The sequence below is a fragment of the Anolis carolinensis genome, chromosome 3 (genome assembly GCF_035594765.1).
Source record: "Anolis carolinensis isolate JA03-04 chromosome 3, rAnoCar3.1.pri, whole genome shotgun sequence".
NCBI classification, from domain to species: Eukaryota; Metazoa; Chordata; class Lepidosauria; order Squamata; family Dactyloidae; genus Anolis; species Anolis carolinensis.
In genome coordinates, this window is record NC_085843.1 from 4479230 (window position 1) to 4551318 (window position 72089).

General features: G+C 41.7%; 1 protein-coding gene across 1 annotated transcript; it reads right to left on the bottom strand.

Annotated features, from left to right (window-relative positions):
• Nucleotides 1-4444: 4444 nt before the first annotated feature.
• LOC134297971 (octapeptide-repeat protein T2-like) lies at nt 4445-54177 on the bottom strand. Its single transcript, XM_062977052.1, has 2 exons — nt 53595-54177; nt 4445-4750 (listed from the first exon to the last, which is right to left on the bottom strand). The coding sequence occupies exons 1-2, from the start codon at nt 54134-54136 to the stop codon at nt 4549-4551; spliced, it is 744 nt and encodes a 247-aa protein (XP_062833122.1). The 5' UTR covers nt 54137-54177; the 3' UTR covers nt 4445-4548.
• Nucleotides 54178-72089: the final 17912 nt, after the last annotated feature.

Here is a 72089-nt window from a genome sequence, read left to right on the forward strand (position 1 = left end):
TTAACAAAATAACATAAATTATGCAAAGTAAACTACTATACAAAATAAATAAAATTAAATAAAAATATAAAACAAATTGAAAGACTTTGCAGGGCTGCCTCTTCCCAATACACTTGCCTTTGCAAAATATAAAATAAAACAAAAATAAATCTAAAAGCTCCCTTGTTCCCAAATGCCTCCCTAAAAGGCCATGGGGGTACATAGAGGGCATCTAGACCATCTTTAGGGCTTTCTTTGGCCGTTTTAGTCCCCGGGGAGACCTTATTTTAAGAACAAGAAGTGACCTAACTTCCTGCTCGCTTCCTTTTGCAAAAAACAGTTTCGCTGGGACTTAAATTAGCCCAAAAACCGCTCCAAAAATGTGGTAAGAACGCCCTCCAAGAGGGCTCCACATTAGTATTACTATTTACTTTCTTTTTATTATTTTAATAGCAGCCTTGAGTCACATCCTGAAAGGGCTATAAATGGACAGGACAACTACAACAACAACCACAGCAAATAATTCCCCTTTTCTAACAATATTAACGTAAATAACAAACTCTAGCAGATATGAATAGCTTACTATATTCCTGAATGGGGATGGGATAGATGGCCTTTGGGGGTCCCTTTATCAGAGACCCATGACTTTCTATATTCCTGAATGGGGATGAGATAGATGACCTCTGGGGACCCCTTCCCTGGAACCAAACTCTTATCAGAAACCCATGGTTTCCTATATTCCTGAATGGGGATGGGATAGATGGCCTTTGGGGGTCCTTTTACTGGAACCAAAACCTCTCAGAGACAAATGGCGTGCTATTTTCCTGAATGGGGGTGGGATAGATGGCCTTTGGGGAAACTTTCCTGGAACCAAACTCTACCAGATACTCATGGCTTACTATATTCCTGAATGGGGATGGAATATATGGCCTTGGGGTTCCCTTTATCAGATACCAATGGCTTACTATATTCCTGAATGGAGATGGGATAGATGGCCTTTGGAGGTCCCTTTACTACAGACCCATAGCTTGCTATATTCCTGAATGAGGACAGGATAGATGGCCTTTGGGGGTCCCCTTTCTGGAACCAAACTTATCAGATATCCATGACATATTATATTCCTGAATGGGGACAGGATAGATGGCCTTTGGGGGTCCCTTTATTAGATACCAATGGCTTACTATATTCCTGAATGGGGATGGGATAGATGGTCTTTGGGGGTCCCTTTCCTGGAACCAAACTCTATCCAATGACCATGGCTTGCTAGATTCCTGAATGAGGATGGGATAGATGGCCTTTGGGGGTCCCTTTTTTAGATACCAATGGCTTGCTATATTCCTGAATGGGGATGGGATAGATGGCCTTTGGAGGGCCTTTTCCTGGAACCAAACTCTATCAGAGATCCACAGCTTGCTATATTCCTGAATGGTGATGGGATAGATGGCCTTTGGGGGTCCCTTTTCTGCATCAAACTCTATCCGATGACCATGGCTTGCTAGATTCCTGAATGAGGATAGGACAGATGGCCTTTGGGTGCCCCTTTCCTGGAACCAAACTCTATCAGATATCCATGGCATATTATATTCCTGGATGGGGACGGGATAGATGGGCTTTGGGGGTCCCTTTATCAGATACCAATTGCTTACTATATTCCTGGATGGGGACGGGATAGATAGCATTTGGAGGTCCCTTTCCTGCAACCAAACTCTATCAGAAACTCATAGCTTGCTATATTCCTGAATGGGGATGGGATAGATGGCCTTTGGGGGTCCCTTTTCTGCATCAAACTCTATCCGATGACCATGGCTTGCTAGATTACTGAATGAGGATAGGACAGATGGCCTTTCGGTGCTCCTTTCCTGGAACCAAACTCTAACAGATATCCATGGCATATTATATTCCTGGATGGGGATGGGATAGATGGCCTTTGGGGGTCCCTTTATTAGATACCAATGGCTTACTATATTCCTGAATGGGGATGGGATAGATGGCCTTAGGAGGTCCCTTTCCTGAATCAAACTCTATACGATGACCATGGCTTGCTAGATTCCTTAATGATAGGATAGATGGCTTTTAGGGGTCCCTTTACTGGAACCAAACTCTATCAGAGATCCATAGCTTACTATACTCCTGAATGGGGATGTGATAGATGGCCTTTGGGGTTCCCTTTATCAGATACTAATGCTTACTATATCCCTGAATGGAGATGGGATAGATGACTTTGGAGGTCCCTTTACTAGAGACCCATAGCTTGCTATATTCCTGAATGAGGATGGGATAGATGGCCTTTGGGGTCCCTTTATCAGAGACCCATGGCTTCCTATATCCCTGAATGGGGATGGGATATATGGCCTTTGGAGGTCCCTTTACTAGAGACCCATAGCTTGCTATATTCCTGAATGGAGATGGGATAGATGGCCTTTGGGGGTCCCTTTACTAGAGACCCATAGCTTGCTATATTCCTGAATGAGGACAGGATAAATGGCCTTTGGGTGCCCCCTTCCTGGAACCAAACTCTATCAGATATCCATGGCATATTATATTCCAGAATGGGGACAGGACAGATGGTCTTTGGGGGTCCCTTTATTAGATACCAATGGCTTACTATATTCCTGGATGGGGACAGGATAGATGTCCTTTGAGGGTCCCTTTACCAGAGACCCAAGACTTGCTATATCCCTGAATGGGGACGGGATAGATGGCCTTTGGGGTCCCTTTATTAGATACCCATGGTTTGCTATATTCCTGAATGGGGATGGGATAGATGGCCTTTGGGGTCCCTTTACTAGAGACCCATGGCTTGCTATATTCCTGAATGGGGATGGGATAGATGGCCTTTGGGGTCCCTTTATTAGATACCCATGGCTTGCTATATTCCTGAATGGGGATGGGATAGATGGCCTTTGGGGTCCCTTTATTAGAGACCCATGGCTTGCTATATTCCTGAATGGGGATGGGATAGATGGCCTTTGGGGTCCCTTTATTAGATACCCATGGCTTGCTATATTCCTGAATGGGGATGGGATAGATGGCCTTTGGGGTCCCTTTATTAGATACCCATGGCTTGCTATATTCCTGAATGGGGATGGGATAGATGGCCTTTGGGGTCCCTTTACTAGAGACCCATGGCTTGCTATATTCCTGAATGGGGATGGGATAGATGGCCTTTGGGGTCCCTTTATTAGATACCCATGATTTGCTATATTCCTGAATGGGGATGGGATAGATGGCCTTTGGGGTCCCTTTATTAGATACCCATGGCTTGCTATATTCCTGAATGGGGATGGGATAGATGGCCTTTGGGGTCCCTTTATTAGATACCCATGGCTTGCTATATTCCTGAATGGGGATGGGATAGATGGCCTTTGGGGTCCCTTTATTAGATACCCATGATTTGCTATATTCCTGAATGGGGATGGGATAGATGGCCTTTGGGGTCCCTTTATTAGAGACCCATGGCTTGCTATATTCCTGAATGGGGATGGGATAGATGGCCTTTGGGGTCCCTTTATTAGATACCCATGGCTTGCTATATTCCTGAATGGGGATGGGATAGATGGCCTTTGGGGTCCCTTTATTAGATACCCATGATTTGCTATATTCCTGAATGGGGATGGGATAGATGGCCTTTGGGGTCCCTTTATTAGAGACCCATGGCTTGCTATATTCCTGAATGGGGATGGGATAGATGGCCTTTGGGGTCCCTTTATTAGATACCCATGGCTTGCTATATTCCTGAATGGGGATGGGATAGATGGCCTTTGGGGTCCCTTTATTAGATACCCATGGCTTGCTATATTCCTGAATGGGGATGGGATAGATGGCCTTTGGGGTCCCTTTATTAGATACCCATGGCTTGCTATATTCCTGAATGGGGATGGGATAGATGGCCTTTGGGGTCCCTTTATTAGAGACCCATGGCTTGCTATATTCCTGAATGGGGATGGGATAGATGGCCTTTGGGGTCCCTTTATTAGAGACCCATGGCTTGCTATATTCCTGAATGGGGATGGGATAGATGGCCTTTGGGGTCCCTTTACTAGAGACCCATGGCTTGCTATATTCCTGAATGGGGATGGGATAGATGGCCTTTGGGGTCCCTTTATCAGAGACCCATGGCTTCCTATATCCCTGAATGGGGATGGGATATATGGCCTTTGGAGGTCCCTTTACTAGAGACCCATAGCTTGCTATATTCCTGAATGAGGACAGGATAAATGGCCTTTGGGTGCCCCCTTCCTGGAACCAAACTCTATCAGATATCCATGGCATATTATATTCCAGAATGGGGACAGGACAGATGGTCTTTGGGGGTCCCTTTATTAGATACCAATGGCTTACTATATTCCTGGATGGGGACAGGATAGATGTCCTTTGAGGGTCCCTTTACCAGAGACCCAAGACTTGCTATATCCCTGAATGGGGACGGGATAGATGGTCTTTGGGGTTCCCCTTTCCTGGAACCAAGCCCTATGAACCCTGAAGACCTGCAATACACTTGTAAGCTTCAGGGATCTTCCTAAATCCTACCCAGCCCACTTCCTGCATTTTTCAAACCCGAAACAGCAATTAAAGGCATTTAAAAATCCCAAAAAATACGGGCAATGCACCAACCTGGCTGTCTTTGGCTGTCTTTTTCCGCAGCTTTTGGACTGGACTCCCAACCTGGACTCCCTGCTCGCCTTTGGCCGAAAACTTCCGCCCTGGCCTTTGGGGGATTTCTGCTTGCAAGGCCTTTCCTTTTGCCGAAAACCGCAGATGAGGAACTGGACTGAAAGCAGAGAGAAGCAAAGGAAGGGTGTTAACAAAGTCACGCTGGCTGCGGAGAAGCAAAATAGACGCTGTGACAAATGGGGAAAGAAGAAGGCCTTTGCCCTCCAAGGAAGGTCTTGGGACAGAGAAGCAATTCCAGAATGATTGACCAAGGCGATGGGAGCCTGGGAGTTGTAGTTTTTCAGGCTCTTCAGCCTCCTCTGCTGAGCAATCCCCAACATAAATTATTATTTTTATTACTTTATTGTATGACACAGCAAACAAGATAGACATGCTGGATTTCGTATCACAAAATCACAAGTCAAACACTTCCCAAGTGTCTAGGACTGTGTGATGTATTTTCGGATGATGCGTGCAGATCCCAGCAGGGTGGCCTTTTGCAGTTGGCAGATCGTGATTTTGTCAATGTCTATTGTTTCCAAATGCCGGCTGAGATCTTTTGGCACGGCACCCAGTGTGCCCATCACCACCGGGACCACCTGCACTGGTTTCTGCCAGAGTCTTTGAAGTTCAGTCTTGAGGTCCTGACAGCGGCTGAGTTTTTCCTGTTGTTTTTCGTCAATGCAACTGTCACCTGGGATGGCGACATCAATGATCCAAACCTTTTTCTTTTCCACAACTGTGATGTCTGGTGTGTTGTGTTCCAGAACTTTGTCAGTCTGGATTCGGAAGTCCCACAGTATCTTTGCGTGCTCATTTTCCAATACTTTTGCAGGTTTGTGATCCCACCAGTTCTTTACTGCTGGGAGGTGGTACTTGAGGCATAAGTTCCAATGAATCATTTGGGCCACAGAGTTGTGCCTCTGTTTGTAGTCTGTCTGTGCGATTTTCTTACAGCAGCTGAGGATATGATCCATGGTTTCGTTGGTTTCCTTGCATAGTCTGCATTTTGGGTCATCAGCTGATTATTATTATTATTATTATTATTATTATTATTATTATTATTATTATTATATTTTACATGTGCATAACATCACAGTATACATGCACATTAGGCCGAAGTGTCTGGGATTCATCTCTGAATATCAGGCTCTTCCAAGGGTCTGGGATAATAGTGGTATTTTTGCAGAGTGTGCGCAGTTCCGAGAAGTGCTGCCTTTCTTTTGCAGCATGTGGATTGATATTCTATCCAAACGAAGGATTTTAAGTGCTTCAAACTATAGGAAATAATCCACTTTAACTGCCATGGTGCAATGCTCTATAACAGGGGTCCCCAAACTAAGGCCCGGGGGCCGGATGCGGCCCTCCAAGGTCATTTACCTGGCCCCCGCCCTCATTTATAATATAATATTTTTATATCAGTTTTAATAATATAATATATTATATATACATATGATAATATTATCGTTATACAATGTAATACTAATAATAATACCATATAATAATATTAATTACATGTTATATATTACATATAATATTACAGTATAGTGGTATAGTTCAATATAGTAATATATAATGCTAATATTGTGCTATGCTAATAATATAATATATTATATGTACATACATCTGCTCTGAGTTCCCTTCGGGGTGAGAAGGGTGGGATATAAATGTAGTAAATAAATGTAGTAAATGAATAAATAAATAATTTTAGACTTAGGCTCGCCCACTTGACTTGAAGGCACACAACAACAACAACAACAACAACAACAACAACAATCCTAATTAACTTGACTATCTCATTGGCCTGATAGGTTTATGTTGGTTAAAATTGTTTTCATTTTAAAATATTTTATTGTTCTTTCATTGTTGTTGTTTTGCACTACAAATAAGACATGTGCAGTGTGCATAGGGATTTGTTCGTATTTCTTTTTCAAATGATAATTTGGCCCTTTAACAGTCTGAAGGATTGTGGACCGGCCCCCTGCTTAAAAAGTTTGAGGACCCCTGCTCTATAACCTTGCGAGTTGCAGTTTCACACGGACTTCATTTTGGTTGTTGTATGTCTTTCGGGCTGTGTGGCCATGTTCCAGAAGGACTTCATTTTTCTCTGCTAACAAACTGCAAAATCCCAGTATGCCATGGCAGTTAAAGTAGTGCCAGGCTGCATCAATTCTGGAAAACCAGCATATCTATCTTGCTTGCTGTGTCATACAACGTCGTTGTGTCAATAATAGTAATTACAGTAGAGTCTCACTTATCCAACATAAACGGGCCGGCAGAACGTTGGATAAGCGAATATGTTGGATAATAAGGAGGGATGAAGGAGAAGTCTATTAAACATCAAATTAGGTTATGATTTTACAAATTAAGCACCAAAACATCATGTTAAACAACAAATTTGACCAAAAAAAGTAGTTCAATATGCAGTAATGCTACTTAGCAGTTACTGTATTTATGAATTTAGCACCAAAATATCACGATGTATTGAAAACATTGACTACAAAAATGCGTTGGATAATCCAGAACGTTGGATAAGCGAGTGTTGGATAAGTGAGACTCTACTGTATAATAATAATATTCCAGACCCTTGGAAGAGCCTGATATTCAGAGACGAATCCCAGACACTTGGACCTAATGTGCATGTATACTGTGATGTTATGTACATGTAAAATATAATAATAATAATAATAATAATAATAATAATAATAATAATAATAATAATAATATATCCCAGGCCCTTGGGAAGAGACTGTTATTCAGAAGCGAACCCCAGACACTTGGACTTCATGTGCTTTGTGGTTATAACAAGTACATATGTTTATTATCCACCTGTCCTTGCTAACCCCTGCCTTGAAGTTTGCAAGAAGGGTTCCCTTCTCTTCTCCCTTCTCATCTACACTGCAGAACGAATGCAGCTTGACACCACTTTTAAGTGCCATGGATCAATGCTATAGAGCCCTGGGAGTTGTAGTTTGGGGAGGCAGAGACGGCTAAACTACAACAAGGATGCCACACTCTATAGAGCAGTGATGGCCAACCTATGACACGCATGTCAGCACTGACACGCCTAGCCATCTTTGCTGACACGCTGCCGCTTGCAGATTGATTGCATGACTATGTCTTTTGTGGCCAAATTTGGTGTGATTTGGTCCAGTGGTTTTGTTGTTTACTCCATGGGAATTATGCACATTACATATATATATATATAATAATATAATAATATAATAATATACTACAATAATAATAGAATGATTATATATATATGTGTGTGTGTGTGTATACACACACACACACACACATATATATAATCATTCTATTATTATTGTAGTATATTATTATATTATTACTATTATATTATTATTATATTATTCATTGCTCATGACTACATTGAAACTAGAATGGAGAGAAATCAGCATGGAAACTGCAAGGGGTACCATAGATTGTTGTACATGGAAATAATGGTAGTAAATAGTTTTTGATTTATTAAATACAGTTATATACAGTAGAGTCTCACTTATCCAATTTAAACGGGCCGGCAGAAGCTTGGATAAGCGAATATCGTGGATAATAAGGAGGGATTAAGGAAAAGCCTATTAAACATCAAATTAGGTTATGATTTTACAAATTAAGCACCAAAGCATCATGTTATACAACAAATTTGACAGAAAAAGTAGTTCAATATGCAGTAATGTTATGTTGTAATTACTGTATTTACGAATTTAGCACCAAAATACCACGATATATTGAAAACATTGACTACAAAAATGGCTTGGATAATCCAGAAGCTTGGATAAGCGAGTGTTGGATAAGTGAGACTCTACTGTATTATGGACCAAATCACACCGAATTTGGCCACAAAAGACATAGTCATCCAATCAATCTGCATGTGACAGCGTGTCAGCAAAATTGGCTAGGCGTGTCAGTGCTGACACGCGTGTCATAGGTTGGCCATCACTGTTCTAGACAGTGCAATGAATGCAGTTTGCCATGGTAGTTAAAGGCGAGGTCAAACTGCATTCATTGCACCGTCTAGATGCACTCTTGGGAACCCGACGCAGGAGCAAATGGGTGGCCCCAAAAGACAAAGGCATCCCAGTCCGGAGTGGGATCGGAAACAGAGGTCCCATTCAGACGCTGTCTGCGCTCGACTATTATCTCTGCAGCCACGGAGGCTGCAAAGCAAACGGGGGCAAACGGGAAACTGGAATTCCCAGCCGGGCCGAACAATGGGGCCTTCTCTGCCCTGCAGAAAACAACCCTGTTTTGGAGGGCAAAGCCTGGCCTTTCCCTCGAGGTCTTCGTTGCAAGAAACTCCAGAAAGTGGACAAGGAGGAGCAAGAAGAGGAGGAGGCTTGGTTCAAAGGCTTGCCTACAACATACATTATTAGTATTATTGCTATTGTTGTCGTCACCATCGTCGTCATCTCTCTCTATATAAACATAATACAACACTATGTAACATACCGGTAGTTTGTTCCTGGTTTGAAAGTATTATTTCCTGTTTAATTGCACAGTCCTTACTTTAAAAGTAGTTGTTCTACTCCAGAAACTTCGTTTTTGTGCCACAAACTATTCTGAATTGGTTGAGTCTCGATGGTGAGATACTGAATGATAGCAAAATGTGCTGCATGATGTCCCTTCCAGTTTAATACACTTTTAATAATAATAAATAATAAATAAAAATTCCATTGTTTTTATGATAGAACCAACTAGGAAATGACATTGAGAACCCAGGAACAAAAATCGTGTAACGTAATCTAAATATCTATGTTTATAGAACTCCGTAGAACCCCAAATGTCTATGTTTTTAGAACCTCATGGACCCCAAATTTCTATGTTTATAGAACTCCGTGGAACCCAAATTTTTACATTTATGGAACTCCATGAACCCCAAATGTCTGTTTATAGAACCCCAGAAACCCCAAATTTCTACATTTATTGAACTTCATGAACCCCAAATTTGTATGTTTATACAACTCCAAGGACCCCAAATTTCTACGTTTATAGAACTCCATGAACCCCAAATTTCTATGTTTATGGAACTCCATGAACCCCAAATTTCTATGTTTATAGAACTCCATGGACCCCAAATTTCTATGTTTATGGAACTCCATGAACCCCAAATGTCTATGTTTATAGAACTCCATGAACCCCTAATTTCTATGTTTATGGAACTCCATGAACCCCAAATTTATATATTTATACAACTCCATGGACCCCAAATTTCTATGTTTATGGAACTCCATGAACCCCAAATGTATAAGTTTATGGAACTTTATGAACCCCAAATTTATAAGTTTATGGAACTTCATGAACCCCAAATTTATATATTTATACAACTCCATGGACCCCAAATTTCTATGTTTATACAACTCAATGAACCCCAAATTTCTATGTTTATGGATCTTCATGAACCCCAAATTTCTATTTTTATGGAACTCCATGAACCCCAACTTTCTATGTTTATGGAACTCCATGAACCACAATTTTCTATGTTTATGGATCTTCATGAACCCCAAATTTCTATGTTTTTAGAACCCCATGAACCACAAATTTCTATGTTTATGGAACTCCATGGACCCCAAATTTCTATGTTTATGGAACTTCACGAACCCCAAATTTCTACGTTTAGGGAACTTCATGAACCCCAAATTTCTACATTTATACAAATCCATGGACCCCAAATTTGTACATCTATGGAACTCCATGGACCCCAAATTTCTATGTTTATGGAACTCCATGAACCCACAAATCTTATTTTATGGAGCTCCATGAACCCCCAAAATGCTACGGTACTCTATGGAGTGCCATTAATTCCCAAAATGCTATTATTATTATTATTATTATTATTATTATTATTATTATTATCATCATCATCATCATCATCATCATCGAGCTCCATGAATTCCAAAATCCTACTTTTATGGAGGCATTTTGCTTGTATTTTGTTGTCCGAAAACACCCCCAGAGCACTGCTCCCCGATCCTGCTTCTCTGGCCATTGCAATCTATATTTGAAAACATGTGAGAAGCAGATTGAGTTGGTAGGAAAAGTTCTGCCCTGCCGCCCATTACTATGACAACACCGAAAACGCTTATATAATCCTCCTCCTCCTCCCACAGCCACCCGAAATGCTCTTAATGAAAGGCAAGCAATGTCTCCTCTTTCTTTGGAGCAAAGCAGGCCTATTGCTCCTACAGCCTCACCATACTACAACTCCCAAGACTCTGTTGCACTCCAGGAGAAAGTCAGTCCAACCTAGAATAATACAATCAATTATATTGATTATTCAAGGTTGGATGAGCATCTATCCGGAGCGCTGGACTAGACTACCTTTGGGAAGCCCTTCCAACTCTAGCGGAATAAACTAGATGGCCATCTGTCGGGAGGGCTTGGATGGTGCCTTCCTGCCTTCCTTCCGGCCTTTAGAAGTCACTTTCAAAATAATTACAATTTAAAATACTTGAATCCTGCCCTATACAATGAAACCTCTGATGACTTAACAGCAAAATGCATTGTAGAACAAATGCACTTGGAACTGCCCTGGCTCAATGCTATGGAGCCCTGGGAGTTGTAGTTTCACAAAGTCCTTTAGCCTTCTCTGTCAAAAAGTGAGGGTGCCTTTCCAAACTAGAAATCCCAGTTCACTACAACATAACTGCGGTGTCAAAACTGCATCAATTCTGCAGTGCAGATGCGCTCTAAATGGTGCCTTGTTCTGTCTTTCTTGTGTTGGGAGATCGTTCACTCCAGCAGAGAAAGTTTAAGAGCCTCTAAAACTACAATTCCTGGTGAAACTACAACTCCCAGGTTTGAGAGCCTGTACAACTATGACTCCCAGGTTTAACAGCCTGTAAAACTACAACTTCCAGATTTGATAGTCTGTAAAACTACAACTTCCAGGTTTAAGAGACTGTAAAACTACAACTTCCAGGTTTACGAGACTGTAAAACTGTAACTCCCAGATTTGAGAGCCTGTAAAACTACAACTCCCAGATTTGAGAGCCTGTAAAACTACAACTCCCAAGTTTAAGAGCCTGTAAAACTGCAACTCTCAGATTTGCTAGTCTGTAAAACTACAACTTCCAGGTTTAAGAGACTGTAAAACTACAACTTCCAGGTTTGAGAGCCTGTAAAACTACAACTCCCAAGTTTAAGAGCCTATAAAACTGCAACTCTCAGATTTGCTAGTCTGTAAAACTACAACTTCCAGGTTTAAGAGACTGTAAAACTACAACTCCCAGATTTAAGAGACCGTAAGAGTACAACTCCCAGGTTTAAGGGCCTGTAAAACTGCAACTCCCAGGTTTGAGAGCCTGTAAAACTACAACTTCCCGGTTTAAGAGACCGTAAGAGTACAACTCCCAGGTTTAAGGGCCTGTAAAACTGCAACTCCCAGGTTTGAGAGCCTGTAAAACTACAACTCCCAGGTTTAAGAGCCTGTAAAACTACGACTCCCAGGTTTAAGAGCCTGTAAAACTACAACTCCCAGGTTTAAGAGACCGTAAAAGTACAACTCCCTGGTTTAAGAGCCTGTAAAACTGCAACTCCCAGATTTGATAACCTGTAAAACTACAACTCCCTGGTTTAAGAGACTGTAAAACTGCAATTCCCAGATTTGAGAGCCTGTAAAACTACAACTTCCAGGTTTAGGAGACCATAAGGGTATAACTCTCAGGTTTAAGAGCCTGTAGAACTATGACTCCCAGGTTTAAGAGAATCTAAAACTACAACCTCCAAGTTTGAGAACCTGTACAACTATGACTCCCAGGTTTAACAGCCTGTAAAACTACAACTACCAGATTTGAGAGCCTGTAAAACTACAACTTCTAGATTTAAGAACCTGTAAAAGTACAACTCCCAGATTTAAGAGCCTGTAAAATGATGACTCCCAGGTTTGAGAGCCTGTAAAACCACAATTCACAGGTTTAAGAGCCTGTAAAACTATGACTCCCAGATTTAACAGCCTGTAAAACTACAACTCCCATGTTTGATAGCCTGTAAAACTACGACTCCTGGGTTTAAGAGCCTGTAAACTACAACTCCCAACGACAACTCAATGTATTTTGCCTTCTCTCTCCCAGACTCTTTTTTGCAGTCCTGGCCTCAGGTTAGTCTTTTCCACCAAATTTTCCAGCTCACAGCCTATATACCAGGGGTCCTCAAACTTTTTAAGCCGAGGGCCAGTCCACAATCCTTCAGACTGTTGAGGGGCCGGATTATCATTTGGAAAAAAAAATACAAATTCCGATGCACATTGCATATGTCTTATTTGTAGTGCAAAAACAACAACAACAACAATGAAAGAACAATACAATATTTAAAAATAAAAACAATTTTAACCAACATACATTTATCAGGATTTCAATGGGAAGTGTGGTCCTGCTTCTGGCCAATGAGATAGTCAAGTTAATTAGGGTTGTTGTTGTTGTTGTTGTTGTTGTTGTTGTTGTTGTTGATGTGTGCCTTCAAGTCATTTCAGACTTTAGGTGAGCCTAAGTCTAAAATGTATTTATTTATTTATTTACTGCATTTATTTACAGTAGAATCTCACTTATCCAACACTTGCTTATCCAACGTTCTGGATTATCCAACGCAATTTTGTAGTCAATGTTTTCAATATATCGTAATATTTTGGTGCTAAATTCGTAAATACAGTAATTACTATGTAGCATTACTGCATACTGAACTACTTTTTCTGTCAAATTTGTTGTATAACATGATGTTTTGGTGCTTAATTTGTAAAATCATAACCTAATTTGGTGTTTTATAGACTTCTTAATCTCTCCTAATTATCCAACATATTCGCTTATCCAACGTTCTGCCGGCCCGTTTATGTTGGATAAGTGAGACTCTACTGTACTACATTTGTATCACACCTTTCTCACCCCAAAGGGGACTCAGAATGGCTTACAAATTATATGTACATACAATATATTATATTACTAGCTGTGCCCGGCCACGCGTTGCTGTGGCGAAGAATAGTGGTATGGGAAATAAAGTATTGAGGAATTGGTGGTAGTTAAGGTAAAGGGTCAAGGTTTTCCTCTGACATTAAGCCCAGTCATGTATGATTCTGGGGGTTGGTGCTCATCTCCATTTCTAAGCCGAAGAGCCATCGTTGTCCGTAGACTCCTCCAAGGTCATGTGGGATGACTGCATGGAGCGGCGTTACCTTCCCACCGGGTTGGGTTGGCAGAAGCTGGGGCTAACAGTGGGGGATCTGTCAGTTCCCCCAATTCAAACCTGCGGCCTTTCGGTCCAGAAGTTCAGCAGCTCAGCGCTTTAACATGCTGTGCCATCAGGGGACATTATTTCCTAAAGGTTGTGAATATGCAATATTTCTGATGGTTTTTTTTTTTTGTTTGTCTGTTGGAGGCAAGTATGAATGCTGCAATTAGGAAAAATGATTAGGATGTAATGGCCTTGCAGATTTAAAGCCTAGCTGTTTCCTCCCGGAGTGATTTGTTTGTTGGGAGGTGTTAGCTGGCCCTGATTGTTTCCTGTCTGGAATTACCTTGTTTTCAGAGTGTTGTTCTTTATTTAGTGTTCTGATTTTAGAGATTGTATTGTTCTGTTTTATTATACCACATTAATTTTTATATATTCTGATTTTAGTGTTTTTGAATACTTGGAGCCAGATTGTATTCATTTTCACGGTTGACCGCAACACAATAATAATAATAATAATAATAATAATAATAATAATAATAATAATAATAATAGTAAGGATAGTAATGATAGTAATAATAATGACTTTGGTAATACATAGTGCTTCACTGCCTTCTCAGCTTCCTTTCTGGAAGAATCCTTTCTTGGGAGGTGTTAGCTGGCCCTGATTGTTTCCTTTGTGGAATTTCCAATTTCCTTGCTTTATTTACTTTCTTTATTTCTTTATTACTGTCCTGGTTTTAGAGATTATATTGTTCTGCATTATTCTATCCTAGAAATTATTTCATATCAAAGTAGAATCTCACTTATCCAACATTCGCTTATACAATGTTCTGGATTATCCAACACAGTCTGCCTTTTCATAATCAATGTTTTTGTAGTCAGTGTTTCAAATTCATTGTGATATTTTACTGGTAAATTTGTAAATACAGTACAGTAGAGTCTCACTTATCCAACATAAGTGGGCTGGAAAAATGTTGGATAACCGAATATGTTGGATAATAAGGAGGCGTTAAGGAAAAGCCTATTAAATATCAAATTAGGTTATGATTTTACAAATGAAACACCAAAACATCATGTTAGACAACAAATTTGGCAGAAAAAGTAGTTCAATACGCAGTAATGCTATGTAGTAATACTGTATTTATGAATTTAGCACCAAAATATCACGATATATTGAAAACATTGACTACAAAAATGCGTTGGATAATCCAGAACGTTGGATAAGCGAGTGTTGGATAAGTGAGACTCTACTGTAATTACTACATAGCATTACTGCGCATGGAACTACTTTTTCTGTCAAATTTGTTGTATAATATGATGTTTTGGTGCTTAATTTGTATAACGATTACCTAATTTGATGTTTAATCAGCTTTTCCTGAATCCCTTCTTATTATCCAATATATTTACTTATCCTGCCGGCCTGTTTACGTTGGATAAGTGAGAGTCTACTGTATATTGATAATCTTAAATTATCTGCTTAGAACTGGATTATATGAGGCCCCTTCTTCACAGCTGTATAAAATGCACACTGAAGTGGATTATATGGCAGTGTGGAGTCAAGATAATCCAGTGCAAAGCAGATAATATAAGATTATAAATGGGTTATATAGCTGTGTTGAAGAGCCTTGAGTCTACACTGCCATATAATCCAGTGCAAATTAGATAATCTGTGGAAGAAGTCTAAGTGAGGCCTACATCCGCCTGTCCCCTAACTGAAACCTGGCTGTCCTTTGGTTGCTAGGCAACCAAGTGGGCAGAGATTAGCCCTCTAAACTGGCAGCAATTGGATAAAAAAAATTATTCCTCTCCCTCTAATTAGGACTTTATTTTTCTTTTCTTTTTGTTGTATCAACCTAGAGGCGTGGATGATGGGTTGTGTTGTCAAATTTCGAGGTTGGGGGGCCTGTAGTTTTGTTGTTTTGTCCACTGCCCTGATGCCATCACTCTTTTATATATATAGACTAGCTGTGCCCGGCCACGCGTTGCTGTGTCTGAGTCTGGTGGTGTTGGTCAGTCTACATTAGGTTGTATTGATGCTGTGACCTCCACCCTTCTTTATACTCACATTAGTAGTAGTATTTGAAGTCTGTTACCTTCTTCAATTTTTGTGTTGATTGATAATTGCTTGAGATCCCTGTTGTCTTTGGTTTGTTGTTAATCGTGATGTCTGATTCTGGTGAGTGCGGTTTACATCTTATTGTGGTACAATAGTCTTTTTTTTTTGTTTTGCCTGTGTAGGTGTTTATTATTGTTGTTGTAGTGGTCATGAAGGTTGGATAAGTTAGATGCTACTGTATTGTTTTTTGGAGGCCCAGTGTAGCACTGACTGGCCTCTCAGCCTCAGTGCCTGGCTGCTTCTTGCCTGTGCCTGTGATGGTGTTGATTCTTATTGTTGTTGTTGTCATTGTTATTATTGTAATTGTTTTTTTGGAGGCCAAGTTTGAATGTAGGGATTGGGGAGGTGGATGAGTTGTGTTGTCAAATTTTGTATTTGTTATAGTCACAATGCGTTGTTGTGAGTTTTGTGGGTCCGGATTGTGGTTTTGTGGTGTGGTTGTGTTGTTACAACTGAGAGGCAAGGCTTTTGTGTTGTGTTGCCAAGTTTTGTATTTCTGGGGTGCTTAGTTGTGTGCCAAGTTTTGTATTTCTGGGGTGTTTAGTTGTGTTGTTATAGTCACGATGCACTGTTGTGAGTTTTGTGGGTACGGATTGTGGTTTTGTGGTGTGGTTGTGTTGTTACAATCGGGAGGGAATGCTTTTGTGTTGTGTTGCCAAGTTTCGTATTTCTGGGGCGTTTAGTTGTGTTGTTATAGTCATGATGTGTTGTTGTGAGTTTTGTGGGTCGAGTGTGGTTTTGTGATGTGGTTGTGTTGTTACAACTGGGATGCAAGGCTTTTGCATTGTTTTGGTAAGTTTTGTATTTCTGGGGAGTTTAGTTGTGTTGTTATAGTCATGATGCGTTGTTGTGAGTTTTGTGGGTCCGGATTGTGGTTTTGTGTTGTGGTTGTGTTCTTACAACTGGGAGGCAAGGCTTTTGCATTGTGTTGTCAAATTTTGTATTTCTGGGGAGTTTAGTTGTGTTGTTATAGTCACGATGCGTTGTTGTGAGTTTTGTGGGACCAGATTGTGGTTTTGTGGTGTAGTTGTGTTGTTACAACCGGGAGAAAAGGCTTTTGTGTTGTGTTGTCAAGTTTTATATTTCTGGGGCGTTTAGTTGTGTGCCAAGTTTCGTATTTCTGGGGCATTTAGTTGTGTTGTTATAGTCACGATGCATTGTTGTGAGTTTTGTGGGTCCGGATTGTGGTTTTGCGGTGTGGTTGTGTTGTTACAACCTGGAGGGAAGGCTTTTGCGTTGTGTTGCCAAGTTTAGTATTTCTGGGGCGTTTAGTTGTGTTGTTATAGTCACGACGCGTTGTTGTGAGTTTTGTGGATCCTGTGTGGTTTTGTGGTGTGGTTGTGTTGTTACAACTGGGAGGCAAGGCTTTTGCATTGTGTTGCCAAGTTTTGTATTTCTGGGGCGTTTAGTTGTGTTGTTATCACATGATGCGTTGTTGTGAGTTTTGTGGGTCTGGATTGTGGTTTAGTGGTGTGGTTGTGTTGTTGTAACCTGGAGGCAAACCTTTTGCATTGTGTTGCCAAATTTCGTATTTCTGGGATGTTTAGTTTTGTTGTTATAGTCTCTGCGCAAACAACTTTATCATTTTATATATATAGATTAGCATAGCACAATATTAGCATTATATATTACTATATTGAACTATACTGTAATATTATTAGTAATATTATATGTAATATAGAATATATAATTAATATTATTATATGGTATTATTATTATTAGTGTTATATTGTATTACATTATAATATTATTATCAATATTATATGTATATACAATATATCATATTATAAAACTGAGGGCGGTGGCCAGGTAAATTAACCCGGAGGGCCGCATCCGGCCCCCGGGCCTTAGTTTGGGGACCCCTGCTATATACTATATTCCCACCATCTTCACCCATCCATGCTTTGAGTCTTGCACTGTTTTGTCATACAAACACACACCAGAACCTAATGGGGGAAAACGTCTCCTTTTTCTCTCTCTCTCAGAAGCTCATGAGATTTGGCCGCTCTCTCTGACGTTTGGCACACAGCCCCGCCGGGAAAATCCCCAGCAGGACGTTTCCACTGGCAGTTTGGCTTTTCTGCTGCTGAAAAATGTCCCTTTGCATGAATAAGGTTGCATTAGAGTTTCCCAACAGGAAATGAGCCAGCAGTGTGATGCAGCAGCAAACGAAGCCAATGCGATTCTAGGTAGCAGCATCAATGAGAGTCTAGTGTCTAGCATCTTCTAGATCAAGTCTCACTCTCTCTCTCTTCTAGATCAGGTCTCACCATGCATCTGAAATGACTCCAAGGCATACAACAACAACAACAACAACAACAACGGCTGGAATAATACTCCTTGGTCCAGTTCTGAGCAAAGCAAATCAAGGATATGGATGATGAGGATGAGGATGATGATGATGATTATTATTATTATTATTATTATTATTATTTTTATACTAGCTGTGCTCAGCCATGCGTTGCTGTGGCAAAGTGGTGGTGGTATTGGTTAAAAATTGTTGTGTAATTTTTATTTGACGTTATTTGTATTTTTAAATTAATTTTATTGTAAGTTATCTTTTTATTTATTATATTTTATTATTTTATTGTATAATTTTTAGTTATTATAGTATTTTATTGTATTAATTTTTGTGTGTTTTTAATTATTTTTTAGTGTTTTTTATTATTTTTTATTGGGTTGCTAAGAGACCAAGTTGGAGGAGCTTAGCCTTCTAACTGGCAGCAATTGGATAAAAGCAATTATTCCTCTCTCTCTAATTAGGACTTTATTTTTCTTTTCTTTTTGTTGTATCAACCTAGAGCTGTGGATGTTGGGTTGTGTTGTCAAATTTCGAGGTTGGGGGGCCTGTAGTTTTGTTGTTTTGTGGGTCGCCATGATGCCATCACTCTTTTATATATATAGATTTATTTATACCCTGCTTTATCTCCCCTGAAGGAGACTCAATGCAGCTTAACATAAAAGCATTAGCATAGGAATCAAAACATGCAAATATGCAAACATTAAAACATAATTAAATATAAACAGTATTTAAAAATTCTCAAATTTAAACCATTAAAACATATTCTCCCCTCTGCCTATGGCTCAAGGAAAGGTACAGCATCATTAAAACAAGAGACAATAACAACATCATTGAAACACACACAACAAGATGCAAAGAGTTAAACAATCCACTGTTTAAATATTGGGAAGGATGTCCAGAGACAAGAACACAATGGAGCCACGGATTCCAATTGCAAGAAAATAGGTTCCACCTAAATATTAGGAAGAACCTCCTAAGAGTAGTTCGATTGTTGCTTATTATTATTATTATTATTATTATTATTATTATTATTATTATTATTGACACAACGACGTTGTATGACACAGCAAACAAGATAGATATGCTGGATTTCGTATCACAAAATCACAAGTCCAACACTTCCCAAGTGTCTAGGACTGTGTGATGTATTTTCGGATGATGCTGCAGATCCCAGTCGGGTGGCCTTTTGCAGTTGGCAGATCGTGATTTTGTCAATGTCTATTGTTTCCAAATGCCGGCTGAGATCTTTTGGCATGGCACCCAGTGTGCCCATCACCACCAGGACCACCTGCACTGGTTTCTGCCAGAGTCTTTGAAGTTCAATCTTGAGGTCCTGATAGCGGCTGAGTTTTTCCTGTTGTTTTTCATCAATGTGACTGTCACCTGGGATGGCGACATCAATGATCCAAACCTTTTTCTTTTCCACAACTGTGATGTCTGGTGTGTTGTGTTCCAGAACTTTGTCAGTCTGATTCGGAAGTCCCACAGTATCTTTGCGTGCTCATTTTCCAATACTTTTGCAGGTTTGTGATCCCACCAGTTCTTTGCTGCTGGGAGGTGGTACTTGAGTTCCAATGAATCATTTGGGCCACATAGTTGTGCCTCTGTTTGTAGTCTGTCTGTGTGATTTTCGTACAGCAACTGAGGATATGATCCATGGTTTCATCGGTTTCCTTGCACAGTCTGCATTTTGGGTCATCAGACTGTGCAAGGAAACTGACGAAACCATTGATCATATCCTCAGCTGCTGTAAGAAAATTGCACAGACATTATTATTATTTATAATAATAAAATTATTATTATTATTATTACCACCATGGTCCTCCATCTACAAGTATCTGCAGATAGGTAAAATTAAGAACTTGACTGTCATTGGTTGCCATCTGGGATGTGTAGCTTCACAAAGAGGGATGGGAGCTTAACAAATTATAACTCCCAGGATTCCTTACCATTGACCCATGACAACAAAAGTGAGGTCAAACCGCATTGATTTTGCAGTGCAGATGCAGCCATACTTGAACCTTCTTCCCCCTTAAACTCATTTCTAGACTTTCCCCTTTATGTCACGCATATGGTTGCAATTTTCAATGTGCAGAGAGGTGTTTTTTGCAAAAGCCAAAAAATAATAAAATGGCAAAGCCTAATTCTATAGTAATCCCCTTATAGTTGCAGCCAGGAGTTTAGAGAAGTTATTTTTGGAGCAGCCGGGAGAATTCGGGAAGCAGAAAAGAAAGAAAAAAGAAAACAGTCAAAACTTCCCATATCCACAGATTTTGCACCGTGGGTTCCAAAATGCACAGCTTGAATAGTTGCTATCTTATAGAAGGATTGTATTTCACCACTAGCTATGCCCTGCCACGCGTTGGTGTGGTTAATTGGAATTGCAGTAAGTAGACTTGCAGCTTGTAAGCCTGGGACCAGGTGCAGATGGAGCTTCCCAGTTTTTGGGGTTTTTTAGGCCCCATGGAGGTTGGAGATGTCTAGTTTTGTTGTATGAACCTAGAGAGGTAGATGATGGGTTCTGTTATCAAATTTTGAGGTTGGGGGGCCTTTAGTTTTGTTGTTTTGCCCGGTGGAGCGATGCCATTCTCCTTTTATATATATATAGACTAGCTGTGCCCAGCCACGCGTTGCTGTGGCGAACTATGGTGGTATGGGAAATAAAGTATTGAGAAATTGGTGGTAGTTAAGGTAAAGGGTAAAGGTTTTCTCCTGACATTAAGTTCAGTTGTGTCCAACTGCACACTGAAGTGGATTATATGGCAGTGTGGAGTCAAGATAATCCAGTTCAAAGCAGATAATATAAGATTCTAAATGGGTTATATAGCTATGTGGAAGGGCCTTGAGTCTACACTACCATATAATCCAGTTAAAATCAGATAATCTGTATTTTATACGCAGTGTGGAAGAGGCCTAAGTGAGGCCTAACTCTGCCTGTCCCCTGGGCTGAGTGGGTTGATAGGAGACCAAGTGGGCGGAGCTTAGCCTTCTAACTGGCAGCAATTGGATAAAAACAATTATTCCTCTCCCTCTAATTAGGACTTTATTTTTCTTTTCTTTTTGTTATATGAACGTAGAGGCATGGATGAGGGGTTGTGCTGCCAAGTTTAGTGTTTCTGGAATGTGTAGTTTTGTTGTTTTGTCCTAGGCCGAACGTCACTATCCTTTTATATATATAGAAGATAGATAGATGGCATATAATGCAATGTTCTTGAGCAGCTACAGATTTTGTCTCCTGGAACCAAACCATATTATATGGATACATCTACACCAGGCATGGGCCAACATTGGCCTTCCATCCCAGGTGTTTTGGACTCCAACTCCCATCATTTCTGACAGCCTGAGGCTGTCAGAAATGATGGGAGTTGGAGTCCAAAACACCTGGATGGAGGGCCGAAGTTGGCCCATGCCTGATCTACACTATAGAAATAAATGCACATTGGTACCACTTTTAATTGCCACGGTGCAATGTTATACAATAATGGGAGTTATAGTTTCCTCAGCCCAAGAGCACTGGTACCTCACCAAACTATGGTTTGATATGGTTGCAAAACCGCATTAAATGGACAGTGTAGGCCAATGATGGGCAACCTTTTGTGCTTGGTGTGTCAAAATTCACCAAAAACCCTAGCATAACTTGGGTGGTGAGTCACTTTGAGAAAAAAAACCATAATTTCACAATATATATAGTTTAAATAACAAAAATGTATAATTGCAATATATAACTGTATTTAATAAATCAAAAACTATTTACTACCATTATTTCCATGTACAACAATCTATGGTACCTCTTGCAGTTTCCACACTGATCACTCTCTATTCTAGTTTCAATGTAGTCATGAATAATGAATAATATAATAATAATATAATAGTAATACAGTAGAGTCTCACTTATCCAACATTCTGGATTATCCAACGCATTTTTGTAGTCAATGTTTTCAATACATCATGATATTTTGGTGCTAAATTCATAAATACAGTAATTACTACGTAGCATTGCTGCATATTGAACTACTTTTTCTGTCAAATTTGTTGTATAACATGATGTTTTGGTGCTTAATTTGTAAAATCATAACCTAATTTGATGTTTAATAGGCTTCTCCTTAATCTCTCCTTATTATCCAACATATTCATTTATCCAACATTCTTCCGGCCCGTTTATGTTGGATAAGTGAGTTTCTACTGCAATATGATAATATACTACAATAATAATAGAATAATAATAGAATGAATGAATATATATGTATGTATGTATGTATGTATGTATATGTAATGTGCATAATTCCCATGGAGTAAACAACAGAACCACTGGACCAAATCACACCAAATTTGGCCACAAAAGACATAGTCAACCAATCAATCTGCATGCGGCAGCGTGTCAGCAAAAATGGCTAGGCGTGTCAGTGCTGACACGCGTGTCATAGGTTGGCCATCACCGGTGTAGGCGCATCTCTCATTTCCCCAGAATCCTACCCGACCAAGAAGTCAAACCGAGCGGATTAAGTTTTGAGAAGAGAAAGAAATTAGAGCAAAAGTGCCGGTCAGGAAAAGGGGACTCTTATTCTCCGAAGCTCCCCAAGCTGGCGAGAGGAACAGGGCTGTGATTCATCCGGATTCATAAAAGAGGGAGGCAGGACATCCAAAAAGAGGAAAGGGAAAAGAACTTCCACATAACCCAGGCCTCCATTACAAAGGAGACAGATACAGATCTCAGATTCATCCAGTCTCGCACCTCAGGTTAGCTTCACCTTGCTAAAGACACCAGACCGCACACAGAACGTAGTCTTTTGTAGTTTATTAAGAAACTAGCTTGGGGACCCGGCGATGCCTGGGTCATTTGAGAATGGTATTATTTGTCTTTTAATATTATGTATTCTGTTTGGAGTGGGTGAACTACAATTCCTAGAATCGTGGCTGAATCCTCCCCAAACCCTGCCAGTATTATAAGTGGGTCATTTTGGGCGTGTGTCCCAGGTGTGGTGCAACTTCCAGATTCCCGGGGCAATTGCCCCAAAATATCTATCAGTATCCCCAGCAGGCAATATTCAGTCTGTGTGCCAAGTTTGGTCTAGATCCGTCATTGGCTGGGTTCAGTGGTCTTTGGATGGAGGTGAACTACAACTCCCAAAATCAAGGCCCCTTCCCAGAAATACCTGCAGTATGTTCAGTAGGTCATGAGGCTCCTCTGTGTGAAGTGTGCTCCTAGTGCATTGTCGGTGGGGGTCAGTGTTTATCTGGTTCCAGGTGAACTATAACTCCCTTTTCCCCAAACTTGTCCAATATGTTGTACTAGCTGTGCCCGGCCACGCGTTGCTGTGGCAAAGTGGTGGTGGTATTGGTTAAAAATTGTTGTGTAATTTTTATTTGACGTTATTTGCATTTTTTAATTAATTTTATTGTAAGTTATATTTTATTTATTATAATTTATTATTTTCTTGTATTATTTTTAGTGATTTTCTGTTATCATAGTATTTTATTGTATCAATTTTTAGTGTTTTTTATTATTTTTTATTGGGTTGCTAGGAGACCAAGTTTGAGGAGCTTAGCCTTCTAACTGGCAGCAATTGGATAAAAGCAATTATTCCTCTCTCTCTAATTAGGACTTTATTTTTCTTTTCTTTTTGTTGTATCAACCTAGAGGCATGGATGATGGGTTGTGTTGTCAAATTTCGAGGTTGGGGGCCCTGTAGTTTTGTTGTTTTGTGGGTCGCCGTGATGCCATCACTCTTTTATATATATAGATTGGTTATGGGGGGCTCTGTGTGCCAAGTGTGATGCTCATTCATTGCAGGTGAACTATAAATCCCAGTTCCGACTACTCCTCAACTTCCAGTCCAGTTCCCCTCCAAACCCACCAGTAGTCAAATCTGGGCATATCAGGTCTGAATGGCAAGTTAGGCCGAAAGCCATCATTGTTTGGGTTGATAGCATTCTGGGTGTAGGTGAACTACAACTCCTGTATATTCCCCAGTAGGAGTGACAGTGCTCTGACTTGATGCAGGGTGAACTACAACTTCCACCATGTGGAGTCAATCCCTAAACTCCTCCAGTAAGTTTAGTTGCAGCTCAGTTCTGCTCTGTTTGTTGTGCAGAGATTGGAAAGGAAAGGGCAGTGGGCGGGGCCATGCAAATTCCATTGCTATGGAGAACCCTGGGATGCCTGCCTGTGGTGGACGAAAAAGCAAAATCTAGGATGAAATGGTCCCCAAATGAAAGCATTCCTTGAGTGGTGGGCTGTAGTGTTTGGGAAGGACATTGGCAGGGGCTGGGCTGCATGTTCATGGCGCTCACTGTAACTGCAATGTCAGTGGAAAAGAGTGACTTGCTAGATTCTTAACCCTGGGAAATATAGCCTGTTTGTGGAGGCTGGAGGCTGTCTGTGTGAGCAGACATGCGTGTCACATTATTTATTTATTTATTTATTTATTTACATCATTTATATTCCGCCCTTCTTTCTCACCCCGAAGGGGACTCAGGGCAGATCACATTACACATATAGGCAAACATTCAATGTCTTTTAACATAGGACAAAGACAAACAACATAGCTCCGAGCGGGCCTTGAACTCATGACCTCCTGGTCAGAGTGAGTCATTGCAGTTAATTGCAGCTGGTTTGCTCTCCCGTCTGCGCCACAGCCCCACCTACACACATACGGGTTTTTGCTTTTATTATGGAATTTAGAATTAGAATAGAATTAGATTTAGATTAGATTTAGATAGGCAGTAAAATAGTTCATAAAAGGTAAAAGTTCAGTTCCAAAATATAGCTGCAAAACAAGGCTGCAATCATCAAATCCACAGAAGCATAGGCATGAAACAAGGTCCTTTCAAAGAAGCCAAAGTCCCAGCAACTAGAATATATCCAGGCTACGAGGTAATACAGGATCGTAGACTTGATACAGGAAAGCAGACTTGGTTCTTGACTCTAGCTAAGAAGTTGCTTTTGACAAAGATCTCTTTCAGCAGACTGTTTTAATAGCATAACATGAAGGCATTTCTTTGCCCTTTGCCCTCCCTCTTATTTGCTATTCGGAGGCTTCTACGCAACCCCTGAAATTCCAGCCGACTGGCGCAATCGAGCTCAGCGGCCTCATTGTCAAGGCCACTGAGCTCGTTAGTGTTATCAGAGCTACTCTCCCCTTCTGCTTCTTGCACCTGAAAACCATCATCAGACACAACCTCATTTCTTCCCATGGGAAAAACTCCCTGCTCGTCATCTCCCACAGCAGGAACACTCTGCACCTGAATCCCATAATTCCCATCAGAGTCATCTTGAAATTCATCCTGAATCTGAATCTCATCATTATGCACGTGCATCCCAGAATCCTCCTCAGAGTCACACAAAGGCAAAGGCTGAGTCACAACATCCAGATTCATACAAGTGCATCCAAGAAAGAACGAAAAAAATAAGAGAAAATAACACAGCAATGGGGTCTTCCTTGGTGCTAGAGTTGCATTCCCAAAGGGCTCTGATCCATAATTCATAAAAAAGAGTGTGGCAGAACATCAGGAAAACCCCAAATAATGGGGTCCTAATGAGGATGACCCCCCCCCGGTGGCACAGCATGTTAAAGCGCTGAGCTGCTGAACTTGCTGACCGAAAGGTCAGTGGTTCTGATCCAGGGAGTGGAGTGAGCACCCGCTGTTAGCCCCAGCTTCTGCTAACCTAGCAGTTCAAAAACATGCAAATGTGAGTAGATCGATAGGTACCACTCCAGCGGGAAGGTAAGGACGCTCCATGCAGTCATGTTTGCCACATGACCTTGTTGGTGTCTACGGACAACACCGGCTCTTTGGCTTAGAAATAGAGATGAGCACCAACCCCCAGAGTTAGGCACGACTGGATTTAATATCAGGGGGAAACATTTACCTTTACCTTTAATGAGGATTACCTGGGAAAGAGTCCCACTGGAGCACTACAGCACACCTAGGCATCACTAAGGACTGTGCTCTGATGTACAATAAGCACTGCTTGAATATCAAGCAAAAAGTGGACGCTAGAAATAACATCTAACGAAAGCAGACTGGCACAACCTGGGGATTACAACCAGAGACAGTGAAGACATCTGCCCTTGCGCTTGGCTACTCTGCCACTGAATATGCATACCCAATGTGGAACATATCTCAGCACGTTAAAATAGTGGATGTGCTGATACGGCTGTACCAGAAGCTCCAACTTTATTTTCTTTCTGCTAACGTTTGCAGTCATAGGGCAGGCCGCCTGTCCATCATCATTAAGTTTGGTTCCGCCCCTTGTTCAGGGCTCTGGGAGGGAAGGAGCTGTGATGACCCATGGGCCTTGTAGTCCTGCTCAGGACATTGTAATTCCTGATGAAGATGAAAACTTGGGTTTTTTACCTTCCCAGTCTGAACTGGATTCCTCTCAGCCAGATCTTTCCCAGGCAGATCTGGGAACCTTGCACCTGCAAGAAAGTTGTCTCCCAGAAGTATGTCAAACAAGCCCAGAGCCTACTTCTCCCGTGTTCTTGCGCCGGGAGTTTTGTAAACAACAGAGAAGTTTGGAATCAGCTTCGCGCAGGAGTGCGAGGATTGCAGCTAAGAATGTGGCCAATTAAGACTGCTTCTCGTGAGAATCTTTGGGGAGTCTCACATCTGGTCTCAGAGTTTAGCTTTCGGTTCTGATTCCCAGAGAACTGCTTCGGCGGGAAAGCTAGACTCTATTTAGGTGTTTTACCCGCGTAGTAACTTCGCGGAGTCAATTCGTCAGCCTACGGAGCGAGTTGTGTCTGGACAGCGCGCTCCGATTCAAGCCTCGCTCCTGCTCAAGCCTTGCCTTGTTATCCAGCCTTCGCCTTGCTTCCCAGCCTTTGTTTATCTACGGACTTTGCCTTGTTTCCCAGGATCAATCCTTGCCTTGTTCCACGGATTTTATCAAGTTATTCCACGGACCTTGTTCTTGTTCTTAGTTACCTTGTTCCACGTTCAAGCCTTGTTTCAAGTATCAAGTTATTTCCTAGCCTCGCTCAAGTTTCATGGACTAAAGGACCTTGTCATCTCCCCTCACTTTGCTTGGCAAAGTGAGTGTTTCGGTTATTGGATTACAACTTTGGACCTTAATATTTCTTATTGGACATTGCTTTTTTGGACTAATTCTGACCTTTCCTGAAAGGTCTAATTCTGGACTATTTTCTACACTTGTTTTTATTAACTTTATATATTCCTTCAATAAAGATATTAGATAGATTCTGGCCTCTGTGTATGGTTATTGGTGCTCTGCAGCCTGGGTCGTGACAGTTTGACTCCGCCACCCTAAGCACCAATTAACCTCGGCCAGAATGTCTACCGGAGTCGTACCTGGGCCGAGCGGCCAGCCGATTACCTACACCATCGACAAGGATGAGGTGGACCGAATCCGTGATAAGCTCAATGCACAGGATGGAGAAATAAGGGGTTTGAAGGAACGCGGAATTCGTCTTCCGGCCATGGCGTTGCCAACCAAGTTTACTGGAGAAGCTTCTAAGGTTCATGTCTTCCGTCGCCAATGTCAAGCTTATCTAGAGGCCCGTGCTGCCGAGTTTCCCCAAGAAGACATCAAAGTGGCATGGGTTTACAGTCTTCTAGACGGGCCAGCGGCCAGCTGGGCGACGGCACTGTACGACCAAGCCTCTCCACACCTAAGATCAGCGCAACACTTCTTGGACCACCTCAAGGAGACTTGGGGAATCGAGGACAATTTGGAGGCAGCCGGTCACAAACTCCGTCGCCTTTTCCAAGGAGACAGACCTATGTCTCAGTATATAGCCGAGTTCCGAGTACTGGCCCACAACACCGGCTGGAACGATGTAGCCCTCAGGGGACAATTCCGGGAGGGTCTCAACATTGAAATGCTGGAAGAAATCTCCAAGGTGGATCCTCCCCAGACCCTCGAGGCACTCATTGATCAATGTTTACGGGCTGAAGTCATGATTGCCAACAGGAAACAGTGGGTTCGAGGCCAGGGCAGTAGAGCCGGGGCAAAACCCCCCGCTCCCGCCAGCGTTCAGCCACGTCCGGTGTGGAGACCCCCACCGCCAACCCCATACCCCAGAGGAGGCGAGGAGGTGCCGATGCAGTTGGGCAATGTGCGTCCCAGACTAGATGCCGCCGAGAAGGCCCGTCGTCAACGCTTAAACCTCTGCTGGTACTGCGGGAACGGGGGCCACTTCGCCAGAGAGTGCCCAGCCAAAGGGAAGCCTGCCGCCCGTCTTGCGGCGGCGTCCTCCACGGAGACGAAGGCGTCTGAGCCGACTGGCACACAGCCGGCGGGGGAAGCCAACGACCGGGTGTAGAGAGGCTCGCCAACCCGGTCAAAAAATCCATCCAAGAGCCGCCAACCGGGGTCCTGTTCCTTCTCGTGGTCACATTATGGTCAGCAAAAAGGGGACCCGTCATGATCCACGCCATGATAGACTCTGGAGCTACCAACAATTTCATCGATAGAGAGTATGCCGACTCTCTGGGATTACAATATCATGATTTCAAGAATGCCCGTGTGGTGCAAGCCATAGACGGCCGCCCCCTCAAGACGGGCCCCGTAAGTCAGTGGTCGGAACCCACCAGGATGTGGATAAGGGAACATATGGAAGAGATTTCCTTCTTTGTTACCGAGGTCCCCCATTTCCCTGTGATTTTGGGAATTCCATGGCTGACTCTCCACGACCCTAACATCTCCTGGTCCAACAGAGAACTGCAGTTTGCTTCACCGTACTGCCAAAACCATTGCCTCGTAGCCAAGGTATGCCATGCCACAGACACCGAGCCCATCATCACCTTGCCAAAGAAGTACTCCGAGTATTGGGATGTATTCAATGAGAAAGAAGCCGAAAAATTACCCCCACATAGACCTTATGACTGTGCCATTGACTTGGTGGAGGGGGCCCCGATCCCGCGAGGGCATCTCTACTCCCTGACTGAACCAGAGCAAGAAGCTCTCAGGGAATTCCTAGAGACAAACCTTCGCAAGGGATTCATCAGACCCTCTCAATCCCCAGCCGCCTCCCCAGTGATGTTTGTGAAGAAGAAGTCAGGGGAACTACGCTTGGTGGTGGACTACAGAGCACTGAACAATATCACCAAGCGGAACAGCTATCCCCTGCCCTTAATCTCGGATCTACTGGATCGGCTTCGAGGAGCCAAGGTTTACACCAAGCTGGATCTTCGGGGGGCTTACAACTTAGTTCGCATCAGGGAAGGGGACGAGTGGAAGACCGCCTTCCAGACCAAATTCGGATTATTTGAGTCCCGAGTTATGAATTTCGGTTTATGCGGAGCCCCCGCAACGTTCCAGCATTTTGTCAATGACATTTTTCAGGACTATCTAGACAGGTTCTTGATAATCTACCTGGACGATTTTTTGGTGTTTTCTAGATCACAATCAGAACATGAGAACCACGTCAAAATGGTGTTACAACGATTGCGGGATCATGGACTTTATGCCAAGCTGGAAAAATGCGCCTTTGATCTACAAGAGGTAGATTTCCTTGGTTACCGCATCTCGTCTCTAGGGCTTTCCATGGATCCAGCCAAGGTTTCAGCAGTATTGGAATGGCGGGCGCCAACTAACAAGAAAGAGGTGCAGCGTTTCTTGGGGTTCGCGAACTATTACCGCAAGTTCATTCCAGATTTTGCCCGCTGGTCCGACCCCATCACTAGCTGCATCCGTGGAAAGCAGCCTTTCCGCTGGACTGATCAAGCAGAGAAAGGGTTCCAGCAACTAAAGAAACTATTCACCTCCCAGCCAATTCTACAGCACCCAAATCCTGGAACCCCTTTTGTGGTGCAAGCGGACGCCTCTGATGTGGCAATTGGGGCTGTACTCTTACAACCGGTGGGAGATCACCTCCATCCCTGTGCCTTTTATTCTCGTCAACTAACCACACCAGAGAGGAATTACACCATTTGGGAAAAAGAACTACTGGCCATAAAGGCAGCCTTTGAAACTTGGAGACATTGGCTAGAAGGGGCCAAATTTCCCATTGAAGTCCACACTGATCATCGTAATCTAGAACATCTAAGAACTGCCCGCAAACTAAATCAGAGGCAGCAACGTTGGGCTTTATTCTTTGAACGTTTCAACTTCCAGATCCATTATGTGACCCCAGCCCAAACCAAGCAAGCAGACGCCCTGTCACGTAAACCGGAATACGCTGCAGGATGCAAGGAGACCTTTGAATCCCAACTGCTACAACCCGAGAACTTTGCCACGCTCACGGTGGGGAACACCAAATCCATTCCCATTGGTTCAACTTCCCCTACTCCAGGACCCATCTGTGCTCAAGAAATCAGGGCTAGTCAGCAAGCAGATGCCTGGGCGCAGGACCAACTTCGCCAAGGTCTGCATTTTCCCTTTTCGCTTAAAGATGGGCTGCTCTGCTATAGAAATCATGTTTATATCCCACCCGGACCGGGCAGGGAAAAAGCGCTTCATCTGTGTCATGACTGCAAACCAGCAGGACACTTCGGACTATTTAAAACTATGCATTTGATCCTAAGGGATTTTTGGTGGCCCAAGATCCGCAAGGATGTGGAAAAATATGTCAACACCTGCCCAGTATGCCAGCGCTCCAAGATACGAAGGGAGAAGCCCTCAGGGCTTTTACACCCCCTTCCTACCCCATCTCGCCCATGGGAAATAATTTCCGCGGATTTCATCACTGACCTACCACCTTCCTGTGGATTCACCACGATCTTAGTGGTGGTGGACCTTTTCACCAAGTTAGCCCATTTCATTCCCTGCGAAGGCCTCCCCACGGCCAAAGAAACTGCGGATCTATTTCTTCAACATGTTTTCAGACTACATGGATTGCCCAAGAGTTTAGTCACAGACCGTGGATCTCAATTCACCTCTCGTTTTTGGAAGGCACTACAAAAACTATTGGGCATAGACTCTCGCTTATCTTCAGCTCATCATCCCCAAACAGATGGGCAAACGGAGCGCACCAATGCCACTTTGGAGCAGTATCTTCGCTGTTATGTAAACTACCAACAGGACAATTGGGCTTCTCTGTTACCACTGTCTGAGTTTGCCTACAACAATGGAGTTCAAGCTTCTACAAAAGAAACGCCGTTCTTTGCAAACTACGGCTTCCATCCACGTTTCTTCCCCCCTGTCATTGAAACTTCAGAAGTTCCCGCAGCAGAGGATTGGCTGCAGGAACTCACAGCGGTGCAACAACTTTTGCTCCAGCAACTGGACCAAGCCAAGGAGGACTATAAACGCCACGCTGACAAACATCGCCAGCCGGGCCCCGAAATCAAGGTAGGAGATCGGGTTTTTCTGTCCACTCGCTTCCTGCCCTCCCACCGCCCTTGCCGGAAGTTAGATGCCCGTTTCATTGGCCCCTATCCAGTGGTGGCGCAATTAAACCCCGTGACTTTCAAACTCCAACTTCCGCGTTCAATGCGCATTCACCCAGTGTTTCACCGTTCCCTGCTCCTTCCGGCGGATGGTGTGCGACCTGATACAGACCAACCGGCCCCCCCTCCTGTTTTGATGAATGGGGAGGAGGAGTTCGAGGTTGAGGACATTTTGGATTCTCGCTTTCACCGCCGCCGCCTACAATATCTCATTGACTGGGTGGGTTTTGGCCCTGAGGAACGCTCTTGGGAAGACGCCTCCACAGTCCATGCTCCTGATCTAACCCGTCGCTTTCATCAGACCTATCCCACCAAACCGCGACCTCGCGCCTCGGGGAGAGGGCCCCAGTTTGGGAGGGGCCTTGAGGAGGGGGATAGTGTGATGACCCATGGGCCTTGTAGTCCTGCTCAGGACATTGTAATTCCTGATGAAGATGAAAACTTGGGTTTTTTACCTTCCCAGTCTGAACTGGATTCCTCTCAGCCAGATCTTTCCCAGGCAGATCTGGGAACCTTGCACCTGCAAGAAAGTTGTCTCCCAGAAGTATGTCAAACAAGCCCAGAGCCTACTTCTCCCGTGTTCTTGCGCCGGGAGTTTTGTAAACAACAGAGAAGTTTGGAATCAGCTTCGCGCAGGAGTGCGAGGATTGCAGCTAAGAATGTGGCCAATTAAGACTGCTTCTCGTGAGAATCTTTGGGGAGTCTCACATCTGGTCTCAGAGTTTAGCTTTCGGTTCTGATTCCCAGAGAACTGCTTCGGCGGGAAAGCTAGACTCTATTTAGGTGTTTTACCCGCGTAGTAACTTCGCGGAGTCAATTCGTCAGCCTACGGAGCGAGTTGTGTCTGGACAGCGCGCTCCGATTCAAGCCTCGCTCCTGCTCAAGCCTTGCCTTGTTATCCAGCCTTCGCCTTGCTTCCCAGCCTTTGTTTATCTACAGACTTTGCCTTGTTTCCCAGGATCAATCCTTGCCTTGTTCCACGGATTTTATCAAGTTATTCCACGGACCTTGTTCTTGTTCTTAGTTACCTTGTTCCACGTTCAAGCCTTGTTTCAAGTATCAAGTTATTTCCTAGCCTCGCTCAAGTTTCATGGACTAAAGGACCTTGTCATCTCCCCTCACTTTGCTTGGCAAAGTGAGTGTTTCGGTTATTGGATTACAACTTTGGACCTTAATATTTCTTATTGGACATTGCTTTTTTGGACTAATTCTGACCTTTCCTGAAAGGTCTAATTCTGGACTATTTTCTACACTTGTTTTTATTAACTTTATATATTCCTTCAATAAAGATATTAGATAGATTCTGGCCTCTGTGTATGGTTATTGGTGCTCTGCAGCCTGGGTCGTGACAGGAGCCATTTTTAAGTCAGTCTCACTTAAGGAAGCTAAGCTATAGGACATAGACCAGCTCGTCCCGTAGAAAAGCTTCATATCTCAAGAACATCCGGGGAATATAGAACATCCGAGGAATCAGAAATTCCAGGGGAAAGGTCCCAAAGGTTCTGGCTAAGAGCTCACAGCCCCTCAGCCTCACAGCCCCTGAGGAAAACAGCCCTAAAGTTTCCAAAGAAACCTCGGAGAGGGAACAGCATCACAGATCCACGGAACCCCAGCTGAAACATCTGCAAGCCTTGGTTGGTAGGTCCACTCGATACCCAGACGCATTTGGAATCGGTAGTGGGACCCACATCAGCTAGGCCCATATAATAGACAGCCTGGGAGAGGTTATAAGTGGATTTTCTTCTTATAGAGAAAGCACAGTTATCCAAAGCCAATTGCCTGTCCCCTGGGGACAAGACCGAAAAGGCCAACAGTTTATTAAGGAAACCTTGAAGTGTTATTGGACTCCTTGAAGATTTATTATTTGTTCAGTAATAAAGACTTTGTTATCTCATTAAAGACTCAAAGGACTATCCTTTTCAGGAAAATCCTCAAGAACCTCTCTTTGAGACGCCCTGGCTTCCCGCTGGGCATAAAGTATACGTCCTATACAGTGATGACCAACCTATGACACGCGTGTCAGCACTGACACGCCTAGCCATTTTTGCTGACACGCTCCTGCATGCAGATTGATTGGATGACTAATGTCTTTTGTGGCCAAATTTGGTGGGATTTGATCCAGTGGTTTTGTTGTTTACTCCATGGGAATTATGCACATTACACACATACACACATAGATATATAGATATATACAGTAGAGTCTCACTTATCCAACATAAACGGGCCGGCAGAATGTTGGATAAGCGAATATGTTGGATAATAAGGAGGCATTAAGGAAAAGCCTATTAAACATCAAATTAGGTTATGATTTTACAAATGAAGCACCAAAACATCACGTTAGACAACAAATTTGGCAGAAAAAGTAGTTCAATACGCAGTAATGCTATGTAGTAATTACTGTATTTATGAATTTAGCACAAAAATATCACGACATATTGAAAACATTGACTACAAAAATGTGTTGGATAATCCAGAACGTTGGATAAGCGAGTGTTGGATAAGTGAGACTCTACTGTATAATCATTCTATTATTATTCTATTATTATTGCCGTATATTACTATATTATTACTATTACATTATTATATTATTCATTATTCATGACTACATTGAAACTACAATAGAGAGAAATCAGCATCGAAATTGCATCTACAGAGATACTCACAGGAACACTTTAGCAAGTGAGAGTCCAAAAGTGGCAGGCTAAAACCTGGAACCTCAATCCATGACTGAAACGTATGAGAAACTCCCTCCTGGGCACATAGAAGACTGGGTGACCTGGAAGGAGCTGATCAGACTGCGTTTTGGCATCACAAAATGCAGAGCCAATCTTCAAAAATGGGGCCTCAAAGTGGAATAAGCGACATGCGAGTCTGGGGAAGAGCAAACCACAGACCACTCACTACAATGCAGCCTGAGCCCTGCCACATGCACAAGGGAGGACCTTTTCATAGGGACACCAGAGGCACTCCAAGTGGCCAGATTCTGGTCAAAGGACATTTAGTATTACCAAGTTTTTAGCTTTGTTTGTGTTTCTAAATACATTACAACTGTATTGTCAATTTCGCTTCTGATACAATAAATAAATAAAATGGGTGCCAAGTTCTCAACAGAAAACAATTTATAGAAAACCTATACACACCAATAGATTACTGTATATACTCGAATATAAGCCTAGTTTTCCAGCCCTTTTTTTGGGACTGGAAAAGCCCCCCTCGGCTTATACTCAAGTGAGGGTCTCAGTTGGCTTATATTTGGGTCAGCTTATACTCAAGAATATATGGTACATTTATTATTTTTTATCTATTATTATTGGTATTATTTATTATTTTTCTCTCTTATTGTTGCTACTATTACAATTATTTTACTCTATTTTTATTATTAATACATTTATTATTTCACTCTGATCTTATTATTATTATTACATTTATTATTTTACTCTATTTATTATTGCATGTACTATTTTCCTGTATTATTATTATTATTTATTATTATTATTATTACATTTATTATTTTACTCTATTTATTATTACATGTACTATTTTCCTGTATTTATTATCATTATTATTATTATTATTACATGTCTTATTTTACTCTATTATTATGAAAAGGATACATAAGCACATTGACATTGAAGAAGATGAGAATGATTTAATCAGAGTTGGACAGTCTTATCTTAAATTTGAGCTTGATGTAAATATTCAAAAACATTTAACCTACTGATGCCTCAATTAATGTAATTTTATTGGTATCTATTTTTATTTCTGAAATTTACCACTCTTGCCTTATACTTGAGTCAATGTTTTCCCAGTTTTTTGTGGTAAAATTAGGTGCCTCGGCTTATATTTGGGTCGGCTTATACAGTATATACGGTACCTACATTAAAAACTCCAACCATCAGATCGGTCGAAAAAGAAGCACAATCAAAGCCCTGGCAGATCTGCAAAGCCCACCTCCTCCAAGGTGAACTGAACCACTTAAACTGGCTCTACAGGTCGATGGATATGTATTCCACCACAGACATCAGAAGAGCTGCAAGACCAAGTAGAAGCCACGAAAGTCAAGACAAGGATCCACCCAGAGTAAGAGTGTTCTTACCAAACATCAAGGGAACCATGGACCACATTGGGAAGCCAATGAAGAAACACAACCTACAAACAATCTACAGACCCACCAAGAAAACTCAACAAATGCTGCATTCAGTAAAAGACAAGAGGGATTCTCTCACCACTGGAGGAGTCTATTGCATCCTGTGCAGCTGTGGACAAGGCTACATGGGGACCACCAAATGCAGCAGCATTGTCCAGACACGAATCAAAAACCACGAAAGGCCCTGCAGACTGATCCAACCAGAGAAGTCAGCCATTGCAGAGCACCTGATGAACCAACCTGGACACAGCATATGATTTGAGAACACAGAAATGTTGGACAATTCTCACAACCACCATGTCAGACGACACAGAGAAGTCACTGAAATCCACATGAAGGATGTGGACAATTTCAACAGAAAGGAGGAAACCATGAAAATGAACAAAATCTGGCCACCAGTATTTTTAAAAAAAACTCTAAAATCAGGACAGCAAATAAAGAACAACTCTCTGAAAAAATTCCAGACATGAATTACTCAGGGCCAGCTAACACCTCCCAACAAAGGATTCCCCCAGGTAGGGATCAGCCAGACCTTGAAGCTGAAAGGCTATTCAGTGCTAATAAAGGTGGCCAAATGAAACATTAACACCTGCCTCAAACATACAAGAGTTTTTTCTCCCACCCTGAACGTCAGGAGAGAATTACTTCTGGAACATGGCCACACAGCCCGGAAAACATACAACAACCTCGCACTTTCCTAGTTTCCAGCAGACCTCACAGCCTCTGAGGATGCCTGCCATAGATGCGGGCGAAACGTCAGGAGAGAATGCTTCTGGAACAAAGCCATACAGCCTGGAAAAAGCACGGCAACCCGGTGATTCCGGCTATGAAAGCCTTCGACAACAAATCAAGTGCAGGTTAAACAAAGGATGCCTCCAGGCAAACAACAGCCAGGCTACCTCTATGTAAATGCCTTCACTGATTGACTCTGAAGCTGTAAGGCTACTCAAAGCTAACCAAAACTAGTCAAGTTATTTCTCCCACCCTGGATATTTCAGATATAGATTCACTCCACTGGCCTCATTTCTGGCCATGAAAGCCTTTGACAACAAATCAAGTGCCAGTTAAACAAAGGATGCCTCCAGGCAAACAACAGCCAGGCTACCTCTATGTAAATGCCTTCACTGATTGACTCTGAAGCTGTAAGGCTACTCAAAGCTAACCAAAACTAGTCAAGTTATTTCTCCCACCCTGGATATTTCAGATATAGATTCACTCCACTGGCCTCATTTCTGGCCATGAAAGCCTTTGACAACAAATCAAGTGCAGGTTAAACAAAGGATGCCTCCAGGCAAACAACAGCCAGGCTACCTCTATGTAAATACCCTCACTGATTGACTCTGCAGCTGTAAGGCTACTCAAAGCTAACCAAAACTAATCAAGTTATTTCTCCCACCCTGGATATTTCAGATATAGATTCACTCCACTGGCCTCATTTCTGGCCATGAAAGCCTTTGACAACAAATCAAGTGCCAGTTAAACAAAGGATGCCTCCAGGCAAACAACAGCCAGGCTACCTCTATGTAAATGCCTTCACTGATTGACTCTGAAGCTGTAAGGCTACTCAAAGCTAACCAAAACTAGTCAAGTTATTTCTCCCACCCTGGATATTTCAGATATAGATTCATTCCACTGGCCTCTGAAGATGCCAGCGAAATGTCAGGAGAGGATGCTGCTAAAACACATTGGCCATACAGCTTGAAAAACTCATAGCAACCCAATGATCCTGGCCATGAAAGCCTTCGACAACACAAGAAGTTGTCTGTTCCTAAAAGGACCGAGATATTCCTTAAGCAACGTGACGTAACATTTGAAAGGAGGGGAAGGAAAAGAAGTGGGGACCTCAACTGACCCCAAAGTGGGGTCTGGTCCCACAAGGCGGAGAGACCTACCTGCCCCACAGCGTTAGTTTTAAGTTCCTTCTCTGACCGGCCTCCCTGCGCCCGAGCCTCCTCCGCCGTGGCGCATTTGGCACATTCCTTTCATTGTACAAAGAAACCCTTTGAGGGGAAAAGTCTGGGACAGGGATGTGGAGAAAGAGGGAGGACAGAGAGACCCACGTTGGCCACGGAGGCCGGAGGCAGTGGCCACGACCTGGGGGAGAACTGGGGGGCAAATGGCAGAAGAAAACCCTTGCTGGAAATATAAAAGCAAAGCTGGCACCAGGCCCGTTTGCCCGCAGATGCCCGGGGCCAGCCAAGGTTCATCATGGCAGCAAAGGCTCCGCGGAGATGCTTTTTGGGAAGAGATGGATGCGGAGATATTTTTAATGCACACAAAGCATGAATTTCTCCACAATATCAGAGATGGGATAACACCCCTCGTAGGTTCATAGAATTTGGAAGAAACCCCAAAGGCTATCCATCTCAGCCCCTACACCAATGATGGGCAACCTTTTGCACTTGGTGTGTCAAAATTCACCAAAAAAAACCTAGCATGACTTGGGTGGTGTGTCACTTCGAGAGAAAAAAAAAATAATACAGTAGAGTCTCACTTATCCAACATAAACGGGCCAGCAGAACGTTGGATAAGCAAATATGTTGGATAATAAGGAGGGATTAAGGAAAAGCCTATTAAACATCAAAATAGGTTATGATTTTACAAATTAAGCACCAAAACATCATGTTATACAACAAATTTGACAGAAAAAGTAGTTCAATACGCAGTAATGTTATGTTGTAATTACTGTATTTATGAATTTAGCACCAAAATATCACAATGTATTGAAAACATTGACTACAAAAATGCGTTGGATAATCCAGAACGTTGGATAAGTGAGTGTTGGATAAGTGAGACTCTACTGTATATATAGTTTAAATAACAAAAATATATAATTGTAATATGTAACTGTATTTAATAAATCAAAAACTATTTACTACCATTATTTCCATGTACAACAATCTATGGTACCTCTTGCAGTTTCCACGCTGATTTCTCTCTATTGTAGTTTCAATGTAGTCATGAATAATCTATATATATAAAAGAGTGATGGCATCACGGCGACCCACAAAACAACAAAACTACAGGCCCCCCCAACCTCGAAATTTGACAACACAACCCATCATCCACGCCTCTAGGTTGATACAACAAAAAGAAAAGAAAAATAAAGTCCTAATTAGAGGGAGAGCAATAATTGTTTTTATCCAATTGCTGCCAGTTAGAAGGCTAAGCTCCTCCAACTTGGTCTCCTAGCAACCAAAAAAATAATAATAAAAAACACTAAAAAATAATACAATAAAATACTATAATAACAGAAAATAACTAAAAATAATACAAGAAAATAATAAAATATAATAAATAAAAATATAACTTACAATAAAATTAATTTAAAAAATGCAAATAATGTCAAATAAAAATTACACAAAATTTTTTAACCAATACCACCACCACTTTGCCACAGCAACGCGTGGCCGGGCACAGCTAGTATAATAATAATATAATAATATACTACAATAATAATAGAATAATAGAATGATGTGTGTGTGTGTGTGTGTGTGTGTGTAATGTGCATAATTCCCATGGAGTAAACTACAAAACCACTGGACCAAATCACACCAAATTTGGCCACAAAAGATATTAGTCATCCAATCAATCTGCGTGCGGCAGCGTGTCAGCAAAAATGGCTAGGCGTGTCAGTGCTGACACGCGTGTCATAGGTTAGCCATCACTGCCCTACACAATCAAAGCCCTCCTGACAGATGGCAGTCCCAGCTCTGGTTATAGAATTACCGAACAAACCTTAGAGTTGGAAGGGACCCCCAAAGGTCATCTAGTCCAACCTCCTTCTCCATTCAGGAACACACAAATCAAGTCCTTTTGACAGGTGGCCATCCAGGCTTTGTTTATAGAAACAAAGGCCATCCATCTCAGCCCCTACACCATCTAAGCCCTCCTGACAGATGGCAGTCCCAGCTCTGGTTATAGAATTACCAAACAAACCTTAGAGTTGGAAGGTACCCCCAAAGGTCATCTAGTCCAACCTCCTTCTCCATTCAGGAACACACAAATCAAGTCCTTTTGACAGGTGGCCATCCAGGCTTTGTTTATAGAATCATGGAACAAATCCTAGAGTTGGAAAAGGACCCCCAAAGGCCATCCATCTCAGCCCCTACACCATCAAAGCCCTCCTGACAGATGGCTGTCCCAACTCTGTTTATAGAATTACAGAATGAATCTTAAGAGTTGGAAGGGACCCCCAAAGGCCATCTAGTCCAACTTCCTCCATTCAGGAATGCACAAACCAAGCCTTTCTGACAGATGGCCATCCAGGCTTTGTTTATAGAATTATGGAATGATTCCTAGAATTGGAGAAGGACCTCCAAAGGCCATCTAGTCCCTTCTCCAAGCAGGAAGGCACAAACCAAGCCCTCCTGACAGACGGACATCCAAACTCTGTTTAAATACCTCCAAATCTGGAGATCACGCTACTTTCAAAAGCTGTCCATAATGCACCAGAGCCGAATGGGACCTCCAAAGGGCATGCAGTCCAACCCCTTTCTCCATACAGAAATACACAAACCAAACCTTCCCGACAAGTGGCAATCCCAATATATAGAATCATAGAACAAATCCTAGAGTTGTTTTGACACTTGTCCAGGCACTTTATTAACGGTCTTGAAATTAGGCACTTTTGACATGATTGCCCCCATTTTATCCATTGATGGTGATGTTCATTTTTATTACCTTGTATTTTGTGTTTTTAATTTGTCTATTATATCTGAATGTTATGTTGATATTGTTTGCTTACTTATATTGGTTATAACTGTTAAGTTTGTTTTTGTTTCGGGCTTGGCCCCATGTTAGCCGCCCCAAGTCCCTTCAGGGAGATGGAGGCAGGATAGAAAAATAAAGTATTATTATTATATTATTGGAGTTGGAAGGGACAACAAAGGCCATCTAGTCCAACCTCCTCCATTCAGGAATGCACAAACCAAGCCCTCCTGACAGATGGCCATCCAGCACTGTTTATAGAATCATGGAATGAATCCTAGAGTTGGAGAAGGACCCCCAAAGGCCATCTAGTCCCTTCTCCAAGCACAAACCAAGGCCTCCTAACAGACGGACATCCAGACTCTATTTAAATACCTCCAAATCTGGAGAACACACTTGTTTTAATATGTATATTTCAAGGAGAGTTTTAAAACAATTACTTGTTTGTTTATGTTTTAGTAATGCTGTAACCTGCTTTGAGCTGTGAGGAGAGGTGGACAAGAAATCAAACTATTATTACTACTACTACTACTACAACTACTTGCAAAAGCTGTCTATAATGCACCAGAGCTGGAAGGGACCCTCAAAGGGCATCCAGTCCAACCCTTCTCAATGCAGGAATACACAAACCAAACATTCCTGACAAGGTGCAATCCCAGCTCTGTTTATGGAATCATAGAATGAATGCTAGAGTTGGAAGGGACCCCCAAAGGCCATCCAGTCCAACCTCCTTCTCCATTCAGAAATGCACAAACCAAGCCCTCCTGAGAGGTGGCCATCCAGGCTCCAAATCTGGAGGACACACTACTTCCAAAAGCTGTCCATAATACATCAAAGTTGGAAGGGACTCCCAAAGGCCATCCAGTCCAACCCCTTTCTTCCATAGAGGACTACACAATGAAGGCCTTCCTGGCAGACAGCCAGACAGTCTCTACTTAAAAACCTCCATAGAAGTAAACTCTTCTGTCGAAAAGGTCTGATCCTCAGGAAGTCCTCCCTAATCTACTTTTTCCTGTAACTTGAATCCATGTCTCCTGTGTCTTAGTCTCTAGAGGAGTGGAACATAAGATTGGCTCCCTCCGAAATGTGGCATCTTTTCAAATGTTTAGACATGGTTCTCGTGTCCCTCTTAATCCTGTGATCCTTAAGCTGACCCTTATAGAGAGATGCATGCTTCCCAGAGCTCTGACCATTCTGGCCATCCTTCTATGTGATGCAGCCTAGAATCGCATTGGCCTTTTGAGCTGCCGCATGACACTGTTGCCTCACCTTCCATCGTCTGGACTACTAAGACTCCTCGATCCTTTCACATATAAACATAGAACACAGCACAGTCTGGTGGTCTCTTGCATTCACCCTATAATATGTGATGCAGCCTAGAATCGCATTGGCCTTTTGAGCTGCTGCATGACACTGTTGCCTCACCTTCCATCGTCTGGACTACTAAGACTCCTCGATCCTTTCACATATAAACATAGGACACCACACAGTCTGGTGGTCTCTTGCATTCACCCTATAATATGTGATGCAGCCTAGAATCGCATTGGCCTTTTGAGCTGCTGCATGACACTGTTGCCTCACCTTCCATCGTCTGGACTACTAAGACTCCTCGATCCTTTCACATATAAACATAGGACACCACACAGTCTGGTGGTCTCTTGCATTCACCCTATAATATGTGATGCAGCCTAGAATCGCATTGGCCTTTTGAGCTGCTGCATGACACTGTTGCCTCACCTTCCATCGTCTGGACTACTAAGACTCCTCGATCCTTTCACATATAAACATAGGACACCACACAGTCTGGTGGTCTCTTGCATTCACCCTATAATATGTGATGCAGCCTAGAATCGCATTGGCCTTTTGAGCTGCTGCATGACACTGTTGCCTCACGTTCCATCGTATGGACTACTAAGACTCCTCGATCCTTTCACATATAAACATAGAACACAGCACAGTCTGGTGGTCTCTTGCATTCACCCTATAATATGTGATGCAGCCTAGAATCGCATTGGCCTTTTGAGCTGCTGCATGACACTGTTGCCTCACCTTCCATCGTCTGGACTACTAAGACTCCACGATCCTTTCACATATAAACATAGGACACCACACAGTCTGGTGGTCTCTTGCATTCACCCTATAATATGTGATGCAGCCTAGAATCGCATTGGCCTTTTGAGCTGCTGCATGACACTGTTGCCTCACGTTCCATCGTATGGACTACTAAGACTCCACGATCCTTTCACATATAAACATAGGACACCACACAGTCTGGTGGTCTCTTGCATTCACCCTATAATATGTGATGCAGCCTAGAATCGCATTGGCCTTTTGAGCTGCTGCATGACACTGTTGCCTCACCTTCCATCGTCTGGACTACTAAGACTCCTCGATCCTTTCACATATAAACATAGGACACCACACAGTCTGGTGGTCTCTTGCATTCACCCTATAATATGTGATGCAGCCTAGAATCGCATTGGCCTTTTGAGCTGCTGCATGACACTGTTGCCTCACCTTCCATCGTCTGGACTACTAAGACTCCACGATCCTTTCACATATAAACATAGGACACCACACAGTCTGGTGGTCTCTTGCATTCACCCTATAATATGTGATGCAGCCTAGAATCGCATTGGCCTTTTGAGCTGCTGCATGACACTGTTGCCTCACCTTCCATCGTCTGGACTACTAAGACTCCACGATCCTTTCACATATAAACATAGGACACCACACAGTCTGGTGGTCTCTTGCATTCACCCTATAATATGTGATGCAGCCTAGAATCGCATTGGCCTTTTGAGCTGCTGCATGACACTGTTGCCTCACCTTCCATCGTCTGGACTACTAAGACTCCTCGATCCTTTCACATATAAACATAGGACACCACACAGTCTGGTGGTCTCTTGCATTCACCCTATAATATGTGATGCAGCCTAGAATCGCATTGGCCTTTTGAGCTGCTGCATGACACTGTTGCCTCACCTTCCATCGTCTGGACTACTAAGACTCCACGATCCTTTCACATATAAACATAGGACACCACACAGTCTGGTGGTCTCTTGCATTCACCCTATAATATGTGATGCAGCCTAGAATCGCATTGGCCTTTTGAGCTGCTGCATGACACTGTTGCCTCACGTTCCATCGTATGGACTACTAAGACTCCTCGATCCTTTCACATATAAACATAGAACACAGCACAGTCTGGTGGTCTCTTGCATTCACCCTATAATATGTGATGCAGCCTAGAATCGCATTGGCCTTTTGAGCTGCTGCATGACACTGTTGCCTCACCTTCCATCGTCTGGACTACTAAGACTCCTCGATCCTTTCACATATAAACATAGGACACCACACAGTCTGGTGGTCTCTTGCATTCACCCTATAATATGTGATGCAGCCTAGAATCGCATTGGCCTTTTGAGCTGCTGCATGACACTGTTGCCTCACCTTCCATCGTCTGGACTACTAAGACTCCTCGATCCTTTCACATATAAACATAGGACACCACACAGTCTGGTGGTCTCTTGCATTCACCCTATAATATGTGATGCATTGGCCTTTTTAGCTGCTGCATGACACTGTTGCCTCACATTCTATCATCTGGACTACTAAGACTCTTCAATCCTTTCACATTTAGACATAGGACACAGCACAGTCTGGTGGTCTCTTGCATTCACGCCATCTCTGCTTGTTAAACAATCCATGGTTAGCACTCATAAAGAAGCACACATTTTAACAATTGCAGAATGAATACGGAGTTATATTTCAAGACAGTGCTCTTGCCCTGGGGTTCCTCTTCCTTAACTCCAAGACCCAGAAAAGACCATTGGGTATTGGATTGCAACTCCCAGCCGGTTTCTGCTACTGGGGACACTGGGAGAGGCAGTCCAACCAGGGCAATTCTTCTGCAAACAAGTGCAAGGAGAAGTCTTTGCTGCAGCTTGCTTTTCCACTCGGTTAACCATACAAAAGCAACGGCTCAAAAGGCATTGCTGGAAACTCAGACTTTGGAGGCCTTTGGGGCCTGGTTCAATGCGCAGGCATGAAAGAACATGCCACATTCCTCAAACCTGCAAGCTGGCCAGCTAGAGCGGCTTTTCTAATGGGATTCCGCTTGAGTAGAGCCACGTTGCACTAGATCGTGATGGAAGAGAAATTCTTGCTCTTATCTGTCCACACTCAGCAGCATGATGGATGCAGTTGGACACCACTTTCTGCCTAGAGCATGAATCCACTTTAAATCCTGTTTCTGTTGCCTGCAGAATTCTGGGGCTTGTAGTTTGGTGAGGTCCATTTAAAGCCCCCTCTGCAAAGTGGATTAAAAGTGGATTAAAAGGGCCCGGGCTGTGGCACAGGCTGGTGAGCAGCCAGCCAGCTGTAACAAATTACTCTGACCAAGAGGTCATGAGTTCGAGGCCCGCTCGGAGCCTATGTTTGTCTTGTCTTTGTTCTATGTTAAAGGCATTGAATGTTTGCCTATATGTGTAATGTGATCCGCCCTGAGTCCCCTTCGGGGTGAGAAAGAAGGGCGGAATATAAATACTGTAAATAAATAAATAAAGGGGATCCAAGCTCAATTATTTATTTATTTGAGACATTTATATCTCGCCCTTCTCACCCCAAAATGGACTCAGTGCAGCTTACAAACTATATGTACATCGTATATAGCACAATATTAGCGCTATATATTACTATATTGTAGTATTACCATTATACTGTAATATTATTAGTACAGTAGCGTCTCACTTATCCAAGTTTCTGGATCATCCAAGCCATTTTTGTAGTCAATGTTTTCAATATATCATGATATTTTGGTGCTAAATTCGTAAATACAGTAATTACAACATAACATGACTGCGTATTGAACTACTTTTTCTGTCAAATTTGTTGTAAAACATGATGTTTTGGTGCTTAATTTGTAAAATCATAACCTAATTTTATGATTAATAGGCTTTTCCTTAATTCTTCCTTATTATCCAAGATAAGCTTCTGCCGGCCCATTTAGCTTGTATAAGTGAGACTCTACTGTAATATTACATGTAATAGATAATATATAATATTATTATATTGCATTATTAATATTATACTGCATTACATTATAATATTATTGTCAATATTATATTGTATATATTGTGTGTGTGTGTGTATATATATATATATATATAGTATGTGTGTGTATGTATATGTGTGTTTGTATATATATATATGTGTGTGTGTGTGTGTGTGTATATATATATATATATATATATATTGTGTGTGTGATGAGGTCATTTAACTGTCCAAGGCTCAATGCTATGGGAGCATGGAAGTTGTAGTTTTACAAAGGGCAGTCTACATTGCAGAGTTCATACAGTTTGACCCCACTTTCACTGTCATGGGGTTCTGGGATTTGTAGTTTGGTGAAGCACCTGCACTTTTTGGGCCTTGAAGACTTTGTAAAACTACAACTCCCAGGTTTCCGTAGCATTGAGCCACGGCAGTTAAAGTGGAGTCAAACTGTGTTCATTCTACAGTGCAGATGCACCCAATGAAGTCCAGAGTAACTTGCTTTTAATAAACCTAATGGTGCAATTATGAGCTTTATTATTATTATTATTATTATTACAGTAGAGTCTCACTTATCCAACATTTGCTTATCCAACATTCTGGATTATCCAACACAGTCTGCCTTGTAGTAGTCAATCTTTTCAATACATTGTGATGTTTTGGTGCTAAATTCGTAAATACAGTAATTACTATGAGCTGAATAATAATAATAATAATAATTATTATTATTACAGTAGAGTCTCACTTATCCAACATTTGCTTATCCAACATTCTGGATTATCCAACACAGTCTGCCTTGTAGTAGTCAATCTTTTCAATACATTGTGATGTTTTGGTGCTAAATTTGTAAATACAGTAATTACTATGAGCTGAATTATTATTATTATTATTATTATTATTATTATTATTATTACAGTAGAGTCTCACTTATCCAACATTTGCTTATCCAACATTCTGGATTATCCAACACAGTCTGCCTTGTAGTAGTCAATCTTTTCAATACATTGTGATGTTTTGGTGCTAAATTTGTAAATACAGTAATTACTATGAGCTGAATTATTATTATTATTATTATTATTATTATTATTATTATTATTACAGTAGAGTCTCACTTATCCAACATTTGCTTATCCAACATTCTGGATTATCCAACACAGTCTGCCTTGTAGTAGTCAATCTTTTCAATACATTGTGATGTTTTGGTGCTAAATTCGTAAATACAGTAATTACTATGAGCTGAATAATAATAATAATTATTATTATTATTATTATTATTATTACAGTAGAGTCTCACTTATCCAACATTTGCTTATCCAACATTCTGGATTATCCAACACAGTCTGCCTTTTAGTAGTCAATCTTTTCAATACATTGTGATGTTTTGGTGCTAAATTCGTAAATACAGTAATTACTACATAACATTGCTGTGTATTGAACTGATTTTTTCTGTCAAATTTGTTGTAAAACATGATGTTTTGGTGCTTATTTTGTAAAATCATAATGTAATTTGATGTTTAATAGGCTTTTAATCCCTCCTTATTATCCAACATATTCGCTTATCCAACGTTCTGCAGGCCCGTTTATGTTGGATAAGTGAGACTCTACTGTATTATTATTATTATTATTATTTTCATTCCTAACAGCCTCAGGCTCTTTCCTTTTGCTTTTGAGTCCCCACAGGGAGATGGTGGCAGGATATAAATAAAGTTTTGTTGTTATTTATTATTATATGCTTTCCTGAATGACACACCATGAAATATTATAAGTAACCGATTACTTATTAATTGACTTCCAAGTCAAGTCATGGTTTGAGCTTTGGACGGTGACTTTTCAGTCCAGGGTTCGAATGGACTGAATCCATTCCAATGGAAACCCATTGTCCAGGGTTCGAATCTCTGCTCCATTATGGAAACCCACTGGAATGAACACACTCTCAAACTCAGAGAGGAAAACAAAGGCAAAACCCATCTGAAAAAATAGTGCCAGGAAAACCCCATAATAAATGGGAAACGCCTTGAAGAGGAGACACCCAACGATAACAAGCCTGTGAAAGCTTCTGCCAAAATAAACAAATAGATGAGCCTTTAAGATCTCATCAACTGCTTTTAACTTCCCTGTTTACACAAGCTCGGCTACTGCTTACCGTTCCCGGTTTAGTCATGCCGGCTGGGGATTCTGGGACTTTTGGTCCATGAAAACAACCTTCTCCAAACAATTTTAAAACTTTAACGCAACATAAACATACCCAAGACTAGTTTACATTATATAGGTAACTAGCTGTGCCCGGCCACACGTTGCTGTGGCAAAGTGGTGGTGGTATTGGTTAAAAATTGTTGTGTAATTTTTATTTGACTTTATTTGCATTTTTTTATTAATTTTATTGTAAGTTATATTTTTATTTATTATATTTTATTATTTTCTTGTATTATTTTTAGTTATTTTCTGTTATTATAGTATTGTATTGTATTAATTTTTCTTTTCTTTTTGTTGTATCAACCTAGAGGCACGGATGATGGGTTGTGTTGTCAAATTTTGAGGTTGGAGGGCCTGTAGTTTTGTTGTTTTGTGGGTTGCCGTGATGCCATCACTCTTTTATATATATAGAAGGTGAAAGTAAAGGTTTTCCCGTGACATTAAGTCTATTCGTGTCCGACTCTGGGTGTTGGTGCTCATCTCCCTTTCTAAGCCAAAGAGCCGGCGTTGTCCATAGACACCTCCAAGGTCATGTGGCTTATAATGACTATTGATGGATTGCTCAACAAGGTTTGGAACTGCATTATATAGTCAGTGTAGACTCATAACAATGCAGTTCAGTGCAGCACTATGATAGGGTCACCTGAGGTCAGAGCACACAATATAAGCACAATATAAGCATTATATATTATTATATTGTACCATACGACTATATTGCAATATTATTACTAATACGACATGTAATATAAATATACAATTATAATAGTGTATTATTATTATTACATTGTATTACATCATAATATTATTCTCAATATCCTTCTTTCCTTCCTTGACATAGAACAATATAATAACAAATGGTGTTTAAAAAAAAACAGTTTTAAAAATTCTAAAATAAAGACAGTAAATAAAGAACAACACTCTGAAAACAGGGGGATTTCCAGACATGTAATGATCAGGGTCAGCTAACACCTCCCAACAAAGGATTCCCCCTAAGCAGGAATCAGCCAGGCCTTGAAGCTGCAAAACCATTAAATGCTAATCAAGTTGATTAATTCAAACATTCACACTTGCCTTCAACAGACAAGAGTTCTTTCTCCCACCCTGGACATCATTCCACAGATATATAAACCCCACTTGCCTCGTTTCCAACAGACCTCACAACCTCTGAGGATGCCTGCCATAGATGTGGGTGAAACGTTAGGAGAGAATGCTTCTGGAACATGGCCATATAGTCCCGAAAACACACAACAACCCTGTGATTAGCTAGCTGTCTTTCTGTCTTTCCTTTCATTTATCCATCCATAGGTACAGCAGAACATAACAAATTATTATTATTATTATTATTATTATTATTATTATTATTTTATTATGACACAGCAAACAAGATCGATATGCTGGATTTCATATCACAAAATCACAAGTCGAACACTTCCCAAGTGTCTAGGACTGTGTGATGTATTTTCGGATGATGCGTGCAGATCCCAGTAGGGTGGCCTTTTGCAGTTGGCAGATTGTGATTTTGTCAATGCCTATTGTTTCCAAATGCCGGCTGAGATCTTTTGGCACGGCACCCAGTGTGCCCATCACCACCGGGACCACCTGCACTGGTTTCTGCCAGAGTCTTTGAAGTTCAATCTTAAGGTCCTGATAATAATAATAATAATAATAATAATAATAATAATAATAATAATATAGTGTTGCTGTGAGTTTTCCGGGCTGTCTAGCCATGTTCCAGAAGCATTCTCTCCTGACGTTTCACCCACATCTATGGCAGGCATCCTCAGAGGTTGTGAGGTCTGTTGGAAACTAGGCAAGTGGGGTTTATATATCTGTGGAATAATGCCTCTCAAAGGCATTAAAGCAAGCTGTATCAACTTCAAAAAGTTCTGAAAACTCCAAAGTAACGATACTGAAGGATCCACACTTTGAAGCAGAACAGGCTGAGCCTCGCTTATCAGAAATGTTTGCAGCTGGAAAGCGGGATTTCCTCTTCTTCCCCGGTGGAATAGGGCACCTCAGAATGAACTATTCACCAGGATTGCCACTCATTTTTAGAAAGGAATTCCCTACCTTAAAGGGGAAAGCATAGATATGACCAAAGTATCAATAATGATTATCCTTAGGAGCCTCGTGTGCTGCAAGAGCCTCCCATTTCCATTTGGGACCTTCAATGGAGACCCTTTTTCCCCATGATAATAACTCTTCCAATCTGGGCCTGAATATATTGCACAAGATTGATCTAGCCTGAAATGATACACTTTAATATATTGGGTTTATGGTTCCCGTCCCCTTGATCAGGTTGTGTAAGAGTTATTTATTGCTATATACAGTAATTGTATTGTTTTACCTTGTTTAATAATGTGTTATTATGCTGCTATGTAATGTAAGTGCTGTTTTTAATGATTGGAAACGGCCCTGAGTCCCATCCGGGATATAGGGCGGTATATAAATTATTATTATTATTATTATTATTATTATTATTATAGGGCGGTATATAAATAATAATAATAATTATTATTATAATTATTATTATAGTAGAGTCTCACTCATCCAACACTCTCTTATCCAACGTTCTGGATTATCCAACGCTTTTTTGTAGTCAATGTTTTCAATACATCGTGATATTTTGGTGCCAAGTTCATAAATACAGTAATTTCTACATAGCATTACTGTGTATTGAACTACTTTTTCTGTCCAATTTGTGGTATAACATGATGTTTTGGGGATTAATTTGTAAAATCATAACCTAATTTGATGTTTAATAGGCTTTTCCTTAATCCCTCCTTATTATCCAATATATTTGCTTATCCAACGTTCTGCCGGCCTGTTTATGTTGGATAAGTGAGACTCTACTGCAGGGGTCCCCAAACTTTTAAAGCAGAGGGCCGGTCCACAATCCTTCAGATTGAGGAGGGGCCAAATTATCATTTGGAGGGAAAAAACCAAACAAATTCCTATGCACACTGCACATGTCTTATTTGTAGTGCAAAACAACAACAACAATGAAAGAACAATACAATATTTAAAAATGAAAACAATTGTAACCAGCATAAACCTATCAGGATTTCAATGGGAAGTGTGGGCCTACTTCTGGCCAATGAGATAGTCAGGTTAATTAGGATTGTTGTTTGTTGTTGTTGTTGTGTGCCTTCAAGTCATGTCAGACTTTGGGTGAGCCTAAGTCTAAAATTATTTATTTATTCATTTACTACATTTATTTATTACATTTATATCCCACCTTTCTCACCCTGAAGGGGACTCAGAGCAGCTGTATGTACATACAATATATTATATTATTAGCATAGCACAATATTAGCATTATAGATTACTATATTAAACTGTACCACTTTACTGTAATATTATATGTAATATATAACATATAATTAATATTATTTTATGGTATTATTAATATATTGTATAACATTATAATATTATTATCAATATTATATGTATATACAATATATCATATTATTAAAAATGATATAAAAATATTATATTATAAAACTGAGGGCGGGGGCCAGGTAAATGACCTTGGAGGGCTGCATCCGGCCCCCAGGCCTTAGTTTGGGGACCCCTGTACTATACTGTAGATATGTAATATATAACATATAATTAATATTATTATATGGTATTAGTATTATATTGTATAACATTATAATATTATTATCAATATTATATGTAAATACAATATATTATTAAAATGATTTTAAAATATTTTATTATAAAACTGAGGGTGGGGGCCAGGTAAATAACCTTGGAGGGCCGCATCTGGCCCCCGGGCCTTAGTTTGGGGACCTCTGCTCTACTGTATATAAATAAATTATTATTATTATTATTATTATTATTATTATTATTATTACAGTAGAGTCTCACTTATCCAACAGTGGATAGAGTATCACTTATCCAACAGTCTTTCGTGTTCCTTGATTCGCATCTGGGTACTGCTCAGACTTCACAAACAAAGGATGCCTCAAAGCAACAACAGCCAGGCCACCTCAATGCAAACACCCTCATTGATTGTGCAGGAGCAAGGCTACTCAATGCTACTCAAGCTTTCCAATTGCAATGTTCACACTTGCTTTGCACAAACAAGAGCTCTTTCTCCCATTCTAGACATTATTCCACAGGTATTTACACAACACTTAGCTCACCATTTCTATGCAGATGCCTTCACTGATTGGTTTTGCAACTGCAAGGCTATTCAATGCTAATCAAGCTTGCCAATTGCAACGTTCACACTTGCTTTACACAAACAAGAGTTCTTTCTCCCATTCTAGACATTATTCCAAAGGTATTTATAGAGTCCACTTGCCTCACCACCTCTATGCAGATACCTTCACTGATTGACTTTGGAGGAGCCAGGCTTATTCAATGCTAATCAAGCTTGCTAAATGCAAAATTCGCACTTGCTTCAAACAGACAAGGGGTCTTTCTCCCACCCTGGACATTATTCCATTAAGTAGAGTCTCACTTATCCAAGGTTCTGGATTATCCAACACATTTTTGTAGTCAATGTTTTCAATACGTCGTGATATTTTGGTGCTAAATTCGTAAGTACAGTAATTACTACATAGCATTACTGCGTATTGAATTACTATTTCTGTTGAATTTGTTGTCTAACATGATGTTTTAATGCTTAATTTGTAAAATCATAACCTAATTTGATGTTTAATAGGCTTTTCCTTAGTACCTCCTTATTATCCAACATATTCGCTTATCCAAGGTTCTGCCGGCCTGTTTATGTTGGATAAGTGAGACTCTACTGTGTATATACACTCCACTTGCCTCACCACCTCTATGCAGATGCCTTCACTGATTGACTTTGCAGCTGCAAGGCTACTCAATGCTAATCAATTTTGCCAACTGCAACATGCACACTTGCTTCAAACAGACAAGGTTTCTTTCTCCCATTCTAGACATAATTTTACAGGTATATATACACTTCACTTGCCTCACCACCTCTATGCAGACACCTTCACTGACTGGTTTTGCAACTGCAAGGCTATTCAATGCTAATCAAGCTTGCTAAATGCAAAATTCACCCTTGCTTCAAACAGACAAGGTTTCTTTCTCCCATTCTAGACATTATTCCAGAGGCATTTATACACTCCACTTGCCTCACCACCTCTATGCAGATACCTTCACTGATTGACTTTGCAGGAGCCAGGCTTATTCAATGCTAATCAAGCTTGCCAATTGCAACCTTCACACTTGCTTTGCACAAACAAGAGTTCTTTCTCCCATTCTAGACATTATTCCAGAGGTATTTATACACTCCACTTGCCTCACCACCTCTATGCAGATACTTTCACTGATTGACTTTGCAGGAGCCAGGCTACTCAATGCTATTCAAGATTGAAACATTCACACAGATAAGGGCTCTTTCTCCCACCCTGGACATTATTCCATTAAGTATATATATTATATACACCACACTTGCCTCACTTCCAACAGAACCTCTGAAGAGGCCATTAGCCACAGATGCGGGCGAAAGGTCAGGAGAGAATGCTGCTAAAGCATAATGGCCAAACAGCTGGCATGAAAGCCTTTGAGAAGACATTGAAAATGCATTTGTTTCTGTTGGTATGAGTGTCTCAGGCATGGGCCAACTTGGGCCCTCCCTCCGGGTGTTTTGGACTCCAACTCCCACCATTCCTAACAGCCTACCGGCTGTTAGGAATGGTGGGAGTTGGAGTCCAAAACACCCGGAGGGAGGGCCCAAGTTGGCCCATGCCTGCTCTAGTTGGGAGAAGAAGAGCCGATGGAGCCCGGCATGGCCTTTCCCCGTCTCCCCAGGAACTTGCAACAACTGGGACCATCCCTTGAAGAGATCCTACGTGGGAATCACACACTCACACTCACACACACACACAGACTCACAATCCCACTCCCTCCGCATTAGCAGCACCAACCGGTGAGGCTCCCGAAGGGAGATCCGGCGCCGCTTCTCCGGGGAAAGTCGGGCGGGAGTTGCCGGCGGAGGAGTCGGCGGTGCGGCTCTTTCCCAAGCAGCTCCGCCTTCCTTCCCTTCTTTTCCTCCCTTCCTTCCTTCCCTCCTTCCCTCGGAGCCGGGTGCAAGGAGGCGGGCCCGGAGGAGAAGAGGGGAGGGACGCTTCTCTTTCTCTCCTTCTTCCCTTCTTTCATCCCTCTCTCTTCCTTCCTCTCTCCCTCCTTCGCTCTTTCTTTCTTTCTTGCCCTCCTTCCTTGCCTCTTTCTTTCTTTCCTTCCTCCCACTTCCCTCCTTTCCTTCCCTCCCTCCCTCTTTCTTCCTTCCTTCCTTCACTCCTTCTTTCATATTTTTTTCGTTCCTTCCATCTATCTCTCTTCCATCCTTCTTTCTTTTCTTCCTTCCTTTCTTCCCTGTTTCTTCCTTATCTCCCTCCCTCCTTTCTTTTTCCTTCCTTCCTTCCTTCCTTCCCTCCCTCCTTCTTTCATATTTTTTCATTCCTTCCATCTATCTCTCTTCCATCCTTCTTTCTTTTCTTCCTTCCTTCCTTCCTTCCTTTCTTCCCTCTTTCATCCTTCCTTCCCTCCCTCCTTCTTTCATATTTTTTTCGTTCCTTCCATCTATCTCTCTTCCATCCTTCTTTCTTTTCTTCCTTTCTTCCTTTCTTTCTTCCCTGTTTCTTCCTTCTCTCCCTCCCTCCTTTCTTTTTCCTTCCTTCCTTCCTTCCTTCCTTCCTTCCTTCCTTCCTTCCTTCCTTCCTTCCTTCCTTCCTTCCTTCCTTCCCTCCCTCCTTCTTTCATATTTTTTCATTCCTTCCATCTATCTCTCTTCCATCCTTCTTTCTTTTCTTCCTTCCTTCCTTCCTTCCTTTCTTCCCTCTTTCATCCTTCCTTCCCTCCCTCCTTCTTTCATATTTTTTTCGTTCCTTCCATCTATCTCTCTTCCATCCTTCTTTCTTTTCTTCCTTTCTTCCTTTCTTTCTTCCCTGTTTCTTCCTTCTCTCCCTCCCTCCTTTCTTTTTCCTTCCTTCCTTCCTTCCTTCCTTCCTTCCTTCCTTCCTTCCCTTCCTTCCTTCCTTCCTTCCTTCCTTCCTTCCTTCCCTCCTTCTTTCATATTTTTTCGTTCCTTCCATCTATCCTCTCTTCCATCCTTCTTTCTTTTCTTCCTTCCTTCCTTCCTTCCTTCCTTCCTTCCTTTCTTCCCTCTTTCATCCTTCCTTTCCTTCCCTCCTTCTTTCATATTTTTTTCGTTCCTTCCATCTATCTCTCTTCCATCCTTCTTTCTTTTCTTCCTTTCTTCCTTTCTTTCTTCCCTGTTTCTTCCTTCTCTCCCTCCCTCCTTTCTTTTTCCTTCCTTCCTTCCTTCCTTCCTTCCTTCCTTCCTTCCTTCCTTCCCTCCTTCTTTCATATTTTTTTCGTTCCTTCCATCTATCTCTCTTCCATCCTTCTTTCTTTTCTTCCTTTCTTCCTTTCTTTCTTTCCTGTTTTCTTCTTCTCTCCCTCCCTCCTTTCTTTTTCCTTCCTTCCTTCCTTCCTTCCTTCCTTCCTTCCTTCCTTCCTTCCTCCTTCTTTCATATTTTTTTCGTTCCTTCCATCTATCTCACTTCCATCCTTCTTTCTTTTCTTCCTTCCTTCCTTCCTTTCTTCCCTCTTTCTTCCTTCCTTCCTTCCCTCCTTCTTTCATATTTTTTTCGTTCCTTCCATCTATCTCTCTTCCATCCTTCTTTCTTTTCTTCCTTCCTTCCTTCCTTTCTTCCCTCTTTCTTCCTTCCTTCCTTCCCTCCTTCTTTCATATTTTTTTCGTTCCTTCCATCTATCTCTCTTCCATCCTTCTTTCTTTTCTTCCTTTCTTCCTTTCTTTCTTCCCTGTTTCTTCCTTCTCTCCCTCCCTCCTTTCTTTTTCCTTCCTTCCTTCCTTCCTTCCTTCCTTCCTTCCTTCCTTCCTTCCTTCCTTCCTTCCTTCCTTCCTTCCTTCCCTCCTTCTTTCATATTTTTTTCGTTCCTTCCATCTATCTCTCTTCCATCCTTCTTTCTTTTCTTCCTTTCTTCCTTTCTTTCTTCCCTGTTTCTTCCTTCTCTCCCTCCCTCCTTTCTTTTTCCTTCCTTCCTTCCTTCCTTCCTTCCTTCCTTCCTTCCTTCCTTCCTTCCTTCCTTCCTTCCTTCCTTCCTTCCCTCCTTCTTTCATATTTTTTTCGTTCCTTCCATCTATCTCTCTTCCATCCTTCTTTCTTTTCTTCCTTCCTTCCTTCCTTTCTTCCCTCTTTCTTCCTTCCTTCCTTCCCTCCTTCTTTCATATTTTTTTCGTTCCTTCCATCTATCTCACTTCCATCCTTCTTTCTTTTCTTCCTTCCTTCCTTCCTTTCTTCCCTCTTCCTTCCTTCCTTCCTTCCCTCCTTCTTTCATATTTTTTTCGTTCCTTCCATCTATCTCTCTTCCATCCTTCTTTCTTTTCTTCCTTCCTTCCTTCCTTTCTTCCCTCTTTCTTCCTTCCTTCCTTCCCTCCTTCTTTCATATTTTTTCCGTTCCTTCCATCTATCTCTCTTCCATCCTTCTTTCTTTTCTTTCTTCCTTTCTTTCTTCCTTTCTTCCCTGTTTCTTCCTTCCCTCTCTCCCTCCCTCCTTTCTTTTTCCTTCCTTCCTTCCTTCCCTCCTCCTTTCATATTTTTTTCGTTCCTTCCATCTAGCTCTCTTCCATTCTTCTTTCTTTTCTTTCTTTTCTTTTTTCTTCCTTCCTTTCTTCCCTGTTTCTTACTTCTCTCCCTCCCTCCTTTCTTTTTCCTTCCTTCCTTCCTTCCCTCCTTCTTTCATATTTTTTTCATTCCTTCCATCTATCTCTCTTCCATCCTTTCTTTTCTTTCTTTCTTCCTTTCTTCCTTCCTTTCTTCCCTGTTTCTTCCTTCCTTCCTCCCTTCCTTCCTTCCCTCCTTCTTTCATATTTTTTCATTCCTTCCATCTATCTCTCTTCCATCCATCCTTCTTTTATTTCTTTTCTTTTTTCTTCCTTCCTTTCTTCCGTTTCTTCCTTCTCTCCCTCCCTCCTTTCTTTTTCCTTCCTTCCTTCCTTCCTTCCTTCCTTCCTTCCTTCCTTCCTTCCTTCCTTCCCTCCTTCTTTCATATTTTTTCATTCCTTCCATCTATCTCTCTTCCATCCTTTCTTTTCTTTCTTTCTTCCTTTCTTCCTTCCTTTCTTCCCTGTTTCTTCCTTCCTTCCTTCCTTCCTTCCTTCCTTCCTTCCTTCCTTCCTTCCTTCCTTCCTTCCTTCCTTCCTTCCTTCCTTCCTTCCCTCCTTATTTCATATTTTTTCCTTCCTTCCATCTATCTCTCTTCCATCCATCCTTCTTTTATTTCTTTTCTTTTTTCTTCCTTCCTTTCTTCCGTTTCTTCCTTCTCTCCCTCCCTCCTTTCTTTTCCCTTCCTTCCTTCCTTCCTTCCTTCCTTCCTTCCTTCCTTCCTTCCTTCCTTCCTTCCTTCCTTCCTTCCTTCCCTCCCTCCATCCTTCTTTCATATTTTTTTCATTCGTTCCATCTATCTCTCTTCCATCCTTTCTTTCTTTTCTTTCTTTCTTTCTTTCTTTCTTTCTTTCTTTCTTTCTTTCTTTCTTTCTTTCTTTCTTTCTTTCTTTCTTCCCTGTTTCTTCCTTCCCTGCCTCCCTCCTTCCTTCCATCCCTTTCTTTTCCTTCCTTCCTTCTTTCCTTCCTTCCTTCACTCTTTCTTTTTTCTTTCTTGCCTTCCTGCCCTCTTTCTTTTTTCTTTCTTGCCTTCCTGCCCTCTTTTCTCTTTCCATCCTTCCCCCACTCTTTTTCTTTCTTGCCTTCTTTCCTTCCTTCCCTCCCTTTTTCTTTCCTTCCCTCACTGCTTCCTTCATTCCTTCCTTCTTTCCCTCACTCTTTCCTTCCTTACTTCCCTCTTTCTTTTTTCTTTCTTGACTTCCTTCCTTCCCTCTTTTCTCTTTCCATCCTTCCCTTCTTTCTTTCTTGCCTTCCTTCCCTCATGGCTTCTTCTTTCCTTCCCTCATTACTTCCTGCCTTCTTTCATTCCTCCTCCTTCCTTCCCTCCCTCCTTCCTCTTTCCTACTTTTTTCTTTCCTTCCCTCCCTCTCTCTCCCCTTTTCTGTCTTTTTTACTCCTTCCTTCCTTCTTTCCCTTCCTCCCTCTTTCTTTCTTTCTGTCTTTCTTCCCTCCTTCTTTCCGCTTTCCTTCCTTCCCTCCCTCTTCCTTCCTTCCTTGCTTCCTCTTCCGTTCCTCCCTCCCTCCCTTCTTTCCCTCTTTCTTTCTTTCTTTCTTTCTTTCTTTCTTTCTTTCTTTCTTTCTTTCTTTCTTTCTTTCTTTCTTTCTTTTCTGCCTTCCTTCCTTCTTTCCTTCTTTCCTCTTTCATTCCTTCCTCCCATCTTTCCCTCCTTCCTTCCCTCTTTCTTTCTTTTCTGCCTTCCTTCCTTCTTTCCTCTTTCATTCCTTCCTCCCATCTTTCCCTCCTTCCTTCCCTCTTTCTTTCTTTTTTGCCTTCCTTCCCTCCCTCTTTCCGCTTTCCTTCCTTCCCTCCCTCCCTCCCTCCCTCCCTCCTTCCTTCCTTCCTTCCTTCCTTCCTTCCTTCCTTCCTTCCTTCCTTCCTTCCTTCCTTTCTTCCCTCCTTCCCATCAAACCTGGAGTGGGAAGAGACTCCTTAAGGCCATCCAGTCCAACCCTCTTCTGGATGACACCATCCAAGCCCTCCTGACAGATGGCCATCCAGCCTCAGCTCAAAACCATGGTGTTGTACTATTTTCAACCTGTATTTGAGTAATCCTCCTTTTCATTTATCTTCAATCTGCTGATATTTATTTAATGATAAAACAGAACTTGTTTTTAAAACCTACACTTATACAGTAGAGTCTCACTTATCCAAGCTAAACGGGCCGGCAGAAGCTTGGATAAGCAAATATCTTGGATAAAAAGGAGGGATTAAGGAGAAGCCTATTAAAACATCAAATTAGGTTATGATTTTACAAATTGAGCACCAGAACATCATGTTATACAGCACATTTGAGAGAAAAAGTAGTTCAATACGCAGTAATGCTATATTGTAATTACAGTAGAGTCTCACTTATCCAACACTCGCTTATCCAACGTTCTGGATTATCCAACACATTTTTGTAGTAAATGTTTTCAGTATATCATGATATTTTGGTGCTAAATTCATAAATACAGTAATTACAACATAACATTACTGCACATTGAACTACTTTTTCTGTCAAATTTATTGTATAATATGATGTTTTGGTGCTTAATTTGTAAAATCATAACCTAATTTAATGTTTAATAGGCTTTTCCTTAATCTCTCCTTATTATCCAACATATTCGCTTATAAGCGAGACTCTACTGTACTGTATTTACGAATTTAGCACCAAAATATCACGATACATTGAAAAAAACATTGACTACAAAAATGGCTTGGATAATCCAGAGGCTTGGATAAGCGAGGCTTGGATAAGTGAGACTCTACTGTAGTGCAAAAATGTGCAATAGAACCTTGGGAGTTGTAGTTTGGTGAGGCCCCAGCGCTCTTAGGCAGAGAAAGCTAAAACTCTTGTCAAACTACAATTTCCAGGATTCCATAGCATTGAGCCAAGGTAGGAAAAGGTGAGCAAAACTGCATTAATGCTACAGTGTAGATGCACTCAAGTAACTTTTCCCAGGTTTTGTGCATCTGGGAACCAAGAAGTGCTATGTATTCTCTCTCCTTCCAAATTGATCGAAGAAAATACACGTTCATAACTCTTTAAAACTTGGTGCCAACTCCATCGGGCAAGCACTGAGACTCATTGGTTAACGAGCTGCAAGAGCATAAAAGAAGCAGAGGCAACACAATGAAATTAAAATGCAAGCGAGTGCCAAAAAGGATGGAATGCCATTCAGAAAAAAGCAATCCTGCTGCCCAATTTAAAACACAGTGGTCAGGATTGACCCCAAAAGTAGCAGACCAAACTACTAAATAAAAGGAAATCTGGCTCATCTTGGGAAGGTTGGACTACAGCTCCCATCTGCATTGCAAATCAGCTGCAAGGCATGCCAGTCATGAAAGGCCTGCTAACGTCAACAAGTTTAAAGGGTTAAAGACAAGTTTAAGAATAATGTTCATCGGTCGAGCAGCCCATATGCCAATGCTTGGCACCAGGTGTATCTGCACTGTCAAATTGATGCAGTTTAATACCTCTTTATCTCCATGGCTCAGTTCTATGGAGTCCTGGGAGCTGTAGTTCAGTGAAGCATCCAAACTCTTTGTAAAACTACAACTCCTAGGATTCCATAGCATTGAGCCGTGGAAGTTAAAGTGATGTTGTTACTGAGCCATGGAAAAACTACCCCAAGACGATGTGTAGTTCACCAAGGGCCCTATGAAACTACAACTCCCAGGATTCCGTAGCACTGAGCCGTGGAAGTTTAAGTGGTGTTGTTACTGAGCTATGGAAAAATGGCCCCAAAAAGATGTGTAGTTCACCAAGGGCTCAGAAATAAAGACCCTTTCCAGACTCAAAGCGACAGAAGACCGAGACCGAACCAGCAAAAAGCTGTAAACACGTAAACCAGGCATGGACAAACTTTGGCCCTCCGGATGTTTTGGACTTCAACTCCCACAATTCCTAACTGCCGGTAGGATAGCTTGGGCAGCAGAAATGGTGAATGCTGTTGGAGCCTGGGATAAAAGCTAAAGCTTTGGAGGTACCGGAAAATAGATTTTGGTTGAACATTAGAAGGAACCACATGAGACAGAATAATTATACCATTATTATTATTATTATTATTATTATTATTATTATTATTATTATTATTAGCCATCTAAACTGCAATTCCCATGTCAACATAGCATTGCACACAGCAGTAAAAGTGAGCTCAAACTGCATCAATTCAACAGTGCAGACGCACCCTGAACACATCCAGGAAGCCTTGGCTGTCCTGAATTTGCAAGACCTGAGCAGAGCAAAAGTTGATGTTTATTTTAGTACAAAAACAATGTGTCTTTTATTACAATAGTTGCAGGGACATGAGAGAAGCCTCCCACACGGATTGCAAAACATTAAAACATCCAGGCGTGCCCTGGGCAACGTCCTTGCAGACGGCCAATTCTCTCACTCCAGAAGCAACTCCGGTTGCTCCTGACACGGAAAAAAAAAAATTACAATAGTAACTGAAGTGTTACTATTATCTTGTGCTAGCAACAAGTAGTTCCCTTTGCCATCATGTAACTCGTAGGATAGTGAAATGTGTCCACAATGATCCTTATCAGGGGTCCCTTGTTACCATGTAACGCATATCTTACCGCTATTATTGTAATTGTATAAAGTCCTTTATGATGGTGTAACTTAGACTGGATCTACACTACCATATAATCCCGTTTCTGATCCCAGATTGCCTGCTTTTGAACAGGATTATATGGCAGTTTAGACTCACATAATACAGTTCAAAGCAGATAATCTGGGATCATATACTGGATTATATATAGCAGAGTAGATCTAGCCTTACATGTATCTTTTATTGACATGCAAGTGCAACCCAAGTTTGAGGGTTTCACATGGCTCTCTGGTGCCCTCTAGTGCCCAATTCCTATATTAAGGCATGAGACAGTATTGCATAGTAGCACATAGTTTTGAAGACCTGTATTATTATTATTATTATTATTATTATTATTATTATTATTATTATTATTATTATTATTATTATTATTTGTTGTTGTTGTTGTTGTTTTTGTTGTTGTTGTGTCTGTTTAAACCCTGCTTTTTCTCTCCACTTCGCCATGGAAAGACATTTGGGTGGGTCACATTCTCTCAGCCTCAGAGGGAGGCAATGGAAAATCCCTGTGAACCAATCTTGCCAATGCTCAACACATTGCAAGATATGGCCCATCTATGCTGCACACAGAAAGGACCTTGGTTTTATTGTTGGCGGTAAATTGAACATGAGCCGTCAGGATGAGGCTGCAGCAAACGTGGCAAATACTATTGCAGTCTGAATTAATAGAACGGTCATTTCCTAGTCAAGGAAAGTTATAGTCTTGCTATATCATGCACTGATGAAAGTGAGCCATTTATGTGGTGCTGCAGCAAAGAAGGCCAATACTACTGTAGACTGCATTAATTAGAAGCAGAGTTTCCAAGTCAACATGATTCATTGTCTTATTATATTCAGTGCCAATCGACATGAGCCAGCAGTGCGATGCTGCAGCAAGAAAGGCAAATGCTATTACAGCCTGTGTTAATAGAATCATGGTCTCTAAGCTGAGAAAAGTCAGAGTCCCATTATATTCTGTACCTTTTAACATGAGCCAGCTGTGTGATGCTGCAGCAAAGAAGGTGAATTCTAACCGTATTTTATTATGCATTAATAGAAGCGTAGTTTCCAAGATAAGGGAAACCATGGTCCCACTATATTTTATGTGATGCTGCCGCAAAGAAAGCAAATGTTATAGGAGCCTTTATTAATAGAACCGGACTCCAAGTTGACAGAAACCATAACGCTATTATATTCTGTGCCTATTCACATGAGCCATCTGTGTGATGCTGCAGCAAACATGGCAAATGCTATTGTATCCTGCATTAACAGAAATGTAGTTTCCAAGTGCAGGTAAGTCATCATATCTCTATATTCTGTGGCTATTAAAATGAGCCAGTTGTGTGATGCTGCAGCAAAGCAGGAAAGTGCTATTACAGCCTGCATTACTAGAAGAATAGTTTCCAAACTGGAGGAAATAATAATGCCACTATATTTGGTCCTGGTCAGGCCTCACTTGGAGCCCTGAATTAAGTTCTGCAATAGATTTTATCACTTGAAGTGGTGTTGGTATGGTGTCTTCTTATATGGAAATCTCCAGAAAAAGTTTGAACAGTTCCCTATCTGGGATGCTTTAGCAGGAGATCCTGCATAGACAGAATGGGGCTGGACTAGATGCCCTCTGGGGGACCCTTCCAATGGAACCAATTGCCTAGAGAGGTTAAGAGTCTTCTTCTCTGAATGTCTTCAAGAAGAAGCATGGAGATTCTTTGGCTGGAGGTCATGCATGGTTTGCTTCTTTAGATGTCTCCAAATGGAAGTATGGTAATTACTGTAATTACCTATTGCTGGGGAATGCTTTGCCTTGAGATCATCAAGTAGAATGGGGCTGGACTAGATGACCTCTGGGGAACTCTTCCAATGGAACCAATTGCCTGGAGAGATTGGATGTCCTTCTCTAGATGCCTCCAAATTGAAGTATGGACAATGACCTATCATTGAGGAATGCTTGAGATGGAGATCCTGCATCAAACAGAATAGAGTTGGACTAGATAACCTTTTGGGGACCCTTCCAATGGAACCATTTGCCTGGAGAGGTTAGGGTCTTCTTCTCTAGATGCCTCCAAAAAGAATCATGAACAATTACTTAATGCTGGGAAATGCTTTGGTTGGAGATCCTACATTGAGCTGAATGGGGTTGGACTACATGGCCTCTAGGGAACCCTTCCAGTGGAACCAATTGCCTAGAGAGATTGTGGTTCTTCTTCTCTAGACATCTCCAAAAAGAATAATTACCTATTGTTGGGGATGCTTTGGCTGGAGCTCCTGCGCTGAGCAGAATGGGGTTGGACTAGATGACCTCTGGTGGACTCTTCCAATGGACCAAATTACAAAGAGAGGTTAAGTTCTCCTTCTCTGGATGTCTCCAAAAACAAGCATGGAGGTGCTTTGGCTCGAGATCATGCATTAAGCAGAATGGGGTTGGACTAGATGACCACTGGGAGACCCTTCAGTGGAACCAATTGCCTAGAGAGGTTAAGGTCTCCTTATCTAGACATCTCTAAAAAGAATCATGAACATTTACCTATGGCTGGAAATGCTTTGGTTGGAACTGCTTTGCTGAGCAGAATGGGGTTGGGCTAGATGACCTCTGGGGGACCCTTTCAATGCAACCAATGGCCGGGAGAGATTGGGGTTCTTCTTCTCTAGACATCTCCAAAAAGAATAATGAACAATTACCTATTTCTGGGGATGTTTTGGCTGGAACTCCTCTGCTGAAAAGAATGGGGTTGGGCTAGATGACCTCTGGGGGACCCTTTCAATGGAACCAATTGCCTAGAGAGGTTGGGGTCACCTTCTCTGAATGCCTCCAAATTGAAGTATGGACAATTACCTATGGCTGGGGACTGCTTTAGCTGGAGATCCTACATTGAGCACAACAGGGGTGGACTAAATGACCTTTGGAGCCCCCTTGTATTATTCTCCTAGGCCAAATCGGTATTGTGCAGGTTCCAATGTTCCTTGTATCCTTGTGCCAGATTCCATGATCTTCAACACCCACTTCTTTCTCTGTTTCTTCCTTCCTCCCACGTCAGAACATGAATCCCTTGGCAAAAGAAATGGGGAAATATGTCCAGCTGAAATATAACCTTTGGAGGCTGTGTTCTCACCTCCGGAAGAGAAGGGCAAAGGCAGGTGAGTGACTCAAACAAGGCAAAGGCAGAAAGCAAGCGGGAAAGAAAAGGGAACGCAGAGAAATAAAGCAATGTTTCTGTTTCATGATGACTAACGAGTGCATTTACACAGTAGAGAGAATAAATGCAAAACATTGCCCATCTCTGGAAGTCTTTAAGCTGGGTGGCCATCTGTTGGGAGTGCTTGGATTGTGTCTTCTTGCATGGCAGACAGGGGTCAGACTGGATGACCTTTGGAGTCCCTTCTACCTCTATGATCCTATTTGTAATGAAGTACGAATTTTGGTTTACAGGTGTTATGTTTAATTGTGTGTTTATGTTTTAAAAGGATAAGTATTACAGTTATTGCATCTCAGCACTCAGAGGCTGGTTGCCATGGAGAAGTAGGTGGAGCCAACTGCTGTTTAGTTGAAGAAGTGCAGAGTTTTTTTTTTTTAAAAAAAAAGTCAGTCTGTGCTCTGATGAGGCACAGAGAAGACTGATTCTAGGTTGATGGGATCAAGGAGACTCAATTGTTCATTTTGAGTCGGTTTTAAATAAGTTTGGTGACTTATTTAATGTAGTCTGTGTCCTGGTAAGGAACAGAGAATCTGTGATAGTATATCACAGGGGTGATTGTGGTTTGAAGTCACTGGATAGTCCAAGTTTCAGACTTTGGGAACCGATCCCAGCTGGACTCACAGAGATCCATTGAAGTAACAGTTAGAAAGGAGCAGAGGAATAGGTTTTAACTACTTTAAGTAAAAGAAGTGATACTTTAGAGAGTTTGATTCATCTCATTCTAGTATTGTAACTGTTAATAAGAATAGCTCTAAGTGAGAAACAACATTGTAACTACTAAGCTCTGTGCCTGAATAAACTTTTTATTGTTCTTCCAACATCTAAGCCTCTGTCGCATATATTCTAAACCAAGTTACGCTACCATCTAAAGTGAATAAGAAGAAGAAAGGAAAAACACAGGAAAAGGTCTCCTCCCTGAGTCTTTGGTGGCTGCATCTTTCCAAATTGGAGGCAGTCGCTATTAGTTCTTTACAAATTTTGGAAAGCGGGTGGGATAAAAAGATTCCCCCTGCCTGAAAGAACCTTAGTTGTTATAAAGTCCTTACACTATTATTCCAACTCTGATGGCGTATTGGCAGCCCGGATGGCCATCTATCAGGAGGGTTTGGATTGTGTATTTCCTGCCTGGCAAAAGGGAGTTAGTCTAGATGACCTTTAGGGGTCCCTTCCAACTCTAGTGGAATATAGGCTGCCTTTGAATCCAGTGAAGTCTCTCTGGAGCAGAAACTGGATGGCTATATGTTAGGAGGGCTTGAATTGTGTCTTCTTGCATGGCAGGAGTCAGACTAGATGACCTTTGGAGTCCTTTCTATTATTCCAACTCTGATAGATTATGGGCAGCCTGGATGGCCATCTATCGGGAGAGTTTGGATTGTGTATTTCCTGTCTGGCAAAAGGGGGTTAGTCTAGATGACCTTTGGGGATCCCTTCCAACTCTAGTGGAATATCGGCTGCTTTTGAATCCAGTTGAGTCTCCTTTCTCTGGGGCAGAAGCTGGATGGCCATCTGTTGGGAGGGCTAGGATTGTGTCTTCTTGCATGGCAGACTAGATGATCATTGTAGTCTCTTCTATCTCTATGATCCTATTATTCCAACTCGGATGAAGTGTGGACTGCCTGTATGGCCATCTGTCAGGAGGGTTTGGATGGTGTATTTCCTGCCTGGCAAAAGGGAGTTAGTTTAGATGACCTTTCGGGATCCCTTCCAACTCTAGTGAAATATAGGCTGGCTTTGAATCCAATGGAGTCTCCCTTCTCTAGAGCAGAAGCTGGATGGCTATCTGTTGGGAGGGCTTGGATTGGGTCTCCCTGCATAAAACAACAACAACAACAACAACAACAACAACAACAACATCTGTTGGGAGGACTTAGATTATGTGTTCCTGCATGGAAAAATGGGATTTGATTGGATGGCCTTTGGGGGTCCCTTCCAACTCTAGTGGAATATAAGCTGCCTTTGAATCCAATTTAGTCTCTCTGGAGCAGAAGCTGGATGGCCATCTGTTGGGAAGGCTTGGATTGTGTCTTCTTGCATGGCAGACAGGGGTCAGACTAGATGACCTTTGGAGTCCCTTCTATCTCTAGGATCCTATTATTCCAACTATGATGGAGTATGGGCAGCCTGGATGGCCATCTGTCAGGAGGGTTTGGGTGGTGTATTTCCTGCCTGGCAAAAGGTAGTTAGTCTAGATGACCTTTGGGGGTCCCTTCCAGCTCTCATGGAATATAGCCTGCCTTTGGATCCAGTTGAGTCTCTTTTCTCTGGAGCAGAAGCTGGATGGCCATCTGTTGGGAGGGCTTGGATTGGGTCTCCCTGCATGGAAGAATGTGGTTGGACTGGATGACCTTTGGGGATCTCTTCCAAATCTATAATTCTTCACCAAGTCTCTTGCATGCATGGAATTGCACTGTTTTGGTCCCCTTCTCATCCCTTTTCTCTGATTTCTCTGCTCATTGAACATACAGTAGAGTCTCGCTTATCCAACATTCGCTTATTCAAGGTTCTGGATTATCCAACGCGGTCTGCCTTTTAGTAGCCAATGTTTTTGTAGTCGATGTTTTCAATACATGGCAATGTTTTGGTGCTAAATTCGTAAATACAATAATTGCTACATAACATTACTGTATATTGAACTGCTTTTTCTGTTGATTTGTTGTAAAACATGATGTTTTGGTGCTTAATTTGTAAAATCATAACATAATTTGATGTTTAAAACGCTTTTCCTTAATCCCTCCTTATTATCCAACATTTTCGCTTATCCAACGTTCTGGATAAACTGTAGACTTTACTGTATTGATTTTCCATTGATTTGCATTGCAAGCCTCTCTGAGAAAGTCTTGCAAACGCTGCCTCCTTTTGGCCAGACTGAGAATTAAATTCCCCTTTTGCTTTCTTCCTCTTGTAAAGAAGATTCCCTTATTTATTTATTAAGGAAAACATTTTAAAAACCAGTGCTAGACTCCCAAAGCCCGCCTCCTCATTCTAAAAATACCTTTAATTCCTCACTGCAAGATGCCCCTTTGCTCCTGGCCTTCTCAACCTTCCAAGAAATTGCCGCCTTCGTCATCTGCTTCGAAAAGCCTTCCTTAATTCCCCCATTAATTCCCGTTTCATTCTCTGGCAAATGCTAGACTATGCAAATGAGGGTTTGTGACCTTTCTCAGCTCTCTTGAAATACCATCTCCGACTTTATTTTAATCTTTGCATATTTAATTTCCAACACTTATTGCATAAACCAAGTGCTAGAGATGCTAAGTGTAGTGAAACTACAACTCCCTGGAGCCTCAAAGTCTGGCTATCCTGCAGCTGAAGTCCTGCAAAGTTTGGGATCTCCCAGGATGCATCTACATTATTGTGTGGAAATGCGGTTCGAACCCGCTTTTAACTGCCATGGCTTCATATTTTCTTGGGAGTTGTAGTTCCACAGGGGGAACATCTATCTATGCTCTAGAAAATGAATGCAGTCAGACCATACTTGAATAACAATGCATGATTCAAGGCAATGGAAGTTGTAATTTACAAGCTTTCTTGACTCAAAAGGGCTGGTGCTTTGGCAAACTACAACTCCCAGGATTCAGTCATCAGGCGTTTGGGGTCCACATTTTTGACTCTCCTGATTGAGAACCAAACTAGACATTAAAAGGAATGGGTTCAACTCATTTCCAACTTACTATCCTGTTACAAGGTTTTCCTTTGCAACGTTTGTTTATAGACAGGATTTGCCCTCACCTACTTTGAGGCTGAGTGTGACTCACTGAAAGCAGGTTTCCAGGGCTGAGCAGGGATTCAAACCCCACTTCTCCAGAAATGCAATCCAGTTGCAATCTTTGCTGGCTCCTTAATGCATCACCCTTGGAATTAAAAGTATTTTCCTTCAATCGATGGAAGAGTGTGAATGCAGGCTAAACTTTGTATGCAGAAGGCCATGGGTTCAAGCCCCTCTATGTCCAGTTAAAAGCAATTTGTACAGAGAGATAAGAAAGAAAGCCCATTGGTCAGAAGGGAGTCCCAGAGCTGCTGTTCTTGTTGATGTGACTTTAGGGATGAGAGTGGCATGTGGGCCGCGTGTTATGGTTCAATCTGATGATGAAGGGGGATTTGGGTTTGTGGGGGAAATGTCGAAGGCTCTGATGCTGGAAGTGTTGAAGGCTCTGAATTGTCAGAGAGGCCACAGGCTAGCGAGGAAACAGAAACTAGTGATAAGAGTGACCTTTCACAGGATTTAGAACATCAGCAAGTCCCAGGTGCCTCTGGCAGCGAGTCAGAGGAGTCTTTCTTAGATAGAGACACAAGGTTAAGGTTGTAGGTTCATCGTCCCAGACATTCCCTTAGAATACCTGGCAAATGTGTGGGAACTCAAGGACAGAGAAATGCTTTCTTGGCTTGTAAACATGGGTAAATACGGGAGAAACAGGGAAATATTTCAAATGAAGCAACGTTGGTTTTTGGAAGCACATCTCCTGCCTTGTCTAAGCTCATGGAAGACTTTGCTATCTTTTATCAATAAACTGTTTAAACTTAGTCTGCTGTGCTGGAGTGTGTGTTAAGAGCAAGGTGAACCAGCGCTGAGGTGCAACACTGCCAAGTCCCTGTTGACTTATGGAGATTATTTTTATAGGGTGGCGAAGTAGTTAAACCCTTGTGACTGCTGACTTGAAGGTTGGGTTGCTGACCTGAAGGTTGCCAGTTCAAATCCAACCTGGGGAGAACGTGGATGAGCTCCCTTTGTCAGTTCCAGCTCCATGTGGGGACGTGAGAAAGGCCTCCCACAAGGATGGTCAAACATCAAAATATCGGGGCAATGTCTCTGAACTGATTGATAGATGGATAGAGGGGTAGAGAGGATAGGTGGGTACATCGATAGATGATTGATTGATTGATTGATGATAGATAGAAAGAAGGATGGGTGGGTTGGCAGGTACATTGATGATAGATAGATAGATAGATAGATAGATAGATAGATAGATAGATAGATAGAGAGAAAAATTAATGAATGGATAGAGAGGTAGAGAGAAGGATAGGTGGGTAGGCAGGTACATCAATAGCTAGATAGCTAGATAACTAGATAGATAAACAGACAGACAGACAGACAGAGAAATGGGTGGATGGATAGAAAAACTGATGAATAGATAGAGGGGTAGAGAAGGCTAGGTGGATAGGTAGGTACATAGATAGATAGATAGATAGATAGATAGATAGATAGATAGATAGATAGATAGATAGATAGAGAAATGGGTGGATGGATAGAAAAATGGATGAATGAATAGAAGGATAGAGAGGATAGGTAGATAGGTAGGTGGATGGGTGGATAGAAAAACAGATGGATGGATAAAGAGCTAGAGAGATTGATGGGTAGGTAGGTAGATAGATAGGTAGATAGGATAGTAGATGGTTCCATGAACAGTCTCAGGGCTATCCAACATCTTTGTGACTTAGGCTACAGAACAGAGGCCATGCCCAACCAATTTGCAGATGGGACCAAACTGGGAAAGAAATCTAACAAGAGTCCACATCACCTGGGACTCATTGGTGGTTTCCCACCCAAATGTTAGCCAGAGCTTACCCTACTTAGCTTCCAAGATCAGGCAGGGTCTTGATGCATTTGGAGTATTGGTTTACTGAAGAAGGCACACCATGGAAAAGCACCCAAGTGGAGCAAACGCACAAAATCTCCCATTGAGCAATGCGTAGGGTGCATCTGCACTGTAGAATAAATGCAGTTTGATGACACTTGAACTTCCATGACTTGAGGCTAGGAAATCCTGGGAGTTGAAATTTCCCTGCCAGAGAGGGAAATTAACAATTAAATTAAACTACAACTCCCAGGATTCCATTGCATTGAACCATGGCCGTCCATGGTGTAGATTCATCCATAGTTTTCCAATTAATAACACTATGTATAACAAAACTGGGAAAGTGTTCTGTTCCTGGTTTGAAAGTGTTATTTCCTCTGTTGTTGTGCAGTCCTTACTCTGAAAGTAACTGTTCCACTCCAGATACTTTGCGTGGCTTCCAAAAACTAGGTTGAATTGCTGTTGTGCCCTAGCCCAAACCCAACAATGTGTTGAGATTGTTATTGCTGTTGCTGCATTCAGGTGCAAAGAGGATGCCGACACACTCTCGTTTTTTCCTTGAATTCCTTTTATTTCTAAATAAACACCTCCAGTAACAAGGTATGAAAGCCCCCTCCCTTTGAATCCCCAAGAAATGCAAAAGAGGAGCTTTGGGGAAGCAAAAAACCCCTTTAACAAAACAGTCATCAAACCCTAGATTTCAAGAACAGTCCAAAAATATACCAACCCAGAGGACAAAAGAGTAGTTTTCAGGGGTTTTTTTGGGATGTTTTGCAGAAAGGAAGGAGACACGAGGAGACAGAGAAGCCCAAGAGACCACCAGAAGACCCTCCAGAGCCCAGGACACATCCCCCCCTCCTGATCCCCAAAAATCACAAACTGGCCATCAAAACCCCCAAAAGGCAGCAGGAGAAATCCTCAGAAGGAGAAAATCAGAAGATGCCACAGAGAGATGGCTAGATGGTTGGTTGGATAGATAGATAGAGGGAGGGATGGATGGATAGATAGATAGAGGGAGGGATGGATGGATGGATAGATAGAGGGACAGATAGATAGATAGGTAGGTAGGTAGATAGATAGATAGAGGGGTAGACTGATGGATAGATAGATAGATAGATAGATAGATAGATAGATAGATAGATAGATAGATAGAGGGGTAGAGGGGTAGATAGATGGATAGATAGATAGATAGATAGATAGATAGATAGATAGATAGATAGATAGATAGATAGATAGATAGAGGGGTAGAGGGGTAGATGGATGGATAGATAGATAGATAGATAGATAGATAGATAGATAGATAGATAGATAGATAGATAGATAGAGGGGTAGACTGATGGATAGATAGATAGATAGATAGATAGATAGATAGATAGATAGATAGATAGATAGATAGATAGATAGATAGATAGGCCTGCCCTGTTATATTGCTCTTTGGATTTTGTGTTGTACTGTATATGATTCTTTATTGTATTGTTGTAATTGTATTATGATATGTTGTTTTTATATTGTGTTATATTGTATTTTTCCCGGGCATGGCCCCATGTAAGCCGCCCCGAGTCCCCATTGGGGAGATGGTGGCGGGGTATAAATAAAGTTTTTTAATTATTATTATTATTATAGATAGATAGATAGATAGATAGATAGATAGATAGATAGATAGATAGAGGGGTAGATAGATGGATAGATAGATAGATAGATAGATAGATAGATAGATAGATAGATAGATAGATAGATGATAGAGGGATAGATAGATAGATAGATAGATAGATAGATAGATAGATAGAGGGATAGATAGATAGATAGATAGATAGATAGATAGATAGATAGAGGAATGGATGGATGGATGGATGGGTAGCTGAGAGGATGAATAGAGGGGTAGAGAGAAGGATATGTAAGTAAGTTGGTTGGTAAGTAGGTAGGTAGAGGAATGGATGAATGGATGGATAGAAAATGGGTAGAGAGAAGGATAGGTGGGTGTGTGGACAGGTAGGTAGGTTGGTAGAGGGATAGATGGATAGAAAAATGGATGGTTGGATGGCTGAGAGGCTGAATAGAGGGGTAGAGGGAAGGATAGGTGGGTAGGTAGGTTGGTAGGTAGAAGGATGGATGGATGGAAAAGAGGGGTAGAGAGAATGTTAGGTGGGTAGATAGGTTGATAGGTAGGTAGAGGGATGGATGGATGGACAGTAAAATGGATGGATAGATGGGTGGATGGAAAAGAGGGGGAGAAAGAAGGATGGGTGGGTGAGTGGGTCGATGGATGGATGGATGGATGGATGGATGGATGGATGGATGGATGGATAGATAGATAGATAGAATCATAGATTCCTAGAGTTGGAAGAGACCTTGTGGGCCATCCAGTCCAACCTCATTCTGCCAAGAAGCAGGAA

Bases quoted from the DNA above. Each gene is read 5' to 3' on its own strand.
- LOC134297971 (XM_062977052.1), bottom strand. From the start codon at position 54,136: ATGGAAGGAATGAAAAAATATGAAAGAAGGAGGGAGGGAAGGAAGGAA. The intron at 4,751-53,594 runs GTTGGTGCTGCT...CTCTGCTTTCAG, and splicing joins TCCCTTCGGGAGCCTCACCG to TCCAGTTCCTCATCTGCGGT.